Source organism: Aythya ferina (genome assembly GCF_964211825.1).
Source record: "Aythya ferina genome assembly, contig: HAP1_SCAFFOLD_72, whole genome shotgun sequence".
NCBI lineage: Eukaryota > Metazoa > Chordata > Aves > Anseriformes > Anatidae > Aythya > Aythya ferina.
Genome location: NW_028181438.1, coordinates 70,234 through 142,322, shown reverse-complemented (window position 1 = coordinate 142,322; position 72,089 = coordinate 70,234). Strand labels below are relative to the sequence as shown.

The 72,089-nt window shown below is 46.6% G+C and overlaps 1 pseudogene across 1 annotated transcript; it reads right to left on the bottom strand.

Annotated features, from left to right (window-relative positions):
- Positions 1-25,962: 25,962 nt before the first annotated feature.
- On the bottom strand, positions 25,963-55,281 carry LOC311428403 (ATPase family AAA domain-containing protein 2-like; annotated as a pseudogene). The gene is made up of 16 exons: positions 54,531-55,281; positions 54,232-54,292; positions 53,731-53,833; positions 50,726-50,764; positions 50,508-50,629; positions 37,387-37,497; positions 36,843-36,948; positions 35,916-36,038; positions 35,584-35,686; positions 35,248-35,363; positions 34,108-34,281; positions 33,646-33,734; positions 33,147-33,306; positions 32,193-32,283; positions 30,664-30,902; positions 25,963-25,974 (listed from the first exon to the last, which is right to left on the bottom strand). The product of its transcript is annotated as an ATPase family AAA domain-containing protein 2-like (transcript).
- Between the last annotated feature and the right edge of the window lie 16,808 nt (positions 55,282-72,089).

Here is a 72,089-nt window from a genome sequence, read left to right as displayed (position 1 = left end):
TTTAATAGGGTAGAAAAGGAATAAAAACCAACAAAATAATAAATAATGATACTTACAGTTTATAAGATATTAATATATAAAAATATTTAATACTATTAAATACTTATAATTTTATAATAATAAAACAATGCCATACCGTACAACACAGTCAATAAAGTGGATTTAATTAAATAAATAAGAAAACCAATAAATTAAATGAAAATTAAAAAATTTAAATTTAATACAAATAAAACCCATTTTTCCCATTCCAATGAATTGCTATCCCCATCATCACTTCCCATCCCACTGATCATTTGCTATCCCAAAGACCTCCCAGTTCTTATCCCCTTGGCATGCCAGTGCAAGAAGAAGTGCTCTGCAGGCAGAGGCCTTGCTGAGTGACCACCTAAGGAGAGGAATTTGATCCAGAAGGCAGGAAAGAAGAGCAATGCCCCGAAAGAAGAAGCAAGTCTTGTCTCTCAGCCCTTTGGTGTCCCAAGCAGCAGTTGCCATGGCCAAGCTTTCCCAGCCCAGCTGCTGCCAGCATCTCCCCAGCTTGCCATTGCCACCTTCCTGGGTGAGGCGCGCGCGCATTTGCCATTGGCGCTGTTGCCATCCCTGTGAGTGGCAAGCCCATCCCCTAGCTCCAGCACGAGAGAGGGGAGAGGGCAAGCGAGAGGGGCAAGGGCTGAGGAGCGTGGCTGAAGCTGGAGCAGGTGCCTGCAGAGGTCTCTGTGCCTGCCTGGGTGCTGCGGGGGCCGTCGAGGAGAAGCCCGAGGTCGGTCACGGGTAGCTGGAGCCTGGCACTGTCAGCGGGGCGCTGGGCATGCTGCTGGGGCTGCTGGAGGTGGGCTGCGGCTGCACACAGGCCAGCTGGCACGCTGGCCCCAGCGCCTTGGCCCTGGCCCCCAGCGGCTGCAAAGTCTCGCTGGGGGTCTTTGTCCCCGGCTGCTGGCGCTGCAGCGTCCTGGCCCCGCTGGCCTGGGGACAGAGCCTGTCCTGGGGCCGCACGGCACGGGGCTCCCCACTCGGAGTCTCCGGCAGCAGCCGCGCTCTGCGGGGAGGTGGCGCCGCTGCTCCTTGCCCCCCTGCAGCCCCCGGGCTTCGCGCTCTCTTGCTGGGTGCCGTGGTGCTGTTGATCGCCAGCTGCTGCGCGCTGCTGCCTGCTTCCCTGCTGCTGCCAGCCACCGTGCTGCTGCCAGCCGTCTTCCCCTGGCACGGTCTCTTGCGGCCTTGGCCAGCCTGGCCCAGCAGCGTCTTCCTCTCCTTGCCGGGGGGGTTCTCCGTCGTCGGCCTCCTGTGCTGGCAGCTCTGCGCTGTCCCGGGGGTGCTGCTGGGCGCAGGGCGCTTGGCCCCCCGCTTGGTGCCGGTGGACGCAGGGGCAGGCGGGGGACTCTTGAGGGGACCCAGGGGGCGTTTGGGCAGGGGTCTCCTATGGTCACTGCGGCCCTTGGGGTTGGGGCGTTTCTTGGGGGAACTCAGGGGGGATTTGGGCTGGGGTCTACTAAGGGCACTGCGGCCCTTGGGGTTGGGGCGTTTCTTGGGAGAACTCGGGGGGGATTTGGGCTGGGGTCTACTAAGGGCACTGGGGACCTTGGGGTTGGGGCGGGTCTTGAGGGAACGCTGCGGGGGTTGGGGCAGGGGTCTACTAAGGGCACTGAGGAGCTGGGTGTCAGGGAGGCTCCTGGGGGGACTCAGGGGTGGACTGGGTAGGGGGCTCCTAAGCGCACTGGGCAGGGGACTGGCTGCAGGGCTGAGCGGGGGGCTCACTGCTGGCACGACGGGGGACTGCAGCGACAGCCCACCCTCAAGCTTCTCGGGGCGCAGCCCAGGGGTTGAGGGGACCTCACCGAGGGCTCCTGTGGCTTCCAGTCCCTGCGTGCTCGGCTCCTCGATGTCCTCGCAGAGGTCGGGCAGCTGCGAGAGGAAGCGGCTGAGGGCAGGACTGCTGGGCAAATCGGGGAAGGCGTCCTGGGGCTCCACGGCATCGAGCCAGCTGAGCAGCTCCTCCATGCCGGGGATGGGGATGTCCAGGTCGGCCAGGAGCTCGTCCTGCATGTGCTGCAGCTGCTGGCTGTCCCCTGCCAGCTCTGGAAAGGCCTCGGCAAAGGCATCAGGGCCCAGCTCGGGCAGCTGCGGGGGCTCCTCAGGCACCTGCGGGGCTGTCGCCGCTGAGGACGAAGCAAGAAAATCCCCCAAGACGGGCGATGTCAGCTTTCCCATGGCCCCTGGGTGTGGGGCGCCCAGCGGCCGGCTGTGCCAGCCCCAAACTCACCGTCAGGCGTCGCCGTCTGGGTGCTGGCGGTCCTTGGAGCCTGGGCAGGCTTGGGGGCAGTGGGGCCGGGCAGCGGGGGCCCCTGGTCCTCGCTGAGCCCCACGGCGTGCAAGCAGGGCTCCGGCAGCTGCCCCCGGCTGCTGCTCAGGGTGCGGGGCGTGGGGAGCGCCTGCCCCCGCAGCGGAGGCCCCGGGACGAGGGGTGGCGGGGGGTTGCGCTGGGCGGGGGCCTGCAACAGGCAGGTGCCTGCGGGGTGCAGGAGCTCCCCATGGAGCACGGCCCTGGGCCCCAGCCCCAGCGCATGGTGGGGTACCAGTGTCCCCGTCACCATGGGCTGTCCCCACTGATGGACACAGGGGGCACAGGGAGGAGCGGTGTGGGGGAGCTGCCCCCCGGCGGGGAGCTGCACCAGCTGCAGCTGGTGCCCCATGGTTGGGAGCTGCACCAGCTGCAGGTTTTGCTCCACAGCGGGGAGCTGCACCAGCTGCAGGTTTTGCCCCACAGCGGGGAGCTGCACCAGCTGCAGCTGGTGCCCCACGGCGGGGAGCTGCCCCACAGCAGGGAGCTGCCCCCCGGCGGGGAGCTGCCCAAGCTGCAGGTGGTGCCCCTGGGCTGGGAGGTGCCCCCCAGGTGGCAGCTGCACCCCGGCGGGGAGCTGCAGCACCTGCCCCTGGACCCCCGGCACCACGTGCCAGACGGTGGCCTGGGGCAGCGCGGAGGGGAGGGTGGGTACCTGCGGGGGCTGCAAGGGCAGCGCCGTCGCTCCGGGGAGGGAGGGCAGCAGCCAGGCAGCCACCGTTGGCGGCACGGCTGGGACGACGAAGGGGGAGTTTTGCGTCTGCGCAAGCCGCGGAAGCCGTCTGGGGAAACCCTCTGTGGGAAAAAGGCCGCTGGGCTGAGCTCTGGGGCGCTGGGCTCGCCAGCAGGGCCGCAGCCCCGGGAGGAGCGGGAGCCGGCTGCTGGACCTGCCATGGTGGCTGGAGAGTGGGGCGGTTGCTTGGGGAACCCGGGCAACGGGGGTTCCGTCCCAACGGCTCACCAGCCCCTCGCCGACATCTTGGGGAGGACTGCAGGCTTTGGACCCAAGCAGGCTGCCCAGCGCAAGACTTGGCCATGTTCATTAGAACATTACTAGCCTCTAAGCCTCATGGCATCACCTTCCATCTTGACTGCTAAACCTCCTTGCTCCCTACTATCTTCTTTGCCAAGATACAGCTGTCCGTCCACATTTACTTTTCCTACTTGGCTGGACTGAATTTAAGAAGGGAGCTTGCAACTCTTCCTCTTGTTTGCCACTTCATCATCAAACCAAATGAAAACCATTTGCCTTTAACCTCTTTATTTCAGGCCTTCTTTCCTAGTGGTCATTCAAAACTGGGAAAAAAATAGTCTACCAAGTGGGGTTTTTTTTTGATTTGATAATAAGTCTGCAGACTGTTAAGTCATCAAGCACTTCAAGACTGTTTGAAATAATCTCGAGATTAATATAAAAGGAATTCCTCACACACGCTGCGGCCGCTTACCTTTAGTATAGTCGTTGGATGCGATGGAACAGTATTTCTTGCTTTCGCCTGCACTGGAAGTCTTCCCTTCCTTGTAAGGTTGTTTACTGCTCTCACTTCTGCATTATTCACATGAAGAGCCATCTGGAGGATGGGATTCTTCCTTCTTCTCCCGCGTTATCTTCTGGAAACGAGGATCTAAGTGTTCCAAGGAGCCTTTTGCTTTCCTGGTGTTTCTCCTTTTTCTTCTTTTTCTTCTCCTTTTTCTTCTTTTTCTTACGCTTGCGATTGGCATTGTCAAAGCGGAGCGCACAGAAACACAAATCATGAAGTCTGAAAGAAACATGCAAGTTAAAAAGGGAAAAAAAGATGTGGCACTTGTTGCCTATATGAAACCTGATTTATTTTACCACAGGTGATGATTTGCAGCATGTCAGCTATTTTGTGGTGCTTTGTGCACACGCAACTTACTTTAGATGCAGCAAACTTAAGCCGTCAGATTGAAGGACCATAGGTCCTGGTTTGTACACAGATCATTAACAACGGCTAGCTCTGGAATATGTGCAAGCAGAAAAAATCTTTTAACCTAATCTGGAATGGTGTACGGATGTGATTCGAACTATGTGGTCCAAAGCTAGTGCTCTGACACAATTCAGCAAGAGCTTTCCTGTCTTCACTGATCAACCTAACAACATGATCCCCAGCCAGCTGGTGCTATCTAAAGAACTTAGAAACTACCAGGAAAAAAAAAAAAAAAAAAAAAAAAAAAGACATGAGAAGCACCCAGAAAAGAATTAGGATAAAAAATGCGGAGTATGCCGGAATCCTTGCTTACTTGGAATCCTTCTATCCATCTTTATCCTTAGACTTCTTTTTCTTCCAGAACTTGTGATATTTTTGCATTTTTTTCACCACCTACAAGCTCCTTTTCTATCTTTCTGTCTTTCCTTCCTATTTCACTTTCACTACCTTCTGCACGGGTATATTTTCTTTTTCTGTTTCCTTCTGTTTCATTTTTCTGGCGACAGTTCTCCAAATGAGCTGACACAGGTGGAAGCGCATGTCTTTCACGAGAATGTCTTCTGGAATGTTGCTGAGGTACCGAGCAACGATGCAAGTCTGCTCGGGGTGTGCTAAAGCGACGTACATCTTCCTCTCTCAAGAGGGAACCGTGAGGCCATCTGCTTTTGTAATGATAATGCTTATGTGACCTGCTGTAGTAAGTTGCAGTCGATCTGTCAAAGGCTGAATCGCCGTGAGAGAACTTTCTCTCTCTACTGTCTCCTGTCGCATGAGGTGAATAGTAATCCTTGTAATAGCCACATCTTTCCCATCTCCGTGCTTCGTCTCGATAGTATCTTTCTCTGCTCCAACTTCTTTCCCCTTTGGATCGGTAGTACCTATTGCTACCTTGTTCTGATCTTCCTCCGCTGCCAGATCTGTACTTTGAATATTTGACTGCTCTTCTGCCATTCTCAGGGCTGTTTCTTTCACGAGGGAAAGATCTGTACCTGCTTCCCTCCCAGTACTCCTGCTTGTGACTCTTTTGCTCAACAAATTCCACGCTCTGAGAACACCTCCTCTTGCTGGAAGGACCTGCTTTTTGACTCTCCTTCTCTTCACTAGGAGCATGTTCCCTCTTGCTTCGGTAATGCTCTTTCTCAGTGGTTTTAGTCTTGTCCTTTGTATCTTGGCGTCTATCTGCAATAGCTAAGGAAGAAAGATTGTTAGAGCTATATTCAGTGTCAGACTCGAGAGAGGAAGTATGCCGCAATTTCTCACCAGGCTCACAAGACTCTTTGCCGGACAAAACGGTTTCTTTTGAAATGAGGTCACGTTCTTTTGATCTTCTTGCTTTCTCCTTGTCTCCACGGTCATCACATTGGTACTGGGCGAGGTATTCATCATTCCCAGGAGATTTCGGAGGTTCCGCAACACTGCATAAAATAAAAACCCATTTCTCACTTCTGCTGAAGGACGTGAATATTAAGAGTAAAACCTTCCAAAGGCAAACAAACAAACAAAAACCTCCGGACTACAGGAACGCTCGCAAAGATATGCCATTTAGAAACCTCTCCTGTGATTAGGACACCTTCTTCAGCTCCCAGAGAAAGTGCTTTTTCCCCTCTTGCTTCTGAAGCCATTGCACTAAAAAAGCAAACGCATCTGTCTCCTTCCACCTGCTGCTCTGAGAAAAAAGGCATAGGGGCGAGCGGGGAACAGCCAGTGTTTCTCCAGACAGTGGAGAAAAATGGAAAAACATTCTATAAAGGAACACAAGTTCTCCTTGACGCACCAACCTGCATCAGAGTGATATGCTCAGTGCTGATCATTAGTTCTGTTCGTGACACTGGACACACAGTATGGAATTGTACTAATTTAAATCCTTCCATTAAATTCTATTAGTAGACAGATAAAACTGTAACGAACTTCCATAAAGTCTTGTCTTAATCAGACTGTGCTCATTTTACCTCATTTCCTCTGACAAGCTGTTCAGCTGGCTGGCTCTGAAGGACTCCGTGATGACTTCTCGATTGACTGAAGGCATAGCTCCAGGCATCTGCAATTAAAACGCACAAGTCAGCAGACAAAAAAATACTATTTGTAGTAGTACTGAGGACTAGTCTTGTCAGAATGTCTCCATTAATTGGTAAGCAAGACCGCTGTGAGTTGTATGCATTATCTACACTTCAAAGATAACCCCAACTCACCCCCCAAAATCTACTTTATGAAACTTAGGAATTTTTATCTCAGCTGAGCTTAAGTTGACAAGTTCTAATGTAAGCTCAGGTCTGCAAATTCTAAGGGGATAATACCACAAAGCCTTACGATCACATGTGTGCTGTGTTTTCTCAGTATTTCACCTGAATTAGGAACACAATAAACACTCCCGAATACATCGTAGGTGAGAAATTCTCGATGGAGCAAATCTATGTTTCAAGCGATCCATTTGTTTTAGAAAAGAACATCTCAGAAGGTTTAACAGGTTCAACTCGGCAAGTAGAATCATCAAGTTTCAGTCCGTTTTCTTTAGATTCATTAACTAACCTAATAGCACCATTTAGTGAATCTGTTTTTGGCAGCTCATGCTGGGATCTTCCTTTGTCAGCATTCTGACAGGAAGAATTGGAATGCTGCAATGTACGGACTACCTTTCACACCAAAATTCCATTAGAGGACATTGCATTGCGTTTCAAATTCCTTTGAAATAAGCCCTTTGACTCCTCCTCAGATTTTCCTGAAGATTCTGCACCATAAGGGACTGTGTTATCAGAGCTGAGTTTAGGATTTTCATTCACTGTTGGCTCCACAAAAATTTCATCAGAAACTTTTTTGTTTGTTTGCATTTGCTTCATTTGCATTACCAAATTTGTAATTGTGGATGAAGGAACAGCCTGGTAGAGATCTTCATCCTCCACAGCACTGCTAAGAAAGTCAGGCTGTGACACAGTCTGACGAGCAGGCAATTTATTGTGAATACTGATGGTGATCTTCTGTTTTCTTGACGTATCAGTAATTGAAGGCCTGGTAATTGCCTGGTTTTGAACACAGGCCATTGGTGGTGCTGAAGATGGCCTTTTTAGGGTGACACCAGTGGTCTTTGTGTCCTCTTTTATGGATCCATTTCCATTTAAACGGCTTGAATTCTGTATTTAAAAAGAAGAAATTGCAAGATGGATTAACGCAAACACTGCATGTAACATTTTGAAACACAAAACTCTCCTACTGAGTGTTTCTACAAATGGTCTTAACACCTAAAAAGATGCTTAAAACCAAACAAAAAACCCCACACCAAACCCCAAACCCACTAGCAGTTTGGTGCCGTTATCTGCCCTCCCGCTTCCCTGAATTACCTTAATCATATGAGGAAGAAGTCGTGGTCCCAGAAATCCAGCCTGCTTACTATTAGCCCCCTGCTGACCAGGAGGGAATGAACAGGGATAAGATGGTGCTGGCAAGTAAAACGCACGTTCTCCAAGTGTCAAATCATAGCGCCTTCAGAAAAGAGCAGTGATCGTAGTTTAGTTTTTCTTTCAGCCTACTCTTGGATTAAATCCCATCCTATCATTTTAGAGGAACAGCTCATACGATATGGAAGCCTTCTCTACAGAAGGCTTCGCCAAGACTACAGACTGAAAAGTAGAGAACAGTCTTCCTACTAAGACTATCACTTGCACAGCAATAATTCATTCTTACACCACAGATGACCTTCATTTCTCTCCTTCTCTAAATTAGCCAGCTACAGATAACACATAGATAGCAATTTACACAAGTGCTGCAGTTTAAGGCCAAGCAACAAAAGATAATAAACGACACAGAGAATTTCAGGTTAGACAGAACTGAATTAGACAAATAATAATCTTCTCCCGGGATAGCAAGAAAAACACTTGCAAAACAGAAAAATATCAATAACAGGAAAGTAAATCTCTTCTGAACACATTTTAAGATTTGTTATTACCTGATATAAAAAAGTATGTAAGCTTGCTGACCAAGAACTCTTTTAATGTCAGTACGCACTACTTTAGCATCATTCATCTGATACCAAAGTCCATTACCAGCCTGCAAATAAAGACAACGATTTCTTTAGGTGAATTGCACGTTTTCCAATTGAAATCACGGATAGGAACAAAATACACACATGTCAAATAAAAATATAATGAAATCTTTTTCCCTAGAAACAGTAGCTGCTAGTCATGCTTTAATTGGTTTGCCAGCACAACCTTTACCCTGTTAGAAATGCTGTTGACTTCTACCTTTACATAGCATATATAGTGTCCTGAGTGACAGCTGACACCGTGATGTACCAGCACCGCGTATAAGGCATAGAGCAGTGGTTCTCCCATTGACTGCGACATGTAGGCTCTCAGGTCCAAATACTCCGGATATTTCACCTCCTAAAGAGACATCAAGAAGATAGAAAAATTATCCCAGAGTACTTCGTGGACTAGCCAGAGAAAAACACTTCCAAAAAACACAGACTAGAATTGATTTCTAGAATATATTTCTCGAATATATTTCTTGATTCACTACAAATAAGTCTTCCCATAAACAACGGTTAAGACTAGAAGTTGCAGAGAACTGTTTCCTGATGAATCAGCCTTCTCAGAGGAAAGCATATGCTTCTTGTCAAGCGGGAACTTTATTGATATTAAGAGAAAGAATAAGCCATAGTCGTTAGTCTACAATTATTGTCTGAAAATATTAACAACTTTCAGCTTTGGGGGATGTCCCATTACACAATGATATAGTTGCATTACAGTGGTAAATATACCTTGTTGATCTTTCCACCTGTGAAATCTGCAAATCTTTTCAGTGATATTGTAAGAACCTTGGAAGAACGGTGTATGGTAAATCTCTTGGACGCAGGAACCATCTTTTTACACCTTAAAAACAAGCAGAGATAAGTGTTTGAAGGCATCTTCTTTTTTTTGCCCCCAAAACAAACTCCTTTTAATGTCTCACGCATGCCTATGCTATTTGAATGATATTTACTTGCATAATAGGTTGGTCTTTTTTCTTTTCATAAACCCATGCACTGCGTGTCAGGTTTGTTAATACACAGAAGAAGGTCAATTTTCCCAACAACTCAGAGCATAGCGGGAACAGGAATCTCTCACAAAAGGGTATGACCAGGTTGGATGGCAAGGTACCATTTCTTGGTCTACAAAAGTGGCTATTTGAACTCCAATCCTGGATACATTCTTTCAGCTTTCAAGGGAAATACAAATACTGAAAGCGGAACGAGAGAGCCTTGGTCCCCAGGGCTAGAAATTGCAAATAATCTCCAACATAGGTCGACTATCAACATCAAAAATACAACAGAAGCACATGGTCATTCTACAGGAGGGAGACATTTAACAGTAGGAAGTCTTCATGTACTGAGCTTGTCTGGAAAGACACTGAACCCATCTGCCATCCTTTGAAACAAAATAGTTCAGTTTGACACATTGCCCGCTCCAAGGTAGGACCTACGGTGTAAGCAGTGAAAATTAGCCACTAGCCCAGAGAACAACGGAAACTGGGCAGTTTACATCAAGAAAAGTACTGTCGAGAGCTAATAAATAGAAAGAACAAAAGTAGCTCTTTTTGAATTCTGATGGCAAAATACAAGCCAGAGAATTGCAAACCCATAGGGAATGCCTATGAACAAGACTTCCCCCCTCCAAGGAAACAAAAATCCAAGTCTTTTATAAACTTCCACAAAACTTGTAAGTAGATCCAAAGTTTAGAGGTAGTCCAACAGAGTCATGCAACATAGAAAACTGACATCTAGGATTAAGACCTAATTCGTCAAAATCTTACTCGCTACATTTATAGCAATTCTCTCCATCCAGCTCTTCAGGTTTCACAAAGAGTTCCAGAGCTCTGCTAACAGACGAAACCGCCTAGAGCAGCGAGAAAGAAGAGCGTAAAGTCACCGTAATTCAGAATTCCAGAGACATACTAGTAGTTTATAAGAGAATCTTACTAACATACTCAAGCGATCTACTAGGAGCACTGTGAAGAAGGAGGCAGAAAGAGCATGCTCAGCATTGACCTCACCTGGAAGGCATTTGACTTTGGAACAAATACTTTTCCAGTAGCCTAGACAGTATCTACAGTGTGCTTTGTCATCAATACTGGGGACAAATTCATCAGTCTAACAATTAGATGTATATTGAGGTAGAACAACAAAGAAGTATGACATCATTATAATTTTTGCAGAAAGAGAATTCTTTCCCCTTAAACCCAATGCAAATGTGGAGACTATTTACATGGGTTCCACGGAAGGACAAAGTCCAATCCACTTCCTTAGCACCACCAAGCTCTTACGTTTTAACATTATATGTGGTTTGGTTTTTTAAGTTAAACAAGTTTAATTTAGAAAGTTATGCATGTACTTAAACATCATGAATTATATTTAGAAAACATCTTACCTTTATATCCAAAGTGATATCAAGAAATGCCTCATACGTATCCGAAACTGCTTTGCAATTCAAGCACTTCACTGGAAGCAAAATATAAATGCTTAACATTATGTGAAGGAGACTAACTGTCCAAATTCAAGTTGTTGACAGATACTACTTTAGACAAACTACAGACTGCTTTACTACCGACAAAAGACACAGATCAGTTCTAAGGACAGGAATATTTTTTCAAGTACCTCTCGATCTTAGAAATCCTCCAAATATTTGATGAATGATGGTGGTAGCTTGAGAAGATCTGTCCAATCTGGAAATAAATTATAATCAGACCTCAGAAGATTTAAGGCACAGAGTTAACTCTTCAAAGAGTTTGATGAAAACCAAGGATGATGTAGACTTGCGTTGCTGATAGTAAATAAGGCACTAAAAGGTGCTAGAGATCATTTCTGAGAGTAAATAAAGGACTAGAAGGTGCTAGAGAATGTATGAAAGTGAACTTGTTTATGCTTACTCGGTGCTTCCGTTCAAGCACGCTTCCTGCATAGCATCAACAGTATAGCGCAAGAACTCGTGTGCGTCTTCTTGACTGCCAAAACGGAAATGTTGTCCTATTCCTAAATAAGAAGATGATAGTATTGACCTCATTTAAAAATGAAATCATTCTTGTATTTCTAAAATCTCTCTTCATTGGAGTGTTAAAACCACTTAGACACATCAAATAATTATTTGAAGATTACAAGCTATCGAAAAGAAACACATCTGAAGCCACTTACGACTGAGATTACTGATAACATGCGTAGGCTCGATGGCATCAACAGTGCAACGCAGGGCCTGGTTAATGTGAGTCTCCATCGTGCACATCATGCAAAAATCTTGTTCACGACCTGAAGAGTGAAAGAACAAAGCATCCCAGTCCAGCGAAATATCCATACCTACAAACATCTAAGTACAATTTAAACTATAGATACAATATCCACTCTCCTTGCTACATTCTATTCTCCCAAGATGCCAATGTCCCAACAGTCTTGTAACATTTCATTTCACACAACTTGACAGAAGAAAAATATCCACTAAGCCTGTATTCAAATGCATTTTGTGAAGAGAAATCTAAAAGACTACTGCAAAGTCGCAGTTGTAAAGGCTGACAGGAATGTGAACTCCACAGGCTGCAAAATGTATTACTCTCTAAAATTACTACCAAATGCATTACTGTCCAATGCACTTCATTATTCCCATGAAGCAATAAATGATCCTTTAATAAACAAACAAACAAACAAACAAACAAATAACTAAATAAATAAACCATGGTGCATTAATTGCACTCCATAGGCTATTCGGAGCCCACTGCTAATACAGTGCTCAAAGCCAGCTGCTACAGGTAAAATCAGGCAAATAAGCTTATCTCACAGAATCACTGCTGTTCTTTCACCTTCAGAGCTATCCAACAGATTCAAAATACTGTTAGAAAGTACTCACATGACTGGCTGTGCTCAAGAGAAAGCATGTAATTGGCAAGTGGGGGTGTGTAGGTCAAACACTGTAGAGTAGCATTAAGAAAACATGTGTTGCCAAGATTGTACAGGCCAACTCCAACACTTTGTGTTTCTCGCCAATCCATACAAATCTTCTCAGGTGGAAAAAGAATGCTCTGTGGCGGAGCAATTCCATCATTAACGACTGCAAGAAAGTTAAATTTAAAAAGAGATCTTGTTTGTTTGTTTCAAAGAAAGGTATTTAAAAAAATACTATTCTGCAGGAGCACCTAGAGGAGCTAGCTACAATCCAAACCAGAAAAACTTATTGCAGACAGCTTTAATACCATCAAATTCAAATTGGCTGGTCAACACAATGTTTTGGGGGAAAAAAAAAAAAAAAAACAACTTTAGTCAACCATTTTAATTTTTCTAAGGCAAGGCTAACTGCCATTCTGTTTGTAGCACCTAATGCCAAGTTCCTCTCCATCTATAATCTTTAACCTGATTAACTTTTACTTTTGGGTAGACCTGTGCGGTGTCAAGAGTTGGACTTGATGATCCTTAAGGGTCCCTTCCAACTCAGGATATTCTATGATTCTATGATTCTAACTCAACTACTGTTTTTTTCCTTATTATAACTTAAACCACAAACTTAGACTTGAAATTATACGGTAAAAACGTAAAAACTAGGAACTAGGAATGACGGTACCCCTACAGATACCAGATTTTTTCCTGAGCAATGTTATCCTTCAAAAAACCTGTGAAAAATGGAAGCTGTGAATAGCAACAATCAAACACTTTTCTCTGCAAAACAGAAAAGACATGGAGGAATCTGTGCATTACAAAAAGCTCCCCGTATTTCTCTGTTGACTGTAAATATATCAAAATTAATTTCTGTAACATCAATCACTTCAGTTGCCTTAGGGGATTCGCTTTTGAAGTCTTTGTTCACAGTAGTCCCCTTCTCTAGCAGTGCAACAAGTAAGAACTGCATTTTCTACTTTTGCTTTGAAGACAATGGAGGCAGGATAAAACGCACACTTACTTAGATCTCTTGGGGCAAAAGCCTTAGATTTTTCAGATGATCTACAGTAAATAGCACCTCCACGTCCTTGGGCCACAGAGACTTGGCTTGAATCTTCTGCAGGCACTATCTGGCCCCAGTTGGCGGTGCGTGACATCAGTATTTTAGGACTTGGTTTCTTGGATTTGCCAGACCGCCTTGAAGAGGGCTTTTTAGGCTTTGAAGATTTGGGCTTCTTAGCTACGGTCATTGTTCACATCTGCAACAGAGACAGAAGTTCTGGCTGACGTAAGACTATCAAGAAGCATTCCAAGAAGAAAAGAGTAACAGAAGTCCTGTCACTTAATCTCAAAGAAACAGCCTTAAGAACTAAATCGCTGGTATGAATGATTTAAAAAGAATCCCCAAACTAAACACACAAAGTGAAAATTTCCATCTAAACTCTATCAGTATTACTTTTCGCTTCTGCAGAACTAGTGGCTGATGCCATTTCTTTCCCTTCCGTAGGATTTTAATCCATTACAACTCTGGAGTCTTTTTAATATAAAAATGTAGAAGACATTCTCTGAGGGGAATCAGTTATTTATTGATTTCCGGAGTTGCGCAATTATCTGTTAATTAGTACCTATGATCTAATAGATAATTGTTGCAATTATCTATTGCTGGCATTAGTAACGGAACACTATTACTTCACTGCCTGCGTTTTTCTGTTTCGTCTGCACAAAGGTACCCAGAACTCACTGCTACTTTTCTTCTGTCTTTCCAGGGCTCGCCCTCTACCTCACTGTCTACTGCACCAGTCATGAGGGGTTTGTTGTGATTCTATAATGAGCCTAGCTTTTAAATACACCTTTCATGGGCGTCACTTGGTGACGGCAAGTTAATCTGTGAGGGCTCCTCAGTCTACATCATGCGGTCGCTTTTTCCAGGTGAAAAAGCGGAGCTGTAAGTGGCAGTACACCAAAGCCCTGGCATGCTGAGATCCAAGAGGAGAGATGTTTGGCCCTCCTTTTCACTCCTGGGAACCATATACCTCAAAACCCACAGAGGATGGGCTATATCTCAGAGAAATCTTGGGAAAGGAGAGCATGAAGAGCATGTTTGCAAATTCATTTCTCCCTGGGCTTCTTCTGCTTCTCCAAGAAAGACGAGTTTGAATATAACTTTGGCAGCAGTACTTCTGGTGTTTTACTCCTACCACATTTAAAACTCCTACGACAAACTGAAAAGTTAGACTAAAAAGCAGCTCTTTCCGTTCTCCTTTCTAAAGTTGCACGCTTTCCTCATGCAAAACAACAGGGGAATGTAAGCTAGAAACGGAAATGCTGAATGTAAAACAAAACAAAACAAACCTCAGCCCTCCAGGACAAAAGCCAATAACTGCTACAAAGTCCTTTTTAAAATGCTGATTAGGTTTCAAGGTGATACCGCTTTAAATAAGCGTAGTTGTGTGTCCATAGGCAGAAGCTGAATAATGACAGGATGAACTTCTATACTTCATGTTTTGTTACTGTCTTACTGTAGCACACAGGGACTTGTTACCTTTCGGGAAACCACTAACCTCATGGAGGGTTTAAAACATAAGCTAGTTTGTTATACCAAAATGACGGAGAGAATAAAGCATAAAGTGCTTTCAGATTTCTAGCACGCCTTGATTGCTGTCCATTAAACTTCAGACACGTTAAACAAAACACAGTAAATAAGAAGACTCCTAGTCCCACAGCTGGCAAATTGTGTGCAGAGGTTGTAATTAGAACTTTTTTGCCTTGACGTTTTACATTTAAAATTGATTTTAAATCCATTCTATACACACTTTCCATTCCTGAAAAAACAATACGCAAACCTGACAAATGCATTTACATGAGAAATGAAGTCGTCCTTGTCCGATTGGAAGACTAAGGTGACAGCTCCTGGGCTCAGGGATAAGCTCCAATCTTCACCAGTGACAGCTCCTTTTTTAGGATTGAAAGGGAAAATGTTTCAGCAACACATTGGAAACATACTTAAGGGACAAGAAACAAAATCAAGACTGCAGTGAGAAGGAGAACAGAAAAACAATACTGGGGAAAATGAAAGGGAAGGGAAGGGAAGGGAAGGGAAGGGAAGGGAAGGGAAGGGAAGGGAAGGGAAGGGAAGGGAAGGGAAGCAAAGCGAAGCGAAGACCTTGATCTTTATACTGACCAATGAGATAAGCCTTACACATTTTTAAGTTTATTTTTGACAACTGATTGAGGTGTTACCAGGTATTAAGTACGATTCAAGAGCAAATATTAACACTAGAAAGAAGAAATCCGATCCACCACCACTGTTTCAAAATACATCCATTTCTCATTTGGAGATGACGTCTCTCTGGCAAGATAGTAGAAAAACTGTAAATACCGATAGAGCTTCCTCTCCCGATGTTCCATATACATACCGATGCTGTTCCTACACCTACGCTCTGAGCATAAATTTATGTTGACATGAGTGACAAGAGAGGGTGTTACTCCTCTCTTTGTTTGCCTTGAGAGACACACCTCTTGTCCATTGAAAAGTAAATTCAAGATTCCAGATCACTTAAGACAGTTGCTATCCCCCCATTCAGAGTTCTGCAGCAGCACTCTTCAGATGTGTTTAGCAGTCTCTTTAGAAAATGTTATCACTTAGGACCTGCTTCTCAGTAGGTCCACGTTTGGCCTCCGCTTAGCAGAGAGTCAATCCCAGCTTAAGCTTTCGTACAAGAGCCCCTTCACGAAACGGAGTTGAACCCTGACATAACTGAGTTGAACCTTTAACCTTGAAGCTTCCTTAAAGAAGAAAGCAGCACCCAGGCCAGGAAATAGAAATTAATCGTCACTTTACCCTGAAACGCAGTGGGCTATTCTGTGCTGGCAGGATTGCTGCCGGGCTGGCCGACGAGGCGGCGGGCAGCTCCCCGGGGCCACAGGGCCTGGCACAGGGAGCCGCCGGGGGTCTCCAAGGTCCGGGAACAGCGGCAACAGCGGCAACAGCAGGGACAGAGGGGACAGCAGCGACAGCAGCAGCCACCTCAGCCGGGGCCGTCTCCACAACCGCCACAATGGCCTCGGAACGCCGCCGAACTCGGAGCTCCAGCGTGACGCCTTGTGAACCTGGCCGCGCTGCTCATGGCTAAAACCAGAGCGTTTCCTCCGGCGTGTGTTTACTGTCGGTGCCGGATCGGCCCTCACCCCGAGCTCTCCCTGCCGGGAGGGCTTTGGGGTTGGGGTTTCCCTCCCGCCGCCGCCGCGCGCAAGGGGTCCGCGCTGGGGAGCAGCATCTCACCCACGGCGAGAGACCGAGGGCACGACATGAAAAAGCCCCGACACGAAAAAGCCACGACATGCGGCCGAGGCGGCGGGGAGACGGCTCTGAGGGAGCTGCCACTTCGCCCCGCCGTCCTCCCCTCCCGGGCCGCCCCGCTGAGCCCCGTGCGCCTCAGGTGCTGCGCTGAGGGGGTGGCTGGCTACTGAGACAGCTGCCCAGGGCACTGCTCATGGCACCGAGCCTGACGGAGGTCAACAAGTGTTGAACAATGCTCTCAGACATCGGGTCTCACTTTGGGGTGGTCCTGTGTGGAGCCACGAGTTGCACTTGGTGATTATTGGGAGTCCTTTCCACCTTGGGATGTTCTCTGATTCTAGGTCAGCAATCCAGTAGCTGATGAGAAGTGTGGAGTCATTCAAAGGGAAGAGAGAGCACAACACTTCTCGTTTGCAGAAGCGGCTATTTGGTAACCAAACCGATGATTCCTTTGCTTCTAGAGCAACTAACAGCAGGGATCCGCTTTACAATGGAGGGAAAAGAGTCGTTGGCATGTCATGTGAAGTAAGCTTCAAATCCCAGAGGATGATTTTGTTGGAACTTTATTCAGCTGAAAACACAGAAGCCTTGCTTCTGCTTGTGTTAGTTACAGCTCCAGTTTACTTTGGTTGGGAGGGAAGGCATTCCAGGCTAATGTGCTGTACCTGTTCCTTCAGCTCATTGTCCATAAACGGAGGAGCAAACGAAATCAGTTTAATCTCCATTAAATGCAGCAGACAAAGCGGAGTAGAGGGCGATCTAGCACTTAATTTTTCCTGTAAGCAGGAAACCCAGAACTCAACAACACTTTTCAAATCTTGTCCTGCAGTAAATGACCAGCTGAGTGAAGCTTGCATTTAGAGGATGTGCTCCTCCAGTAGACGGAAATAGCTTTTCCTCTTCACAAGTGCAACTGAGTGGTGGACTGGCAGCTACGTGGTTAACTAGTTGTGCCAAAGGGGTTGTGTTGAATGCACAGAAAAATATGCAGGTCCCAACAGTAAAGGGTTGTCTGTAGGCATGACACTGAGTACAGATGTTGTCTGCAGGTTCGTGCAGAGTGCACCGCGCCAATAAGCACCCAGAGTCGGAATGCACACGAAGGTCTTTTAATTATAGAATTACTTATAGAACTCTGCAGAGTCAGGTACTTGGCCATCTTTCGCAAAGCAAGCACACCTCTGACTCGAATCACCGTCATTTATACACAGGAAACTTGTGAAAACTCTCTCTTTGGCTCCTTTGGATTGGTTATTACAGCTCACCTAACTTATCTCCACTGAGCTTGTGCATTACAGAGGAATACCGGGGGGGAGGGGGAACAGGAGAGGGGGGACACACACCGAATCCCACATTAGCATAGATTAGCATTTTGACAGGTGTGATTTTTAATGTGCTAATGACCCTTAATGAGAAAAAGGTTACTATAGGTCAGTCTGGAGCTGGTGTTCTCCTTCCTGTTTTTTCCCTTTTAGCCCTTCTCTTCCTTGCTTCTGCTAGCTCAAGGCTACCTGTCTCTCTCCTTCTTTATTTTCTCAGCTAAAAGACTGCACAAGCTACAGGCCTCCCTATTTGCTTCAACATTTCCTTGGTTTTGTTTTTTTTTTTTTTTTTCCCAGCTCTGGGACGACACAGGTGTGGTTTGATATTTGCCAGTATAGCTAAAACTCACGCCAGTCTGCTCACGCACAATAAGAAGTAAGATTTAAGGACTGGTTTCATCGGCTTCTTCCATACTAACATCCTTCTTATGTTTTAGATATGCTGAAGTTAAATCAACACTAAGTTACTACTTGTGGAGTAATCGCCTTAAGCGACTAGGCATCATAAGCACACCTCCATCCCAAAAGCTACCCGCCTCCAAGGTGCAACCACCCCTCACTGAGCACGCCCTCGGAATTTCTCAGAGCCTGTACCTTTAAACGCAAGTGAGATCATTTCTACCAAGCACAACCAAGATATGCATGACTAGAGTCACTCAAGCTCCACCTTAAAGATAGAAAATAATATCAATTGCTTTAAGAGAAAGGGGATGTTAGGGAAGATACTATCAGGAAGGATTCCTTCTGACATCACTCAACAGGCTGAGCCTCTCACTCCCCCACCCCCACTCCATTGGGACGCCGTGGGGTAAGATCTGAACGCTTGCTTATACCAGGCGTCTCTGTGGAATCTTAGAAATCTCTAGAGTTTTGATGCTTTTTCATGTCTTAATACCTAGGCTGTGTACCTGTGCATTTCATGCATGCTAGCTTGCTTTTGCAGACAGTGAATTTATCACTGACAATCCAAAGAACCTGTGTACCTGTCGCCGTAAGAAATTGCACTTAATTGCATTCTTCCTAGCTGTGAGAGTTCTCCTTGAATGCGACTAGAGCGAGGCCGTACTGCGTTGTTGGTGAATCCGTGACCGTGATAGTTCAGCACCCTGAATCTGACGGGACCCATGACGGTCAATCGGCTACACCCCTTAACACGACACTACTAGAGGAAGAAGATGACAGGGCTTGCATGCACTGCATTAGGCTTTGCATGTGAAAACACCCCCAAATAATTTCACGTACATTTAACGTTTTTAAAGCTACAGCCCTACATAGTTAAGGCATCAGCATTCATTCCTTTGCTTGATAGCAAAGTATGAACATACAGAAGAGTTAAATATTTTCTTTGCATTCTTAAAGGCGATTTTTCAGACTTGGGCTTCAGTTGTTGGAGTTGAAGAGATCAGTAGACATCCTTACTTTTACGTTAAGACCAAAATCTTTATCTAAGATTGTGTTATCTAACGCAACTAAACTCCCACCCCCACATGGTTTTTTTGTAACTTCGCAATGATCTTGCTGCAGTCCCACTCTGATGGTCTTTCAGTAACATGCAAACTGCCGTGGCAGATTCTGTTACAGTGCTTTTCTATTGACAGTGTGCATAACACTCAAGGTAAAGCCCCTCATTTCGCAGTGGGGACATAAAGTGTTTCTTTGGACCCTGCTGCTTCTGTTAGTACTCATTTTTTCACAAACTTCTTGAACCTGAGCCGTGCCTACTGAGCCAACGAATGCTTTGATGACACAGTATTTTGTCAAAGCAGTTTTGCTTCTTGGAGCTACAGAAGCAGCTCTGGCTACGTGATAGGGAATTGTGCTGCATTGGCAAAACCAGACTTAGCTACAGACTTACAACACTTGCTAACTCGATCTATTTCAAATCTCATTTTAACTTTAAAGGACAATCAGTTTTGTGGCTCCTGTCTTACTAATTTGCCTTGTTTTGCATGGAAGGGCAGCCTGTGAATGTTTTGCTTTATTGCATGCTTCAAAAAAAAAGGCTGAGGTAGAGACTGGAGGAACCTTTTCTATTCTATGGACTTTCCCCCGACAGTGTGGAATTGCAGGCTACTTGGATGAATGTTCCAATGTGAGTAAGGGAGCAGACCTCAGCCAAAGGAGGTGGAATCCTTGCTTAATAGTAAGTATCAGTGTGGGGACATCTTTGCTTAACGGGAGCCGTTTAAACTCTTCATAGAAACAAAATAAGCTGGACATCTTATGCTTGGAAAGCAGTATGGTTACACAGCTGCTAACATAATGACTTGAGTCTTCTGCTCTGCAACTTCAGGTTTTGTTTTCAAGCAGTGCATACATCAGTTTAAGCTTTGGACAAGGAGATTTGCAATGCAAATAGTGATAAACCAGAATCAGCGGCGCTGACGAGTGTCAATTCTTATATGCTGAAATAGCACCTTCAAGAAAATCTGTTTATCTAGCCAGGTAACGGTGTCTCCCTGTAAACATGAAGGAAATGCCAGGAGCAGCCAAACCTCTTTGCTGTCAAAATAAAGAGCAAGTCGAGGCCAACATCATGCCATAGTGCAAAGGCTTGCGAAGAAAGATCATTCTAAGAGGTCTGCAAGAAAAGATGACTTACTTTGTCATAAGTTTGTCAAATAGAATGGACGAGTTAGTAGTCGAGTACCGACTGTGTCCGACTCTACAGCTGCGGCGCAGCTCCAAGTCCCTGTTTTCTCCGTGGACTCGTCTCACAGTTTTTGCACCAGCTCTACTCCTCAATGTTCTGGTGACTGAAACGCAGAAACAAAGTCTTTTGAAACAGTGAAGATGGGATTCTCCTTATTTCACCGTTGCTCTTGTAAAATGGAAACAGACAGACAAAAAAGGCACCCTGAAGTGGATTGAGTTTTCTTTACATTTCAGATCAGAAGTTGGTGTCACAACCACTGCATTCCACTTCTTTATCGCTCTGCACGTTTAAACTGTCTACTTAAAACTGGGACCTGTAGGGAGATTTTTAAAGAGACTGAAAGCTAGCCAGACAAAAACAAACGTGCAACTTTTGTTCCATGCAGGAGGGAAATCTACTCCACTTATTTCTTGGAAAAGTGAGAACAATCAACACCTTTCTCTAAGGTGTTTTCACTCCATTCATGTCAAACTGTATCTACCAGTGCTCAAAACAAACACTAGGACATTGCAAGCCTCTTCCTAAGAGGTGTATGTTTGATTACTCTGTTTATGCATGCAGCACTTCCATTTCCTGCATTAGGATCTAACAGCTCAAGGAGGGAAGAATCGTTTCAAGAGAAACACCCAAACACCACATAACTCAAACTCGTGCTTTTTAGAAAAAAGCCTGCCCATTGTTTGCCATACAGCACCCTTTGGCACAGGTTTGTTGCTTGCACTATCATTAAAAGAGCCAAGAGGACAAGGGGAAGGGAAGAGCTATACCACTGTGCTGCTAGGATCAAATGAAAGCCATGGAGTGACCAAGTGCCATCCTCTTCAGTAACCAGCGTAAATAGGTATCCCGGGGACTTACAGCCACTTATCTGTGCTATATTCTTTTTTTCGTTCCAATTTTGGCTTTCTCAACTGCCTACATTAAGAAAGAGGACAGGGCAGAAAAGGGAGAAAAGACTTGTTGTATTAGACCCATCAAGGATGGGAAATTTCACCATGTTTACAAGCCAGTGCTCCATGGTATACAAAGAGAAGCCTGTAGGCCTCACGCAGGATCCACATCCCAAGTCTGTTGTGTGCCATATACACGCGGTTCTGTATGTACCCACATTTCCTAGCTTGCTCATGTTGAATTCTCAAAATTATGAGCAATAGCACCCAAGTGGAAAAGATACATGTCCTGGTTTCTGTTAGGACAGAGTTAGTTCTCCTCCTAGTAGCGGGTAGGTTGCTATGTTTTGGCTGAGGATGTGTGAAAGGATGTTTAGAAGAGTGCTGATACCACCCCGATGTTTCAATTGCTGCAGAGCAGTACTTACAACAAGCCAAGGACCTTTCGGTGTCTCACTGTCCTACTGGCGATCAGAATCGGCGCACAGCAACAGCTGCGAGGGGACAGACTCAGGATGGCCGACCCCAACTGGCCAAAGAATTCTATGCCTTATGGCAACACGCTGCACCATGGATAGGGCGGGGCAGCCGGGCTGCTAGGGGTTACGCTGGGCACTGGTCAGCGGGTAGTGAGCAACTGCATTGTACATCACTTGTTTTGTACACATTACTAGTAGCAGTACTATCATCATCATCATCATCATTATTATTATTTTCCTGTCTTAATAAACTGCCTTTATCTCAACTCGCGGGCTTCACTGTCCCGTTTCTCTCCCCCATCCCAGAGAGGGAGGTGGGAGGGTTGCAGAAGGGCTGTGTGGTGTTTAGCTGCCGGCCGGGTTAAACCACAACAACACCTCAAAGGGGTTGGGGAAAAAAACAGGTTTGTTTTAGAAAAGCGGAAAACTTTCACTGAGAAGAGGGATTCTAGTTTTAAGGTACTGGTACGCCATCAGCATGCTCATAGGCCTCTGCTGATTTTAGCCGGAGGTTTATCAGGCCACAACTCACTGCACATGCTTTCTCTCTTGCTTTTCAATCTACAAATCAAACAGAGATTGAACATATAGAAATACAGTACCTTGAAAAGCGTCTTCTCTTGACATTTCCCCTCAGTATCGCCATACTTTCTTCAAAGCTGGAGACTGAACACCGCAGGATGCTTTTGCTCATTGATCTTAAACGGTGTCCGTTGAAACATTCAATACTGGGAGAAGAATAATCCTAGGGAAAGAAGAAAACAAGAATATATTTATGTGAACCACGTAGATTCAGATAAAGAAATTCTGCCTCACGCAAGTTTAATTGACCCTCCTGACTTGGTAGTGGGGCAACTAATGGCAGGCAGACACTGAAACGCTGCTGTGCTCAAGAAAAACCTGGAGAGAAAAAAAAAAAAAAAAAAAAAAAAGCTTTCAAAACTAAAGCTTCCCTTTCCCCACCGTTTTCTTGTGGATAACTTAAGCTTAATATCCTTGGCAAAAAGATATTGCAGCAAAACCTTTCACATAAACTTAGTGTTTCGTGAAAAACTACAACAACAAAACATTAAATTCAATTGGAATTTTTTTCAATAAATTCAATTGGAATTTAAATTCAAAACTTTTAATTCAGTTGAATTTAAATTAAAAAAAATAAACTAATTAATTTAAATTAAAAAAATTTAAATTCAATTGACTGTTCAGAGGAACAGTCAAGCTTGACATTCTACATCCTAGAATTAAAATCTAGTTTGAGTTTTTCTCCCATCTCCAGACCTTGCTAAAGATGCTTATTAGGAGCTCTGTCAAAAAAAGTGAAAGGCTTGTTATATCAAAGCTTCGAACCCTTCTTACTGCCCTTGACCTTCTTCACATTGCTGCTCCTACAAGGGTGAGTACTATCATTTTTAGTACGGGAGGGAAGCTGTGATATCCTTGAGTGAGGGGTCGTTCTGTTTACAAAATGAAGTTCCAGTAAGAGTACATCAAATGAACCAACTTTCTTTGAACTTTAATTCATCGCTATATTGAATGAATGACCTCTGGATTTCTCTCTCCCATTTGGAAGTCAATTTGAAAACAAAATACCTCTGCCATAAAGAGCCAGGCATCAGAGACACCTGTTGCGCCTCAAGAACAGAGAAGGTATGAACGACAAGAGCAGCTGAATAAAATGCAACTTGCCATTAGAAATGGGTGTACTGGCATCTACAGGTGCCACTGGCATCTCCTCATTTTCATTACTCTCTTCATCTGGTTTCTCGTCTTCAGTAGCAGGGTTCTGCTGTGGTGACTTGGAGTTGTCGCATGGAGCACACGCTGCAGAGGTGCAACCTTGCAAGAAAGAATAGATACCAAAGATCTTCGTCGTGCATTTTCAGTTACAAATGCAGAGACAAGTCTTCAAATCCTTAGCGTTAAAGCACGTACCTCTTTTCTCACGAGATTCTTTAATTGGTTCACAAAGTCGTCTAAACTCTGTATCCGTTTCGTTCCTCACCATTGAATATGCAGTGCCTTCCAAAACATAGGCGCTGTGACGATCTGAAATTTTACACACTTTAACTGAATGTTGTCTACCAACCAATGAAACTGTTTTGATCACAGAAGAAAATTGCTTTCTTCATAGGTTGGTTCCAAAAGGTTCTCTCAGTGAATATTTTCAGCATAACAACATCGAAGTTAATTAAAACAAAAGCACTAGTTCCTTGGGAACACTTATATCACAATTCCATGCCCAAGTAGCAAAATGATAAAATATTTACAGTCTGGACGTCCAAAATCAGCTAATCCATCCGAAGTCTATTGTCTGCACACAGCATTTATCCATCTATATGTTTGACAGATTTTTTAAACTAGGGCTAAAAAGCACATCCTCACCTGTAGATCTTTGATCCGGGTAGTACTCTAAGGCATTGTTACAGATTAGATCGATGTCCTTCAGCTAGTCTCCGGCAGTGAGGTACTGGCGCGAGTCAATTTGAGTCAGAACTGTTGAAAGATCCATCGGCTCTTTAATCCTTGTGGCATAGTCAGGTACCTGCAGATCAAATACAAGCATTCAGAGGTTTTCTTAACCTTGCACACTGTCTACCAAAATTATTCTGAAGACTTTAAATAAACGACTTCCTAAAAACTCTGAACATTTGCGATGCATCAGAAGATGCTGAAATTAACCAGTTTGCTTCTCAAAAATGGAAGGGCTTTTTCATTTTTCATTAGAGCGGCCACGAGAGGACAACAAGAAGTAGGGAGGTCAGAAGCACGTGCATGGTAGAGAAGAAACACTGAGGGTGGGAGATTCATTTCACTTTGCTTCAGAAAATCACAACAGTGAAAGCTGAGCAAGCCATCCGGCATTCTCTTTGTTGTCGACATTGAGGAAAAGGTGCATGAATTGCACCTGTGAAGTACCTATTGCAGGCATCTACTTTAGAATGAGATAACTGGGCCCTGAGGTGCTCATTTCTTCCCTCAGACCAGAAGAGGAGACTAATGACCAGTTCAGATGAGGACATATGTATCTGTCTAGATTTTTCACAGCTCAAGAACCTAGGAGAAAAGGGGAAGAAAAGCCAGTGGAGGCCCACATGAAGACGACTTTGCTGATCCCCAGGTACATTCAAGTTACATCTGTCTTTGAAATATACGCCCCTAGTTTAGGCTTATCTCATAAATTAAGGAGAAAAAGGCATCTAAGCAGCCAATTGGAGGAAAAAGAAAACACACTGCACTTATGGTTGATTCCTATTGAGGAGTTCCAGATGAAACAGAGAACAGGATCTCAAAACTTAGTTTTACAAACTGCTGCTCCTATTCCTGTTCCCACAGGAACTGACAGTCCAAGAAGGGGCTTCAGACTTCACTCAAGTACTCCTGTAAATACTGTTTGTCATTATAAGGAAAGATCTCTGTGCTTTGCAGTGCTGTGACACGCCTATGTATCAAAGCTTTTTCACGAGCAAACTGTGTTGGCATTTGGACTGGCTTTTTAGAATGAAACCAGGGCTTTCAGCGAATAATCCCATAAGACACATTTGAGAGTCAGCAGAAGTAAAAGCACTGCCTCTGCTTCTTGCAAAATCCTAACAGTGCAGCCCTAAAAACAAAGTTGAACCTTCCCCAAAACGCTGAGAAGTATGAACACTGAGAAGTTACAGACACACACGGATCAGCACTACTTTACCTTCTGTGGGTCAACGGGCTTTGCAAATTCCCTGAAACGTCTGTCAGTGGCAAGTCTGTGAGTAACGTCCCTCAAGAAAATTCTAAGGTCACGCAAGGTATCCTTCTCTTCCTCCTCCAGCATCTTTACTTCTTCCTCTTGTGGCTTCTGAGGCTCAGCTGGTGGTGCTACAGGCACAACTTCCAATGTCCGATCAACTTCAATTCATCAGGAAAAATTAGCCAATTTACAGTACTCAAATACAAGCATATGACAAATTACTGACAGAAAATGACCACCAAAGCAAAGACCAACGAGCTAGTAACTTCGATAGGAAAGTTTTAGATGTACTTCTCATATCCTCCTCACCTCTTTTCTTTACAGGAGGCTTAGCCACTTCATTTAGAATTAGGTCCTCAAAAAAAGGCTGCTCTCTCTGCCCTACCAGGCAACTCAATATTGCACACTTCTCCAAATTCCGTATTAAATCATTTTTGCATCTAAAGCAGAAGAAGGAGAGATATTTCAGATTTAAGGCCACAAAAAACTCATCTTCGATTCCAAAAAGACGAGTACCTTTTCAAATTAAGAATAACCTGAAGAACACAAACTGAAAAAAGTTATCTTCCTGGCCTTAAAACGCTACATTTTCACAGGTTGGCACGGCAAATTCAAATATCACCTTTAAGAATCACCTGTAGAATTAAAGCTCGCTGAAGGGATTGTACGCTACACTGGTAAAGTAATGGCTTTCACCACATCCAACAGCGCCTCCTTTGTATTTACTTGCCTTGCTGCATCCTTTACTTAGAACCTTTATGGCTATAGAGGGAAAAGAAAGGCTTCAGCAGACAAGTGAGGGCTTTTTGCTGAGTTTTTATTTCTCTACCAAAAGGTGTCTGAAGTAGTTAGTACCTCTACGTCTTCCTCCATTTTCAAGTTCTAGTAATAAAAGGTAGGTGAGGAATTTCACTACTTATTTTAGAAGGAATTTACAGCCTGTACAAAAACTTCTGTGGGAACTCAAGCACTTTCAAAGCAGTTGATAATAAACACGTCTAGGTAAGACCCGTTCTTTTCCCCCAGTGACTGAGACCAAATCATCAGAATGACAACAGCGTGGTCCTGTTTTGGGCACCTTCCCTTAATGTAAACTCTCAGAAGTCAATGAAGTTCTGCACCTACTTTTACTACAGTTTATTTAGGAATACAACTAGAATTCGATTCCAAAGTTACTTTAGCAGAAATTGGAACTCAGCTTTCCAGCTTGGAAAGCTTTGGCCTATATGAAGAAAGAAACTGATTTACTTATTTTTTTTTAATCAAAGTGTTTCAATTCTCTACTAAATTGCATTATTAGCAGTTTACCCAACATAGCATGGAATGGCAGACTGTCAGAAGAAATCTCTTCAGTAAAAACATCCTCTTGTCATTTCAAGCACTTCATATTCTTGACTGAACCACTTTGTAGCAATCAGAATTATTGTATTAATTTATTATTTGCATGCGTGAGAAAGGGGTGAAAGTCACTTGCTTGACTCAGAAAAAACCTTAAGCAGATGCTTTCACAGTATTCTTTTTCTCTAAGCAAATTTTAAGTGATTTGTTAGGGTGACTGAGTAATAACAGCATGCATTTAAGAAAGCACAGCATTTTGATGTTGAAAGCATTCATAAATTACAAGACACTGAAGAAATAGTAAGAAAAGTATTGACAAATACCTCTTCTGGGAGATCTGAGTGACGTACATCAGACGGAGCAAGCAGCAAAACTGGCAAAAATGCTGGAATGTTACGTAGTAGAGTTAGAAAAGTAAGTTTCAAGGCAGGTCCAGCGTTGTCCCACCATAAATGGATATCTGGGACATAAATTGTGCTTGGTGCTGTCTTCTGAGCATTTCGGATCAGCTAGTGAAAAGGAAAGCTTGCGTAAGAAAACTAAAACACGTACAAGAACCTCTTAATACATAGCTACATAGCCATCTGACTGCCCCATGAAATGAAACTACGTGAACAGAGTGGCAAGCATCCTTTCACATAAGGAATTTCTCTGTGCACCCTTTCAGATTATCAGTATTCGGAGAACTCTAGTCAGAAGATGGGAAGGATATATTCAGGCAGTGGCTAGACACCGTAGCTATATGGCCACAGCCACAATCATCGCATAACAAAGAAAGGAAATGTCCCTCTTAAGGGACACATCAGTATTCAGTCGTGTAACATGTCTGTCCTTACTTGTATGGCTCTCAAACGTTTCCACTAAAGGTAAAAATATTTTAAGGTAGTGATGCCAAACAAGAAAATGGATTTCCTGCCTAAAAGTAAAAACACCAAATCTGGTCATTTTTTCTAGTTAAAACCACATCACCGTGCAAATGAAGTGTTTTCTGAATGTTAATGCTTTTATTGCACATACTGCAACAGCACAAGTTGTGCATGTCCGTGCGAAAACAAAATAAACAGAAGCCCCAAACCTTGGTTGCCTTACTAATATAATTTAGAAGAAGGCTACAAAAAGTAGCCGACATGCAGTCTGATACAGAGCCATCTACTGGGAGCACACAGTCTTAGGAGGCAATGAGAACTACTTTCTGGATCCCAGTGACATGAACAGCATTTCTTTCCACAAAGAGATGTTTATTAGCAACACCGCCCAGCTTCCTGAGCTGCTAGCAACAGCCTCACTGTAAAACTGGGTATGGAAAATGTCGACATGTACAACATCCAGATTGTTTGTGGTGCTGTCTAAAAGAAAAGGGGATTTTCAGACAGAAGCAAACATCCCAGCACATTAAAACAAGGCCACCTCCATTACCAATGAATTTTGCTCACCTTACTTGCAACTCGATTGATCTTTTACATACAGTCAGTGAATCTGATGAGAAGAAAAAGAAAAAAAGGTACCTGTCCGCAGATTTCTTCTGGCGGTGCAACGTTTGTAAGCAGAACAGAAAGGTCCAGGGTGTGAACGGGAAACTTCTCCAAAGCGTGCAACACCACGGGTGCCACGTAAGAAACCTGGCCATACCCTTCTTTTCCTACTATTAGCAGACAGGGCTGGCATGATGTTGGTTCCCAGAAAGCACTCCTAGAACAAGAGTTAAGAAAACAAGTTTATAGATGAGGTGCTGAATAGACACACAGATGTTCCAAGTAATTTTCCTATAGACTTTCTTTTCCCTCCCCAAATAATCCAAATGGCAGCGGTATATTAAATACATGTAAGATTTCCAGTTAAGTTATTCACTCATTCCAATTGTTTCATCTTCTTCCCTTGTGTTTCCTATTCTTTACTAAACCAAGACTGCAAATTAATATCCCTGCAATCTTGCTTTACTACTAGGAAATAAATTGGTGAGGAGCATTTGTTTCCCCACTACAATCAGGCTGTACCTCTGCTGGCTTAAATCAAAGATGCTAGAGACTTAGCCTTGCTCTAAAGCACAGAAAATCTTCTGGACAGCACAGCAATAGAAACGGAGAAAAATAACTGATCCAGCTGTGACAACATGATCTAACTTTCCAACTGTGGGCTTGCATGACTTCCATACTAAAATAGCACAAGATTAACACAACTTGGTGGCTTAACAAATAAAGACACCATTCAATTTTTTCTCAAGGTGTTTTAACAAGCCCTTTCTCAGTTTTCTTTCTGCTACATAATTCACTACTGGTTTAACAATCCTGGAAAACAGAAGGGCAAAAGGTGGCAACACAAACCCATAAAGTTGGGCTATTTTTAGCTAAAAGGACAGACTGCACATTTATGTGGTCTTGAGTCTTTCAAAGAATGCCATGGATTAAGTCAACGTGTTCTGGTAGTCTACGGATCACTTTGGCTTACGAAGAGAAGCCTGGGCTTTTCAATTTGGTCATTCAGAGCAACTTCATTACAACTTTAGTCCCTCCACCCTTTCTTCTTGTGAATACCAAGCACCCCTTCAACACACAAACTTGATGTTGCCCCTTCGTCTACCAACCCTCGCACTTTTAACAGCTGGAACTGTTTACAAAGACTCAGCAGACCTGAGAATTTAAACGTAACAGGGATCTATCTTTCTTTACCTGCTGAAACAGAGGCGTTTTTTCTCTGGTCCGTCAGGCATTCCATCTTTTAATTCATCTCCAGAAACCAAGGATGCGTCGTCATCACTGTCAAACATATCATCTTGTAAAATAGGATTGAAATGCTCTGAAAGGCAAAAGAGGTTTGTTAACTTTCCTGAATAGCCTTTGTCTCTTTCTCTTCCATTAATACAGCTTCTAAATCAGTGCCAAAACCCTTTCTTCATTTGAGAGCACACACTGAAAGCTATTTCCTAGAGTTCAGCCCACCACAGATCTAAGGAGATGGCACAAGGCCCTACAAAGCTCTACTAAGTCCCACTGATGTGTACATATAAGGTATGCTACTCTTGGTGATTTTTTTCTCCCCCTTAGAATAAAGGAGATTACAAACACTTTCTGCAGTTGCTAAATAGCTAAAAAAAAAACAAACAAGACCATTTCTTTCTGGAGGAGGTTCCCACAATGAAAGCATGGGGATAAAGGATGTGATGGCCACAGAATTCCATTCATCTAGTAAGTATCAATGCTAATTGATCTCACGTGTATAGTACGATCCACAAACATTTAAATTAGGAGACTGGTTAAAAAGGATGATAGCTAAAACAATACTTAGCTTAGAGCAGGTATACTTGTATCCTGGTCCTGACATTCTTCAGAAAGGAATTAGAAACATTGACCTAGAAATGCTTCCCCTCCAAAGATCTGAGTTTTGATTTTTTACAGAAAAATAGGTGCCTTATACTTCAAACCTCAAGTCAACCTCTACAAATGCTAATTATCTTAGCTGCCGTCAGAAGCAGCATGCTTCAGTAGAGAACGCATCATCCTTTACTGTGTATTGATCATTCAGAGCTTCCATTTGGCATTTCAGTTTCGAATCCACAATAAAACCTATGCGTTATATTCCAGACTTGCCCAAAAACAAGACACGCACATGCAAATAATAAAATTCTACCACCATTATGTCTGAAAGCTATAAGTTGATTGCACAAACCACAAGTTTTTGCTTTAGCAGAATTATAAAGAAGTGGATGCTGTGGTTATACCTTGCTGTCGGTCCTCCTTCAGTGCAAGCTGTGCATGCGGGAAGATCTTCTGCACAACTTGTAAAATATTCTCTACTGATCTTTGAAAAAGTGGCTTGAAAATGGGTGATAGTGCTTGTACGGGCGAAGTCTCGATCCGGTTTGAAGCTGGAACAACCTTCTTCATAGCCATGAAAAAGTCCTTCGCTTTTATTTTAATAGAATTAACATCTAGCTGCAATTTCTCCCTACTTGCATAAATCTGAGGATAGCATCGGCGTAGAGAGCACAGCACAGCTTCAGTACAGAGGGATTTGATATCTGCACCACAGTATCCTAACAAACAAAAATCAAACGTTACATCAGTCAAGGCCCAGGTTTACAACATGCAACATTTAAAGAATTTGTAATGCCAAAACCAAACAGCTTAACAGGGAATTCAAAGTGCTACCGCTTGTGAGGAATGTTTTAACATTTCGTGTCCATAAAGAACAATTCTGTTTGAATCCTGTCTGCCTCTGGGCCCTGCACTGGCAATTTAATTCTTGAACCACAGATGCAGTGTGTCCCAGTCTCCCCCTCATTCTAGTCAATTTATCAAGTCTTCAGAAAATACTCCTCAAATTTATGAACCTGTTAGCTTTTGTTATTCCGGACTTCTATTTCTAACAGTTACAGCCTTTTTTTTCCTGTCTTCTTCGAGATTAACTTAACACTGCTATAGATGTGACTGTCCCTGTGAATGGCTGGGGAAGAATGTTTTAATTACTCGTGAAGTGTCAATAAGAAAGCTATTTGTGTTTGATGTCTGGGAGTTTCATAACAACTGATAACAACTAGTGACTGTTATGGGATACTATGCAGACCTTTGGTATCTGGCCAGGGGGCCAAGAGATTAAGAGGAAGAAAAAAGAAGCTGAAGGACGGCTGGGAGACAAGACCTGCAGAAAATGTTCTATAAACTTGGTACAGTGCCAAAGGAGTACAAACAGGAAGGACTTGGAGAAGAAGACTACGAGCCTTCAGCATGAAAGACCCCTAGAGACCCCCAGAGAAGACTGATGCGCATGCTCCAGTAGGAGGGACTGGACCCCGGAGGCTAATTATAATAATCTAATTTTTTTGGAAGTAGTAATGAATATGTATTAGTCTAGGAGCAAAAAATCAGCTGCTTGATGTAACTGGTGTGTGCCCTGGTAGAGCGGAGACTCTCAGTGCACCCAGCACTTTTTGCTTACCTCTATTCTTTTATATTCTTCTAATAAATCCTATTTTTTTATTTAATCCTAATTTGAATCCTGAGCCATTTATACCACTCTCTGCAGGGAAGTTTCATGTTGCTCACTGCCTGATATCCTGCGCTTATGCAGCTGAAGCAGACTCCTCATCAAAAACTATACTCTTGAGGAAGATGCCCCAGAACCATTTAATGTTCTCAGACAACAAGAGGAACGACAACAAAGAGTAAATAGATGAAAGCATCTCACACAGATTGCTATGAAGGCGTGCCAGCTGCCTCGTTGACTAGTTGTGCAGCAAGGCACAAGAGCATGGGTACTGCCTGGTACAAGCTAGGTTCTTTACAACTTGGTCACAAGCAAGAATCCATTTTGATTTCAGTCTTACCAATGCATTTCTCAGCTAGTTCATCAAGCAACATGTCCGGTGGCTGAGGGGTCCAGTCACTAGTATGAATCTTGACAATTTCTTTTCTAGCCTGGAAGCAAAATCATTGCATTTTCGCTTGTCCCAAGTTTTCCTTAAAAATACCAACAAGAAACAAACAAACCAAAAAGCAAACAAACAAACAACAAAAAACAAAACAGTCCTCCCTCAAAACCCCTCATCTACTAATACACTTTTCTTACTTGCTCAACTTTCAAGTATTTTACAGTTATTTAATATACACTCTGCATTGTCAACCAGGAAATTGAATATTTCTTATTTGTTATACTGAACTTTTTCTAGGAACCTACAGTGAAAGAAAAGGCATTTATAGCTTCAATAACAAGTTTCCAAACTACGAGACCTAAGGACCCAGAGGAAAATACCGTAATGAAAAATTTATCCAGAAACATTTCTTTGCTGTCCAAAAAACTTCTCTAAAACTTAGCAAGCTTTCATTGGGACAGTCTCATTACTTCATCACATTTGCTTTCCAGTCAGTAAATTCACAGAAAGCACTTCTGGCACAATGCTTCCAATTGCTACAATTGCTATAAAGAAGAAAAGAATTATGACTCAAACTACTACCACTGATCCGGGGCACAATCAAATGCAAACACGTCCCCTATTCACTCATAAGTGAAGGATTGAGACCAAAAACACAACTTCATGATGAAAGCGCCCAAGTGGACTAAATAATTAAGCAAACAGGTACAACTTTGGGAATTAAAGGTTTGATTATAGAACTAACTACTTGGTGGTATCATCCTGACCATATATATCCAGTACCAGATTTGCCCTCCATGGAACAGCGCAGTGTCTCCACATATCACTCTTTCGTTCAAGTTGTCAATTTTTTTTCCTATAAAGTTGGACTTTGCCATGGTAGCACTAACGTTGAATTTAAGTTCTCACCTCTTTATCTGGCAAGTTGAAGAGGAACTCTCTGTCAAAGCGTCCTGGTCTTCGTAAAGTAGGACCTATAGAATCCAGTCTGTTGGCAGCTCCAATTACCACGATCTCTCTTCTGTTATCTATGCCGTCCAGAAGGGTCAGAAGAGTTGAAACAATGGAACAAATAGAAAAATATAAGTTTTACTTACTGGTTCAGTAAATTTTGTTACATTCCACATGACTTTCTTCCATGAGTAGTCATAAAGGACAAGCTTTTTAAGGACAAGACTCATTTTAAGACATAAAAAATAGGTAAGTTAACACAGACCACATGCTGATATCAGGCTTAGTAAATTGGTTTCTACTATCGTTTAGAATCACCTGTTTTGGCATTGAGTTACAAGTTTTCAGGATAAATTAACATGTTCACAGTAAATTAAACAGGTCATCGTCCTTTTTTTTTTTTTTTTTTTTTTCCCAAAGATCAAGCAGATTTTATGTAGGTGCAAAACTGTAATACCTATGAATGTGGTCTTGTTTACTGAAGCGCACAGGAGCGAGACCATCTATCTCATCAAAGAAAATAATTGAAGGTCGCATCTGACAGGCCTAGCAGGAAAACACTGAGTAAAACAGCATTATTTAAAGGAAAAATGCACAAAAACATCATGGTTGGAATGTCATCTAAACTAGATTTTTCACTTTAGCCTCTGGGACCTCTACTGATAGAGCTACTGGAGTATCTGGCATGACTAACAGAAGACAGCAGTCTGTGTCAACCCACTGTATCCGGGTGACAGGAAGCAAATTGTTCCAGTAGTTCTTACAGCTGACATTCACAGCAGAAACACTGGCATTTCCATTTCAGGGGGAAAAAAAAAATAACAAAATACAAAAAAAGAGCAAGTGCTACTTAAAAACGTTGACCACAGAAAATAATGGTTTCAACTCTGACAGAATACACTGTGCATTTCAACCTTACCTGTTCAAATAACACACGAAGTTGGCGTTCTGATTCCCCCACTTATTTTCTCACGCAGTCCGAAGCATTTCTCAGAAAAAATGATATTTTCCTGTCACTTCGACTATATTCACTGGCAAGTGCACGATCAACTAGTGTTTTCCCTGTTCCTGGGGGCCATAAAATAGACAACCTCTGCAATAAAAAAGATCCAGATAGGAAAAAAAACATCATGATGAGTACCTCCTACAACCATCGTCTCTAGAACAAACTCGTCTTTCCTAACCAAAACACGTCATGTACAAGACAGCAGTAATAGCTGAAGTGTGGGTAGAGGCAGAACAGATAGAAGTTCCGCGTTTTTACAACATTTCACAAGAAAATTCATTTTTTTCACCCAAAGAAATGAATAAGGAGGTAACTCAAACGTATAAAAACTTCAAAAGAGAGCATACTGTCCCAGAAGGACACTTCCAAAACTGCTGACAAACAGGGTGATTACAGCAAACCGGAGCCAAACGGGCAAACTTCAGCACAGAATCTGAGAATGGGCTGAATGGTGAATCACCAGTTCATTCTGCAGCAATAAACTGCATATTCTTGCTTTCACAATATGCAGAATCTGATAGTAAAGCATTTAATGCTCCTTTCAAAAGCATTAAGTTACTGGGTTTGGTCTCTCAGACCATCTATTGCTGATGGCAAGTGAGGAAGCCTAAAGCCGGAAGGAAAAGCGATGCCTTAGCACTCAGAGGAAAAAAAAAAAAAAAAAAAGAAAAAAAGAAAGCAAAAGTAGGCAGGAAAAACAACTGGGCTTCCAGGCAACATATTACAATTGACTTCCACACTAGATAATCCCTTCTTGCTTACAGACTAATCAAGCTGACTTGTACATAAAACTGAGAACAAAACCACTCCAACCCAACTAACCCAACTTTTTAAAAACACCAGATGGTAAAACTTACAATTTTCAGACATTGCTTATATTTTTAACCTACAAATATTCTGGATTTTATCCATTTTTAAGAAACCACTTTTTGCTACTACTAAAACAAATGTTCACCGCTGCCAAAAATGTTGAAGCACGGAAGCATATTGATACCTTAATTGAACTTTCTCCTGAAAACAGCTGACTTACGATTTATCACTGTCATGAGTTACCTTGGGGGCTGAATATTGAACTGCTGAAAAACTTCTGGATACAGGACGGGAAAAATCACCATCTCTTTCAAAGCTGCAATGTGTTCCGAAAGACCACCCACGTTCTCAAATCCAATCTAAAGAGAAATTCAACACCACAGAGTTTGTATGTTAAAGAAAGCAGCAACCTAGATCAAGGTTTCATCAGAAATTATCTCAGCACAACGCAAACATTCTGGGCAATTTTTGAAGTTGCTTTAGAGAAAACCATCAACAAAGGTAGTTGTAGATGGCACACTGAGATCTTTCAGAATCACTGGAAACACTCGCTGACACGATGATTAGTTTACCACTTACCGCATTATCTATTTGCATTGCATCTCCCTGACTTCCTCCAGCTTTCTTTTGATCCCTCTGAACTCTCTTTAGGTCCCGTTTCTGACGTTTCACTCGAAAAGTCCTGATTTGAATTAAGGAGAAGTTATAGGGCTTCTTTTTCTTTAAGATGCAGCTCGAAGATTTTTGTTTTTCATAATAATGCCAAGCAAATGTAGAAGACATTAATTAATATATTAGAAGACCTAATTAATTGACATAAACTTACACAGTTACATTTAGATAAACTTAAACATGGCTAAATATTCATTTGAAGGAGATTCATCCCTCCCCTATTCTCTACCGACAGCAACCTTCTTGGAGATGTGCTCTCGCCGTCCTCACTGCTCTCACCACCCTCCTCCGTATCACACGTGCTAAGCAAGGGAGATGAGCAAGAGGGTGTAGAATCACTGATGTCATCTGCACGTCTCCGTCTGCAAGCAAGCATATAAACCAGAAAGTTAAAAAGAAAATAGAGCAGATACTAAGTAACACCAAAAATTAAGGGAATTCTATCTCAAAATTGCCTCTGAGATCTATTTTCCAGTCCACTGTACTCCTTAGGAATCTGATTTCAAAGGCCATGACATGATTTTCCTCGTGACAACTGTCTGCTTTCAAGAATGCTCAACAAAATATTGGCAATCAACAGCATTCTCTACGCACTAACTGCTTACAGAATCCAAAAAGCCTTTATCATTACTAAGGCAATTTATGATTTCATTTAGATCTTTTATTGTTTAAGGTTAACTGCATATAGAAACATTAGTTGATTCCAAACAGAAACTAGAGTCAGTATTTGAGTGATAACTTTTTTTTTTTTTAAATCTAACAAAACTTCCATAAAGCCTCTCCCTCTAAATCGAATAAAATTATTTTCGGTTTTAAGAAAATCCTTTGTATCCTTCAAGATTAAATAGTCTGACTAAGATTTTTAAGGGGGGATTCCGGCTTCAGTTCCAGAACCAAAGAATTTCAGTTACAGAAACTCAGACACTACCTCCATAATCATCTTATCAGCGACCCACAAATATTGGATTTAAAAAAGAAACCAACTTAAAAGTATCCACCTCCTCCCCTCCAAATAGTTCTTTCCTCTCTATCCTCAGACTACCAAAGTACTGATCATAAACTTACTCTGTAATTACCACTAAACTGAAAACCCGTTGAAGCATTATGCAGTAAAGAGACTGACAGCTCTACGGATAAGTAAGAGCTATCACTAGCCATACACCAACCTGGCACGTCTTCTATATTTTTGTGACCCAGCATTTTCAAGTGACTCTTTCTGTCTGACAGAACACGGCTGGCCCGAGTTAGTCCTCTCTCGATCTCTTTGTCTTACTGAAAGGAAAGAATTTAGAATAATGATACAGATACATTTAAGAGAGGAGGATATCAAAAGAAAAAGAAAATGCCACGTGTTTCACTCATCCCTAATTCCAGAAGAATTTTTAACTGTTTTTGCTTTTCATCAGTGCATGGTACAAGTGGAAAACTACGCCCTGTTTAAAGGTGAACTGAAAATCACAAGAGCAAGACCATTAAGTGTGATTAATTACTGTTATAGCAAGGATACATAGCACTAAGTACGCCAAACAGCAAAGAAATACAATGTGCACAGGACACACGTGTCTGATAAAAACAGGGAAGTTCATGTGCAGAATGAAGGTACAGAACTGAAATAGAACTGTGTGCGCAAACACGTCTTTGCATTCAAAAATTCTATCTCACTTATGTGCAAGAAATAAGGTTTTAAGAGAAACTGTGCGTTCAACCTACTTTCCATAGGAGCTTGGTAGCGGTCAACAGGTTTACTCTGTCGAAGGTTGTAACGCCTTGGAACATCTTCACCACCATTTTCTTTGTTCTCACTTCCTCTTGATGTTTGTACTGTACCACAAAATGACACCGAATCATTAAGTACTTTTGCAAATTATATGAAATCCAAAATGCATTACACAGATGCCTGTCAGTTTTAGTATTAGCATTATTTTAATGACACAGTGGATCCTGCAAAACCTTAAGATGAATTTATGCAAGTCACGTTTCAGAAATCACAAATCCTAGCAGATGAGCATGCATCTGGACATTGTTCTGTGCTCTCTGAAACTGCTGATGGACTTGTCGTCAGCCTCAGTGTTTAACAACAGGCAAAATTCTGTCATATTGCTTAGCTAAGATGCAGATCTTCTGAAAACAGCTATTTCAGAAAGTCACTTCTTAGTTTGAGAAAGTATTTAATGGAAAGGGTTTTAATAATCTGCAGTGCTAAGACTAAGCGTAGTAATCTAAGTCCAAGTCTAGCTCTGCCACAAATTCTGTGAGCAATAATGGGCCAGACACAGGCTTGAAGCTCACCAATGAGAAAACAATGCCAAATGCACATAAGCTTAGGCCATTAGCTTCTGTCAAGTAACCTGAAGTTGTTTCATGAAAGATGGTAAAAAACACAAGAACCAGAGTGCAATCATCTACTGGGTTCTGGTGAATATCCTCTCACGTTAACAGCAGGACACCGAGGAAGGAACGTACATACTCCGTTCACCTACCTGTTTGCCACAAGGACTTATCTTTTTTTCTTGGAAAGCACTGCCCTCTCTGGTTTTTATTTTTTAACCCCAAAGGTTGCATTGCTTTCTGAATGCGAGGTAGGTGCCATGGGGTATACAGACAGCACACGGAAAACTGAGCGATCAGGAAATGAGTTTGTGATCACTACCATCTCCAGTCCTTGGTGTTCCAACACTTCTATCACAAAAGCATGAATTTCTCTGCTTTATTGCTCCTCTAACCCTTTCCTTTGTTCCAGTAACTTCCTTTATAACAACACCGACACTTTCCTCACTCTTTTCTGGCGTATTTTTCATTATAAAAGTATAGTCTAGCTCTTTCCTGATTTAAAATTGTAGTTTGCATTTTGATCATCAATTAATTGCCCCGGGCTCATTTCCCATTCAACGTGCTATTTAAAATTCCTCTCTACAAGTCTCTACTGCGCAGCTCCCTGAAACCCACACACTTTAACCAAGCTTCTCCCTCTAGACTGGCGCCCGCCTTGTATTCAAGCTACTCTTATTAAGACTTTGAGCTAATGTTTTCCTAACTAAACCTCCAAAGGAGTCAACTCTGCTTCTCCCTTACTAGTCCATGGCCCAGCCATTCTTCCTCTGAAGAACTTCCCTCGGGTTCCCACCTGCCACTGTGCATCTCTCTGCTCCTCTGGGCCTCTGAAGGGAGGAGCAAAGTATTTTCTGGGGCTCAGCCTCCTCTCACTGTCTCTCTGAGCTCCTTTGCAGGTGTGCAGCTGAGCTCTATCACATAATCTAACTCATCAGCTATCTACTGCAACACCCTTTTCGGTCCTTAAGTACACTCTTGCCCTCTTCTGATCTGTTTAGAAAGCTCCTACGAGGATGATCTAATTTACTGCCTTAAACACAACTAACATTCTTCTTAAAAACTGTAAGTTTTCCCATCACTTCCAAGTTCATACAGTCTTTCGTGGCTTAACCTCATTCCACAAGACCTTGTCCGGGGAGAGGAGAAAAAAAGTAATAGAAAAAAACCCTAGGGGTCAGCCTTGTCGAGGGAAATCGACAATTCCCGTCTGTTACTATTGCAACAAGAAGAGACACGTTCAGAGGAAATATCATAAGCGGGAACAAGATGAGAAAATATTCAAAGAAGAATAGGGGTGTCAGGGGCTATATCTTCTGGGGACTTCAACATCAACAGAGCCGTTGATAAAACTATTAATTGGTCCCCATAAAGAGGAAGTCTTATTTTCAGTAGACACAGGGGCTGAAAAATCCACTATTCAAAAACTTCCAAAAGGAATAGAAGAAGGGAAGAGTTGCATGTCTGTAATAGGGGCAAAAGGAGAGCCCTTTAAGGTACCTGTTTTGAAAGATGTAGAGACAGAAACAGATAAAAAAATCTGTCTTAATGATTTACTTTTGCTCGCTGAAACAGAGTACAATTTACTAGGAAGGGATTTGATTTTAAAATTAAACTTAAGCATTCAAAGCCAAGGGGATAAATTGCAGATTAAATTATACACTTTGACACAAAAAGACGAAGAATTCATTAACCCTTCAGTGTGCTATAAGGAAGGGGAAATTGGAAAAATAGAAATGGACCCCATAAATGTTCACATCGTTCAATGTTCACATGGATCCACATCGTCCAATTAGAATTAAACAATACCCTATACCAATGGAGGGTCGAAAAGGATTAAAACCCATAGACTTCTGGAAAAAGGAACTCTAGAACCGTGTATGTCACCTCATAATACACCCATCCTCCCTGTAAAGAAATCGGATGGGTCATACAGGACCTGAGAGCTGTAAATCAGTGAACAGTCACTAAATTCCTTGTGGTGGCAAAACCTTATACTTTACTAAGTCATATCTCTCCCAAACATACTTGGTATAGCGTAATAGATCTGAAAGATGCCTTTTGGGCCTGCCCTCTGGATGAAAAATCCAGAGATTATTTTGCTTTTGAGTGGGAGGACCCTGAAACGGGACGGAAACAACAATTAAGGTGGACCGTGCTACCACAGGGGTTTACAGTCACCAAATCTATTTGGACCAACTTTAGAAAAAGTTTTACAAGATTTTGCATTACCCAGGGAGGTAAAATTATTGCAGTATGTGGATGATCTATTAGTAGCAGGAGAAACTGAAGAGGGAACCCGAGAAGCTCCTATGAAATTGTTCAGTTTCCTGGGAGAAAAGGGATTCAAGGTGTCTCGATCAAAATTACTAAGTATTTTAAAATACTTACTATATATAAATAAAAATAAAGTAAATACTAAGTATTTACAAAATTACTAAGTATTTTACTTCCTGTTCAATTTGTGGAACAGGAAGTAAAATACTTAGGACATTGGTTAAGTAAGGGAAAAAAGAAGTTAGATCCTGACAGGGTATCTGGGATCCTATCCTTAAGACCCCCACAAACTAAAAAGGAAATCCAGCAAATATTGGGATTATTAGGATACTGTAGACCATGGCTTGAAAGCTACAGTGAAAAAGTTAAATTCTTATATGAGAAATTAATTAAGAACCAACTTAAGTGGTCTGCAGAAGATAATCAACAATTTGAAGAAATAAAAGAGGCATTAATACAAGCACCTGTGTTGAGCCTTCTGGATCTGGAAAAACCTTTTTATCCCTTTGTGAACACATCAAACCAGGCGGCATATGGAGTTCATACTCAAGACTGGGCAGGAATTAAGAAACCCGTGGGGTATTGTTCTAAGTTACTTGGTCCAGTAAGTAGAGGGTGGCCTGCTTGTCTCCAAGCTTTGGTCGCTACGGCATTATTAATAGAGGAAGTTAGAAAGATCACTTGTAATGCTCCCTTAAAAGTGTATACTCCACACAACGTCAGAAGTGTCTTACAACAGAAAGCAGAGAAATGGTTAACAGACAGCCAGATCCTAAAGTATGAAGCTATACTAATTGACTCCCCTGACTTAGAACTAAGGGTAAGCTCTGCTCAGAGTCCAGCACAATTTTTGTTCGGAAAACCATCAGAGGAATTACAACATAACTGTTTAGATATAATTGAGACCCAGACTAAAGGAAGACCCGGTTTAAGAGATACTGAATTAGAGAAGGGAGAAGCACTGTTCATAGATGGCTCCTCCTGAGTAGTGGAGGGAAAAAGAAAATCAGGATATGCAATAATTAATAAGCACCTGGAACCTGTGGAATCAGGACCCTTGAGTCTATCATGGTCAGCTCAGGCTCGTGAGCTGTATGTCCTATATAGGGCCGTGGAACTATTAAAGGGGAAAAGTGGAACTATATATACAGATTCTAAATATGCATGTGGGGTGGTTCATACCTTCGGAAAAATTTGTGAAGAAAGAGGTTTCGTTACTACTCAAGGGAGGAATCTTATACATCAACAATTAATAATAAAAAATTTAAGGGCATTAAGAGAACCAAAAGAAATAGCAGTGGTACATGTAAAAGGACACCAAAGAGGATTAGATTACCACACCAGAGGGAACAATCTAGCAGATAAAGAAGCTCAGGAAGCAGCCTTGAGAACTCAGGCTGCTAAAATTAATACAGTACAGGAGGAAGAAAGACGAGAGGGAGAAGAAAAAAAGTTTACTCCTGAAGAACAGACAAAACTGGAGAAAACAGGTGCTAGATTAGAACAAGGAAAATGGACATTGCCAGACGGGCGAGAGATATTACCACAAGCTTATGCAAGGCAAAGATTGGAACGTTTGCATACACAAACACATTGGGGTACAAAAGCATTAAGTAATCACTTACTTCAACAATTTGGTTGCATAGGGGTATTTGAAATAGCAAAGCAAATCACACAAGGTTGTTTAACTTGTCAGAAGATAAATAAGAAAGTGTTTTGACAAGCAGCCGCGGGAGGAAGAAAAACAGCTTATAGGCCTTTTGAGAAAGTACAAGTTGATTTCACTGAATTGCCCATGGTAGGGAGGATAACGTATTTATTGGTAATAGTATATCATTTAATACAATGGGTAGAAGCTTATCCCGTAGCACCAGCTACGGCACAAATGGTGGCAAAAAATTTATTAGAACACCTGATACCTAGATATGGGATAATCCAGTACATTGATTCTGATCAGGGCACACACTTTACTTCTAAAATAGTAAGATTATTGTGTCAATCATTAGGTAATCCATGGGAATATCATACTCCATGGCACCCACAAAGCTCAGGAAAAGTAGAGAGAATGAATCAAACAATGAAACAACAATTGGCTAAATTAATGATTGAGACACAAATGCCCTGGACAAAATGCTTACCATTGGCACTTCTAAACATAAGAACTAAACCACACAGTGAGACTGGATTATCACCATATGAAATGTTATATGGTATGCCTTATTCACAGGGAATGCCTCTGGGAAACAATGTAGTTGAGGATTGTAGTATCCAGAAATACGCAATTACTATTGGGAAAAGATTGCAAGAGCTAAGAGAAATTGGAAGAATGGCTCAGACACCACCTTTAGGGTTTGCTATTCATCAAATACAACCAGGGGACAAGGTCTTAATAAAAACTTGGAGGGAAGAATCATTACACGCCCGGTGGAAGGGACCATACCTTGTTTTACTTACCACTGAAACAGCTGTGAGAACAGCAGAAAGGGGTTGGACCCATGCATCTAGAGTAAAAGGACCAATAAATACCCGAACTTGGAGGGTTGAGTCTGCTCCTGGGGAACTGAAATTAAAGCTAAAAAAGAACTAATGTTCTGGCAATAAGGCTCTGCATAAATTAAGAATGCCAGAAGGAGGGGACAAGCCTGAAGGGAAGAAAGGGAGAAGGCAAGACCGGGGCAGGACCCTCCACTGTGGTGTGTATAGTCTACCAAGGGAGGCAACCCCTACGGGTATTGACTGCCGAGTGGGAGGGCCTCAACCGGACTTTGCCCACACTAAAGCCAGGTTGTCCCAGGAAAAAGAAACAAACAAGCAAACAAAAATATATTTATATAATAAATATGATTATTATTATTATTTTTTAACCTATTGTAATTAGTTTTCCAGGAGCTGGATCACCCTCAAAGGCTGAACAGTAACCCAAGCTCAAATAGATCCTTGAAGTGGGCCCAACCCCTTGATTGGAGGCATTTCTCACACCCCCACGATAACCCCTGGATGACGCAGAAGGATGTTATACTTCCTGGTACTATTTTTACAGGGGCAATTAAGCCACGGGAATAACTTGTTCATTCTGGGGGAAGAAGTGGCCAAGGCTTTTAACCTTAGCAATTGCTGGGTTTGTGGGGGATCACAGGGAACTGAAAGTTGGCCCTGGGTAGCTGGCCCGGTTGAACCTAAGTGGTGGGTTAGTAATTTGAGTGAAGTTCATAATGGTACACAATTCTGGAAAGAGGAAGAAGGCCCATGGCAATTGCACTTGTCAGAGCAGGGTATATACTGTTTAACCAGAACAGGAACAGTAAAGGTGGGAAAAAGCTTTTGTAAATGGACTCTATCTCCCGGATATGATTGTACTGATCCTGAATGTGGACCTATAAACTGTACATCAAGTAAAGGAAAATGGAACGCTACACATGTCCAGCTGAAAAATGGGACTTGGCTGAAATGCTCATATAAGAAATTTTTTGGACCTGGATGCGAAGCCATGGCAAGAGCACAATCAAAGGGACAATTTGACGTTCAAATCCCGAGTTGTCAGCGTGATAACACCACTAGGGAGCAGCATGTGGTAAGAGTCTACTGCTGGAGGCGGCAAGATGAGAATGGGACACAAGTGTTCTTTAAACATTTCTGGTCAGCTCGTGGTATGACAAGTCGTGAAGGAGAACTTAGTTGTAATTGTGAGTGGGAATCTAGTGCGGGAGCTTGGAGGTGTATATATACAAGTACTAATGGGGCAAACATTGTAACAGGACCACTTGGTAACAAAAACCCTTTGTATTTTCACACCCCAAGGAATAAAAGAGAATGGGACTGTCCTTTTCCAAATGGGACGTGGGCTCTAAAGGGACATTATTGGGTGTGTGGCAAACAGGCCTACAAAAGGCTACCAAAGGACTGGTCAGGAATATGCTACGTGGGCTACATAAGACCCTTGTTCTTTTTATTGTCACAAATACAAGGAAATCATTTAGGAATAAAATTATATGATGATCTGAATAGAGAAAAACGATCTATTGATGCTTCCTTAGCCGGAGGTAGTGCTCAACAACGGAGAGAAAATGAATGGCCCCCTGAAAGAATCATACAGTATTATGGACCAGCTACCTGGAACCCAAATGAGATAATATCTGGAGCCTGAGAACCTATTTATAATTTGAATCGAATAATTAGGTTGCAAGCTGTCCTCGAAATAATAACCAAACAGCGACAGCTTTGGATCTTTTAGCTGATCAGTCCACCCAGATGAGGAATGCTATCTTTCCACATAGAATGGTTTTAGACTATTTACTAGCAGAAGAGGGGGGTGTGCGTGGGAAACTAAATGATTCTAATTGTTGCTTACAAATTGACGATAATGGGAAAGTGGTTAAACAGATAACAAAAGAAATTAGGAATGAGCCCACGTCCCAGCACAAACTTGGAAGGGTATGGATAGGGATTTATTTTCATGGCTGCCTGGTGGACCATGGGTTAAAAGGATGTTATTTTTATTTTTATGTGGTGTAATGATGTTATTATTCATACCTTGTATGATACCTTGCTTTACATTATTGATACGCCCGATAATAAATAGTACATTTGTAATGACTTCATTAAAAAAGGAAGGGGATATGTCAGTTATGATGCTTAAGAACTGGACCCTCCGAGAACAGACTGATGAAATCCAGTTATTAATGGAAAAGGTTGAAAAAGAGACACGAATTGAGGATATTAAAAAGAAGATAAGGGACTGTGAGGAATGTTTGAACAATTCTTGTCAATAGAGAGCTTGAAGGAAAATGTATTCGTAAGTTTTTTCCTTGAAGTCTCTGATATCCGGGGCTTTCAGAACAACTGCTAACTATTATGACTTTTGCATGGGACACTATGCAAGCCCCTGATACCTGGCCAGGAGATGAAGGAGAAGGGAAAAGCTGAAGGACGGCTAAAAGACAAAGCTTGCAGGGAACGCTGTGCAAGCTTTTGACATGCACCCAAGAAGTACAAAGAAGGACAAGAAAAAAAGCGTGAGAGGAAGACTATGAGCCTTCAGCATGGGAGACCCCCAGAAGGACCACCAGAGACTGATACGCATGCTCCAGTAGGGGGGTTCAGATTCTGGAACTAATTATAATAACCCTGTTTTTTTAGAAGTAGTAATGAATATGTATTAGTCTAGGAGCAAAAAAAAATCATCATCTTGATGTAACGGGTGTGCGTCTAGGTGGAGCGGAGACTCTTAGCACACCCAGCACTGTTTGCTTACCTCTATTCCTTTAATAAATTGTAAACGTTGATTATTATCCTATTTTGGGATTTAGCCATTTATAACACCAGTTATAGACAGGTTGCTCCAAAAGGGGATGCTGGAACCATGTATGTCCCCACATAATACCCCCATTTTGCCAGTAAAAAAGGCTGATGGATCATACAGGTTTGTTCAGGATCTTAGGGCTGTGAATCAGCGAACCATAACCAAATTTCCAGTGGCAGCTAACCCATACACTTTATTAAACCACCTAACACCTCTGCATAAATGGTATAGTGTAATAGATTTGAAGGATGCTTTCTGGGCCTGCCCATTAAGTGAAGGGTCTTGGAATTACTTCGCCTTTGAATGGGAAGACCCCGAAACAGGAAGGCGACAACAGCTTAGATGGACTGTACTTCCTCAGGGATTTACTGAATCCCCACATTTATTTGGCCAAACTTTAGAAAAATTATTACAACTTTTTGAGGTAAAGGGGGAAGTGAAATTGTTGCAACATGTGGATGACCTATTAATAGCTGGGGAGACTGAAAAAGAGACACGGAGAACCACTATCCAATTACTTAATTTCTTAGGGAAAAAGGGTTGAAGGTCTCAAAATCTAAATTACAATTCGTGGAAAAAGAAGTAAGGTACTTAGGACATGGGCTTAGCCAAGGAAAGAAAAAATCGGATGCTGACAGGGTATCTGGGATTTTAGCCCTATCATCACCCAAAACAAAGAAGGAAGTGAGGCAACTGCTCGGGCTCTTGGGATATTGTAGACCCTGGATTGAAGGGTTTAGTGAAAAGGCAAAGTTTTTATATGAAAAATTGACTGGAGAAAAAATTAAGTGGAACGAGGAAGATGAGGAAAAGTTGAGGTTGATGAAGAAAACGTTAATAGAAGCTCCAGTGCTGAGCCTCCCAGATTTACAAAGACCCTTTTATTTATTTGTAAGTGTTTCTAACCAAACTGCATACGTTAGTTGCAATTACAGCTAAGTCAAGAATGGGCAGGAATCAAGAAACCTGTGGGATATTGTTCCAAACTCTTAGACCCTGTGAGGAGGGGGTAGCCAGTGTGCTTCCAGGCAATTGTGGCTACTGCCTTACTGATTGAGGAAGCTAGAAAAGTCGCTTGTAGGGCACCTCTGAAGATACATACTCCACATAATGTTAGGGGAGTACTCCAGCAGAAGGCTGAAAAATGGTTAACTGATAGTAGGATGCTGAAGGATGAGGCCATCCTGACCGACTCCCCTGATTTAGAATGAAAAATAACTGCTGCACAGAGCCCTGCACCCCTGACCCCAACCCTAACCCGGATCTAACCCTAACCCCAACCCCAACCCCTAACCCCAGTTCCCTAGAACTACATTTCCCGGTATGCTCTGGGCACCCAACATGGCCTCCAGGAAGTCCGGAGTCCGAGAACTACATCTCCCGGCATGCTATGGGCACCAAACATGGCCTCCCGGATACCCAGTGCCGGAAAACTACGCCTACCAGCATTCCCCAGGCAGCTGGCCTGACCAATCACAGGCCGAGTGTTCGAGAAATACCTTTTACCAGCACTCACTGTAACCCAAGCACTTACCGGCCTTTCAAAAAAGCCACAAGCCCTAACACTAAAAGTCCTTGAAACCCCTACAGGCATAACCCAAACTATTTACCACACTAAACCCCTGAAGTCCTATGCCTAAAAGCCCAAACCCAAACACTTAAGACGCTCAAAACCCAAACCCAAAACATTAGGATTCTCAAAGCCCTAAACAACAAAATTAGAACGCTTGAAGCCCTAACCCCAAAATTAAGACGCTCAAAACCCAAAGCCAACCCAAATCAGTAGGATGCTCAAAACCCTAACCCAAAAAATTAGGACACTCAAAACCCTAACCCTGGAGAACCTAACCTGAAAAAAAAAAAAAAAAAAAATCTTAAAACCCTGAATAACTGACCAAAAATAAAACCCTAGGACCCTAACACTAAAAAGCCTATCAACACTACAACCCAAAAAACTCTAAAACCCTAACACGATAACCCTGAAACCCTTAAAACCCTAACTGTTAAAACTCCAACCCAGTTATACACCAGTTACCTCCCTTAAGGGATATAGAGGAGCTCTCTCAGATATGGCAGTCCTACTTCTCATGCATGCAGCCAGAGGTCGGTCTCATTCTGGTGCTGATGGTGGTGGAAGCAGGGGCAACGGTGGTACTGCTAGAGATACCACAGCCACCGGAGGTGGATTGTTAGGATATGGAGATGGTAGGTTATCCAACGGCTCCCGTTTATTATCTTTTTCTTTTTCCTGTTCTTCTTCTTCAAATTTCTTATCTGCTTTTAGTGTAAATATTGAGGCTGGAAAAGGACATGAAGTCCTCCTGATCCATAATCCTGCATAATCGCTTTCTTCCTGGCAAAAAGGTTCCTTCGAATTAACATGTGTATTTCAGGCGTGACAAATCCAGTCTTCAAAGGATCGAAAAACAGACCGAAAGACGTGATCTTAAAGGCTCCTTTGGCCGTTCTATCACACAATACTGGACTGTTTTTTATTTACTTTTTCCTTTTCTGGGGCCTCTATCGTTCCAATTTCTAACCGTTATTCCTAATGGACTTTCTGGTGGTGTGTCTGGTAATTTGCTCCCTTTCTTCTGGTCCCTGGTCTTCGATTTTGTCTGACCCATCTAGGAATTTTACTGTGGCAATTCCCACAGCCCTTGGTTACATTAGTAAGAGTGTCTTACAGAGGGTTTAAGATCTATCACACACCCACAAATCCTATAGGAATCGCTTCGGTCCTTCACCGGCCAAGTCCCTCGCGGGAGATTGGAACCGCGGTTAGAAGACCTCCACAATCGCTTTGGAACTAAATTCCATCTCAGTCACACTCTTACACAGGCAACCAAATCCCACCCAACAGAACAGTATATGCTTTAAACGCTTACGACTACGTTGTCTTCATTTGGATCTTCACATGCAGAATTACAGGCAAAATAGAGTGCTGCAACCAGCAAGGGAGCTGAAGAAAAATCACAACCTTTGCTTACCTTTATTCAGGTTCAAGATGCCATTAGTCCCGACCCGACTCGAACAGCAGCCACCACATGGTGGGGCGCCTCTCCTAGATCAAGTAAGAATTCAGGAACCAAAGCCCTCCCGGACGATCCCCCAGTTGTCATACACGACTGGGTCCCAAATTCGATTGCAATTACAGTTTACAATTTACTAAACAAAGAGAGGTACGCGGGCAGTTACTCGCAAACAGATATATTGTGCCAGCTGCCCTTCAGTAGCCCAGTGTCAGACCGGATGTCTTTGCCAAAACAGCCCGGACAATGTATTAGTACACCGATGCACTACCACGTTAATCACTAACTGCCAGGCAGGACAGCTCCAGACCAAACACATACACACAGGCACGCCACAAACACTACAAACAAAACACACAACACAATGCACAAGAAAAAGTGACCCCCAGAGGGAAGCCCTATGGCAACAGCAAGTCAGAACAGGTGCTCTGTAGCAGACCCAAGGAGAGACTCAAATATCATGACAGGAGACTGGAAGCAACTGCCAGAACTGGGATGATGGAGGCCTAAAAAGCCTGCCTTCAAGACAAGAGACCAGAAGGATGGGGAGTGAAAACCCCTGAAGAAGACACTTAGGAAATCAATTCCAAAGCAAGAGCTCCTGATGCGGCCCAGATGACTTCTTCAAGAGTGAGGATGGAAATAGATGTGATCTCAAACAGAATACAATGCACAAGACCTGAAACATATCTGCACTTCAAGCAGCGACTGCAAGACAAGTGCTCGCATCAGCCCTACGATGATGAAACAAGCATTTAGGAACTTCGGTGTGGCTACCAAGTTGCCCGTCTAATCTGTCCAGTGGAAGAAGGAAATGCGGATATCAAGACCTGAGGAGCATGTAACATATGTTGATCATATCAAGAAACGTTTGATACAAAAAAGTATTACACACACAGAAGTGATTCCTTTAAACTCCCACTGCAAGATGAGAGGTGCTCAGCTCCCAATTGAACATCAGCATTATTCTGATGATGTTAAGTGTTCAGTACCCTCAGGATGGCTTCCCCAGGGCCTGCCAAACACCAAGAGCAACAGCACAGTACAGCACAGACAACACAGAACACAGATGACAAACTGGGACTGCCCTGCCTGGCATGTGTTCACACTGTACGTGACAGAACTCCCCACACATAATCTCTCTGCCTGACCTGATCGATCCTGAAAGGCCCCATCCAAAGCAATGACTTAGAAGCACAGACCCTCGCCCTATGGGTGCATTCACAACCCCAACTCAAACATAGCACTTGCCCCCCAACTTAGCTTGGGAATGCTGGGAGGCAGGTTCCATCTTCACCAAGGAACACAAACGCTAGCCAGGACATTGCCTCAGGCACCAGGCTCTTCTTCACCTGCAGAAATAAAGTGCCATCAGGCACCAGCACACCAGCCAAATTTCTTCCAGTAGAACAACCTCCTCAGAAACAGTCGTAGTCAACTGACCTGCTCCGCTTCTGAAACCAGATAGATACCCTCTAGAAAACTCCCCGCCTCCCTCTGCCAACCACTCCCCAACATACAATATTTGCCCCCGGACTTAATTCTCAGGGCTCAGAATCCACCATCAACGTGGACCACAAAGGCCAGCTAGGATGTTCCCAGTACCTTCTTCGTCCCTGCAAAAGAGGAGTCACCCAGAGGCGCACCAATAGACTACAACACCAAAAACAATACCTGTTTTCCACCTTTTCTCCACTCACCTTCCCGATCCAGGCTTAGCACTTCCATTCAGTGTGCCGAGCCAAAGTCATAGGGCTTAGACCAAGGAGAAAGAACAGACAAACGTGACGATCCACAAAACAGTCTTTCCCCACTCCTCTTCCTTCCTCCCCTACTGCAACAGCCAAGAAGCCCCAAAGCCACGTACCCCAACCCAGTACGACCGCTTCGCTCACCTAACATCTCAAGGAGATGCATCATGCTCCCTGCTCCTCTTGCGCCCTGAGCAGCTCCAGCATTTCAGGAACTGGAACTGCTGATGTCTGGCAGGTCTCAGAAATGTGGCAGGAGACGTACTCTGCTGTCGCAAGGCGCTTGCAAAGCCGGCCCAACAGGTGAAGCAGACTAACACAGTCCACCGAACAACTCGGGGACCCCACTGCTGTCCACTCACTCTCATGCTTCGTTCAAGTTTCCGTGCCTATGCCCTGGGCTACAAAAAATAGAGAGAGAAGGTCACATCCACGATGGACACACAAACAGTACAGCTCCTTGATAAGAACTCAAACACAGAGACCAGAGCTAGACAAATAAAAAAACCACCCTGAAGTCCACAAATGCCAGATGGCCATGAATGCATAGCAGCTCCAACAGGGCTAATCACAAACTTACACTTTGCAGATGAAGAAGGTGACCCTGCTCAGTCTCTTGGTAATACTGTACCAATGTGGTCAAGCCCCTTGTAGCATGTAATCAAGCTGGTTTTAGTCCTTTGTAGAGTTACACAAGTGGGTTGGTTCATCTAGAGATTCAAAAATAGCTCAAACACAGGAGCGTATGCCACCATCCCAAAAAACAGTGAGCCAGCAGCCTCTACTAAATATCCCTCTATTAAGTGAATTCCAAGCACTTAGAAATCCAGAAATCCATAGACTCCAGCCTGCCTAAAGAACCCTGCAACTGACTGAAGGAATCACCTGGGAAAGGGGAGGGGCAAAGCACAAGAAAGTAGAAAGAGGAGGAGCAGCAGCTGTGGTTTATTTACTTATTTATAAGGCTTAGCTCAACAGCATGCAGACTGCAGACAAGACAACTGGGGTGTTTCTAGAAGCAACAATCCCCATGCTTTTGCTACGGCTTTTAATATTAAAAGGACAATACCACCAAGCAAGTAACTGAAGCTTTTCCAGCTGGAATTAGCTCAAACTTTTATTTACATTTAAAGAAAACTCTAGGAGCAGAACAGATTATACACCAACAAAATCAATTCCATTCCATTCACAGGAAAAATCACTTACTTCAGTAGGCTATCTGAAAACCAAAGGCTATGCTGATGGGTCAAAACACGCTACAGGACACTGGGGCCAGGCCCTCCGCTGCACCAGCTTAAAACCCATCCCTACACTCACCAAGGTGCAACCCCAACCCAAACACAGATGCAGCATTTCAGCCTCAACAGTTTTGCAAACTGCTGGAAAGCAGGCTTCATCCTCAGTGAGGCGTGCTCAGGCTACACAGGACAGGGCTTCGGGCACCTCTTTGCCTACCAAAGACGACCGACATCAGGAACTGCCACACCAGACAACCTTTTTCCTACACAACACCTTTCTCAGGAACCACGCAGCATTCCAGTGACCTGCTTTCCTCCTACTCTAAAGGCTATCTCAGCCCACCTTGTCTGTGGCACCTCATAAACAGGAGAGAAAGCAATCGCAGGAGCAAAAGCCACAGCGCCCTCGGGACAGTTACTCTCATCCCCTCCTGTACCTCTGCCGCTTGCCTGCCCCACATGGCACATGCTTCCATCTGTTCTCTTTACCCACTTATAGCACCTCTAAAAGAGAAAGTGGAATTTTACTCGATTGGATGTAAGAAAATAACTGCAGTGACAACCGCACCCCAAAAATAACAGCTACCTCTGCTCATCACACCACTCACTCCAGAGGCACCTCGGGTCATGACATCCTGGACTACATACTGAGTTTCAGCCTGAACAAAGGAAAACACAGTCACAAGATAATCATTCAGCTGCCAGCATTAGCACCCATCCCTCAACAACACAAAGGAACCCCATTTACAATATTATCATTTCAAAACAGCAGCCCCCTTGCCTCAGCACCTGGAAAGGGGATCAAGCCAGTCACTGAGTTGCCTACCAAGTGCTGGACAGTTCCAGAAGGAGCTCTTTCCTGTGACAGGTTCCTCCAAAGCTTTACACTCTACTGGGGACAGGAAAGAAATAAAAATAAGAATTTCAAAACCCCGTATCTGTAAGCTTTCAAGATTCGACAGACCTCCTCAAGCACACCGTTCAAGCGCTATGCGAGCAGCTGCTCGCAAGCAGCACTACTCTCCTCCCCCCCAAATCTGCCAAACACCATAGAGATGACTGTGCCAGCTGCCCTTCAGTACATGCCCAGAGGCAGACCGGATGTCTTTGCCAAAACAGCCCGGACAATGTATTAGTACACCCATGGACATTAGCTACCATCACTAACTGCCAGGCAGGACAGCTCCAGACCAAACACATACACACAGGCACGCCACAAACACTACAAACAAAACACACAACACAATGCACAAGAAAAAGCGACCCCCAGAGGGAAGCCCTATGGCAACAGCAAGTCAGAACAGGTGCTCTGTAGCAGACCCAAGGAGAGACTCAAATATCATGACAGGAGACTGGAAGCAACTGCCAGAACTGGGATGATGGAGGCCTAAAAAGCCTGCCTTCAAGACAAGAGACCAGAAGGATGGGGAGTGAAAACCCCTGAAGAAGACACTTAGGAAATCAATTCCAAAGCAAGAGCTCCTGATGCAGCCCAGATGACTTCTTCAAGAGTGAGGATGGAAACAGATGTGATCTCAAACAGAATACAATGCACAAGACCTGAAACAGATCTGCACTTCAAGCAGCAACTGCAAGACAAGAAGTGCTTGGATCAGAGTCATGATGACAAAACAAGCATTGAGGCCCTTCAGCACCGCTATCAAGTCGCATGTCTAGTCAGTCCAGTGTAAAAAGCTAGGAGGATATCAAGACCCAAGAAGCACAGAACAGACATTGCAGAAGCAACACTACAGGACAGACGAACAGAAGGAAACTGTCATGCCTGGCACACGCACTCAAGCTACAAAATAATCCCGCTGCTTCTATTAGCCTGGTGACCCAGCCACAAGCAGCCTGAACGTGACCCAGCCTGAACTACCCTCACAGTGGCACCAAGTCTATTCAGCCAGCTGGCTCCACGCTGCTCTGACTCCCAGCTCCCATTAGCCACCCCAGATATGCAAATACCAGGTGCCCCCCAACTTAGCTCTCAGGTTGCTGGATGGTAAAGTTCCTCCACCTCAAGAAATGCACAAGCACCGATTGTCATCTTAGTCAAGTGCCAGGCTCATCATCAGCTGCAAAAACAGACTACCAGCATTCACTAGCACTCCGGCCATGATGCCCACCTTCTCCACAATGCTGACTACTTCTGATGTTACATATGATTGTGCTCATGTGTTCCTCTCCAAATCCAAACTCCAACAGTGCAGCCAGTATCATCCACACCACCTGGGAAAACAAAGGGATTAAATGATCGCTGCGTTCACAAGAAGTCACCCAATGGTGTTTTTTTGTTGTTGTTTGTGTGTGTGTTTTTCTTTGTTTTTTTTTTTTTTTTTTTTTTTCTTGAAATCTGCTTTAGCTCAACAGCATGCAGACTGCAGACAAGAGAACTGGGGTGTTTCTAGAAGGAACAATCCCCATGCTTTTGGTGCAGCTTTGAATATTAAAAGGACAATACCGCCCCCAGCAAGTAAATGGAACTTGCTTAACTGGAAATAGCTCAAACATTTTTTTACGTAGAAAGAAACATCTAGGTGCAGAACAGATTATACGCCAAAGCAATCAAACACCAAACAATCTTTCCTTCACTTCGGATAAGGGATGACCAGGCCGACAACACTCACCTTCCCTCAGAGCTTCGTAACATGAAGATTTCCCTTCCCTGTCCACGACTGCACAAAGCACCTGCAAAGACAAGAGGAAAGCACACTCTGAGGCACCTCATAGCCACAGTGTACCTGCTGCAATACCTCTCTCTTCCCAGCTCTGTTACTTCAGCTGCTCACCAGCTCTGAGATTCTTCGCTCACAGCGCCACTGCAAACTCTGCCCAGGCCACACAACACACCAAAAAGACATGCACACACACATGCCAAAAAGACATGCACACACAGCAGCCCTGGCAGGGGTAATCACAGACTTACCCTTTGCGGATGAAAAAGGTGACTCTGATACAACCATGCTCAGTCTCTTGGTAATGCTGCATCTACACTGTCAAGCCATATGTAGCATGTAATCAAGCGGGGGTAACTCTCCAGAGGACTAAAACAAGTGGTTTTATACCTCTAGAGATTAAAATATAGCTCAAAAACAGGAGCATATGCCACCATCCCCAAAAAAAAGTGAGCCAGCAGCCTCTACTAAATATCCCTCTATTTCAAGCACTTAGAAATCTAGAATTCCAACCACTTAGAAATCCAGAAATTCATAGACTCCAGCCTGCCTAAACAACCCTGCAACTGACTGAAGGAAAAACAAAGCACTGACCCCAAAGAGCAGCCCAGGCAGAGGGAGCTCTCTGATGCCATGCCTGGGGCTCATATACCTTCTGGCCCCGCCCAGCACCCAAACCAAACCAGCTGGGAAAGGGGAGGGGCAAAGCACAAGAAAGTAGGAAGAGAGCAAGAAAAGCAGCTGGGTTTTTTTCTTTCTTTTTTAAAATCAACTTTATCTCAAAAGCATGCAGAGAGCAGACAAGATATCTCTGGTGATTCTAGAAGCACGAATCCCCTTTTGCTTTTTCTGCAGGTTTTAATAAGGGATTTACAATATCACCAAGCTAGTAACTGAAACTTTCTCAACTAGAATTAGTTTAAACAGGCTCATCCCCATCAGTAAACGCAGAGAACCAGCATTCACTAGCATGCCAGCCCTAATACCCACCAACACCACAACGCTGACTACTACTGATGGAACATACAGTTGTGCAATACCTCTCTGTTCCCAGCTCCTTTACCTCACCTGCTCAACAGCTCCACCTGAGAAACGTGCCCGGGCGGCGCCGCGCCGCAACGTGCCCGGGCGGCGCCGCGCCGCAACGTGCCCGGGCGGCGCCGCGCCGCAACGTGCCCGGGCGGCGCCGCGCCGCAACGTGCCCGGGCGGCGCCGCGCCGCAACGTGCCCGGGCGGCGCCGCGCCGCAACGTGCCCGGGCGGCGCCGCGCCGCAACGTGCCCGGGCGGCGCCGCGCCGCAACGTGCCCGGGCGGCGCCGCGCCGCAACGTGCCCGGGCGGCGCCGCGCCGCAACGTGCCCGGGCGGCGCCGCGCCGCAACGTGCCCGGGCGGCGCCGCGCCGCAACGTGCCCGGGCGGCGCCGCGCCGCAACGTGCCCGGGCGGCGCCGCGCCGCAACGTGCCCGGGCGGCGCCGCGCCGCAACGTGCCCGGGCGGCGCCGCGCCGCAACGTGCCCGGGCGGCGCCGCGCCGCAACGTGCCCGGGCGGCGCCGCGCCGCAACGTGCCCGGGCGGCGCCGCGCCGCAACGTGCCCGGGCGGCGCCGCGCCGCAACGTGCCCGGGCGGCGCCGCGCCGCAACGTGCCCGGGCGGCGCCGCGCCGCAACGTGCCCGGGCGGCGCCGCGCCGCAACGTGCCCGGGCGGCGCCGCGCCGCAACGTGCCCGGGCGGCGCCGCGCCGCAACGTGCCCGGGCGGCGCCGCGCCGCAACGTGCCCGGGCGGCGCCGCGCCGCAACGTGCCCGGGCGGCGCCGCGCCGCAACGTGCCCGGGCGGCGCCGCGCCGCAACGTGCCCGGGCGGCGCCGCGCCGCAACGTGCCCGGGCGGCGCCGCGCCGCAACGTGCCCGGGCGGCGCCGCGCCGCAACGTGCCCGGGCGGCGCCGCGCCGCAACGTGCCCGGGCGGCGCCGCGCCGCAACGTGCCCGGGCGGCGCCGCGCCGCAACGTGCCCGGGCGGCGCCGCGCCGCAACGTGCCCGGGCGGCGCCGCGCCGCAACGTGCCCGGGCGGCGCCGCGCCGCAACGTGCCCGGGCGGCGCCGCGCCGCAACGTGCCCGGGCGGCGCCGCGCCGCAACGTGCCCGGGCGGCGCCGCGCCGCAACGTGCCCGGGCGGCGCCGCGCCGCAACGTGCCCGGGCGGCGCCGCGCCGCAACGTGCCCGGGCGGCGCCGCGCCGCAACGTGCCCGGGCGGCGCCGCGCCGCAACGTGCCCGGGCGGCGCCGCGCCGCAACGTGCCCGGGCGGCGCCGCGCCGCAACGTGCCCGGGCGGCGCCGCGCCGCAACGTGCCCGGGCGGCGCCGCGCCGCAACGTGCCCGGGCGGCGCCGCGCCGCAACGTGCCCGGGCGGCGCCGCGCCGCAACGTGCCCGGGCGGCGCCGCGCCGCAACGTGCCCGGGCGGCGCCGCGCCGCAACGTGCCCGGGCGGCGCCGCGCCGCAACGTGCCCGGGCGGCGCCGCGCCGCAACGTGCCCGGGCGGCGCCGCGCCGCAACGTGCCCGGGCGGCGCCGCGCCGCAACGTGCCCGGGCGGCGCCGCGCCGCAACGTGCCCGGGCGGCGCCGCGCCGCAACGTGCCCGGGCGGCGCCGCGCCGCAACGTGCCCGGGCGGCGCCGCGCCGCAACGTGCCCGGGCGGCGCCGCGCCGCAACGTGCCCGGGCGGCGCCGCGCCGCAACGTGCCCGGGCGGCGCCGCGCCGCAACGTGCCCGGGCGGCGCCGCGCCGCAACGTGCCCGGGCGGCGCCGCGCCGCAACGTGCCCGGGCGGCGCCGCGCCGCAACGTGCCCGGGCGGCGCCGCGCCGCAACGTGCCCGGGCGGCGCCGCGCCGCAACGTGCCCGGGCGGCGCCGCGCCGCAACGTGCCCGGGCGGCGCCGCGCCGCAACGTGCCCGGGCGGCGCCGCGCCGCAACGTGCCCGGGCGGCGCCGCGCCGCAACGTGCCCGGGCGGCGCCGCGCCGCAACGTGCCCGGGCGGCGCCGCGCCGCAACGTGCCCGGGCGGCGCCGCGCCGCAACGTGCCCGGGCGGCGCCGCGCCGCAACGTGCCCGGGCGGCGCCGCGCCGCAACGTGCCCGGGCGGCGCCGCGCCGCAACGTGCCCGGGCGGCGCCGCGCCGCAACGTGCCCGGGCGGCGCCGCGCCGCAACGTGCCCGGGCGGCGCCGCGCCGCAACGTGCCCGGGCGGCGCCGCGCCGCAACGTGCCCGGGCGGCGCCGCGCCGCAACGTGCCCGGGCGGCGCCGCGCCGCAACGTGCCCGGGCGGCGCCGCGCCGCAACGTGCCCGGGCGGCGCCGCGCCGCAACGTGCCCGGGCGGCGCCGCGCCGCAACGTGCCCGGGCGGCGCCGCGCCGCAACGTGCCCGGGCGGCGCCGCGCCGCAACGTGCCCGGGCGGCGCCGCGCCGCAACGTGCCCGGGCGGCGCCGCGCCGCAACGTGCCCGGGCGGCGCCGCGCCGCAACGTGCCCGGGCGGCGCCGCGCCGCAACGTGCCCGGGCGGCGCCGCGCCGCAACGTGCCCGGGCGGCGCCGCGCCGCAACGTGCCCGGGCGGCGCCGCGCCGCAACGTGCCCGGGCGGCGCCGCGCCGCAACGTGCCCGGGCGGCGCCGCGCCGCAACGTGCCCGGGCGGCGCCGCGCCGCAACGTGCCCGGGCGGCGCCGCGCCGCAACGTGCCCGGGCGGCGCCGCGCCGCAACGTGCCCGGGCGGCGCCGCGCCGCAACGTGCCCGGGCGGCGCCGCGCCGCAACGTGCCCGGGCGGCGCCGCGCCGCAACGTGCCCGGGCGGCGCCGCGCCGCAACGTGCCCTGCTCACTCCCTAGGCACTACTGCCCTTATGCGGTCAAGAAACTGTACCCCACGGTTTCCCAAAAACAACGTACCTGACAACCCCTCATAAAAGAGCATCGAGTATGTGAATTCCAAGCACTTAAAGCCTAGAAGGCTGCAAGATCTAAAGACTCAACCCACAAGTAAACCCACAAGCAAAAGATCCAAAAATATAACAAACTGTCCCTAAACCTGAAACAGACTACCCTTTACATGCCCACTGCTGCCTTTTTCATATACATGCTCACACAGGGAGCCTCCATGACACATTTCTCCTAAACCATGCTCCATCACTTTTCCACCAACGTTGTGGCTTTGGTAAGATTTGACATATAGGCAAAGACTCACAGAAAGCCCCGTAATTCTGCCAATATCATAAGGGACCCAGAACCACAAAGCAAACACACAAAGTAACATCACCATACTATCTGTAACACTGCTATAACAATTACTCACCTGAGGAAGAGCTGCATGCAATAGAAGCACCTACTACTAGGTTGCTTTACTGTGACAGATCCTGCCAGTTGCCACCCAAAAAAGACATGCGTACCCGTTTCTACTTGAAAATGCATCAGTCCATAGACTCTGAACCACCTAAAGAACCCTGCAACTGACTGAAGGAAAAACAAAGCACTTACCCCAAAGAGCAGCCAAGGCAGAAGGAGCTCTCTGATGGCATACCTGCAACTCAGTTACCATTAGGTCCCACCTGGAACCTGAAGCCAATCACCTGGGAAAATACAAAAAAAAAAAAAAACAGAAAGAGGGGGAGTAGTAGCTGTGGTTTCTTTACTTATTTATATGACTTAGCGCAACAGAATGCAGAGTGCAGACAAGAGAACTGGGGTGTTTCTAGAAGCAGACTAACACAGTCCACCAAAAAACCCAGAGTCCCCACTGACATCCACTCACCATCATGCCTCATTCATGTTTCCGTGCCTATGCCCTGAGCTACAAGAAACAAAGAGAGAAGGTCATATCCACGATGTACATGCAAACAGTATAGCTCCTTACAGAAAACTCAAACACAGAGACCAGAGCTAGAAGAAAAAATAAATAAATAAACACCCTAAAGTCAACAAATGCCAAAAGGCCATGAATGCACAGCAGCTCCAACAGAGGTAGCCACAGAATTACCCTTTGCAGATGAAAAAGGTGATCCTGCTCAGTCTCTTGGTAATACTGCACCTACGTGGTTGAGCCTCTTGTACCACGCAATCAAGCTGGTTTTAATCCTCTGGAGAGTTACACATGTGGGTGTATACATCTAGAGATTAACATATAGATCAAAACCAGAAGAGTATCCCCCCACCCCAAAAAACAGTGAGCCAGCAGCCTCTACTTAATATTCCTCTATTAAGTGAATTCCAAGCACTTAAAATCCAGAAATCCATAGACCCCAGCCTGCCTAAACAACCCTGCAACTGACTGAAGGAAAAACAAAGCACTTACTCCAAGGAGCAGCCCAGGCAGAATAAGCTCTCTAATGCCATGCCTGGGGCTCATATACCTTTTGGCCCCGCCCAGCACCCAAACCCAATCAAGTGGTAAAGGGGAGGGGCAAAGCACAAGAAAGTAGGAAGAGAGCAGGCACAGCAGCAGCTGTGATGTTTTTTTGTTTGTTTTTTGTTTCTTTTTTTTTAAATCTGCCATCAGGGAGTGTGAGCGAGAGATAGACTTCTGGAGTAACTCCCTGCAGGGCCTCAAGGGGAGGTACCGAGGTGAGACTCCTCAAATGGGGGTGGACCCCCTGCCCTGTAGCCGTAGGGCAGAGGGAGGGGATCTGGGAGCTGAGGAGGAATGGAAACAGGTCCCTGCTCAACATCGCAGGTGACGCCCTCCCCTTCCAGCCCTGCATTCCCAGGTGCCCTTACACAACAGGTTTGAGGCCCTGGAGCTCGACAGACCAGTAGCTGAGGAAGAGGTAGCAAGTGTTCCCAGGAGGATGCCTAGGGCGAGGAGGTTGACTCCATGCCTCAGGACTGCCTCCACCAAGAAAGACAGGAGGGTTATTGTTGTTGGAGACTCGATTCTTAGGGGAACAGAGGGCCCTATTTGTCGGCCTGACCCTACTCGTAGGGAAGTCTGCTGCCTCCCTGGGGTCAGGGTCAGGGACGTTGCCAGGAAGCTTCCCAACCTGGTACACCCCTCTGACTATTACCCTCTTTTGATAGTCCAGGCGGGCAGTGACAACATCGAAGAGAGAAGCCTCAAGGCTATCAAAAGAGACTTTAGGGGACTGGGTCGGTTAGTGGATGGAGCGGGAGTGCAGGTGGTGTTTTCATCCATCCCTACGGTGGCAGGGAGGGGTTCAGAGAGGACACGGAAAGCCCACCTGTTAAACACGTGGCTCCAGGGCTGGTGCCAACGCAGAAATCTTGGGTATTTTGATCATGGGGCACTTTACTCAGCACCTGGCCTGATGGCCGCAGACAGGTCCCTATCTTTTAGGGGAAAAAGGATCCTGGGCCAGGAGCTGGCAGGGCTCATTGAGAGGGCTTTAAACTAGGTAGGAAGGGGGATGGGGCTGAAGGTAGGATTGTTGGGGCTGTGCCAGGGGGAACAATGGCAAGGCCGGAGGATAAGGCAATGGCCCAGCTGAAGTGCATCTACACCAATGCACGCAGCATGGGTAACAAACAGGAGGAGCTGGAAGCCATCGTTCAGCAGGCAGGCTACGACTTGGTTGCCATCACGGAGACGTGGTGGGACCAGTCTCATGACTGGAGTACTGCAATGACTGGCTATAAGCTCTTTAGAAGGGACAGGCAGAACAGAAGGGGTGGTGGTGTGGCTCTCTATATTAGAGAGTCTTTCGAGGTTGTGGAACTCGAGGCTGGGAATGACAAGGTCGAGTCCCTTTGGGTTAGGATCGGCAGGGACAACAAGGCTAGTGTCCTGGTCGGGGTCTGCTATAGACTGCCGAACCAGGATGAGGAGACGGATGAGGAATTCTACAGGCAGCTGACAGAAGTTGCGAAATCGTCAGCTCTTGTTCTCATGGGGGACTTCAACTTCCCTGACATATCCTGGAAGCACAACACAGCCCTGAGAAAGCAATCTAGGAGGTTTCTGGAGAGCGTGGAAGATAGCTTCCTGACGCAGCTGGTTAGTGAACCTACCAGGGGTGGTGCCCCGCTAGACCTTCTCTTCACAAACAGAGAAGGACTGGTGGAGGATGTGATTGTCGGGAGCTGTCTTGGGCAGAGTGACCACGAAATGGTGGAGTTCACTATTCTTGGCGAGGCCAGGAAGGGGACCAGTAAAACCACTGTATTGGACTTTCGGAGGGCTGACTTTGAGCTGCTCAGGACACTAGTTGGTGGAGTCCCTTGGGAGGCGGTTCTGAAGGGCAGAGGAGTCCAGGAAGGCTGGGTGCTCTTCAAGAGGGAAATCTTAATGGCGCAGGAACGGTCTGTCCCCACGTGCCCAAAGACGAGCTGGCGGGGAAGAAGACCGGTCTGGCTCAACAGAGAATTGTGGCTTGAGCTTAGGAGAAAAAAGAGGGTTTATAATCTTTGGAAAAGTGGGCAGGCCACTAGGGAGGACTTTAAGGATGTAGCGAGGCTGTGCAGGGACAAAATTAGGAAGGCCAAAGCTCATCTGGAGCTCAATCTGGCTACTGCCGTTAAAGATAACAAAAAACGTTTCTATAAATACATCAACACAAAAAGGAGGACTAAGGAGAATCTCCATCCTTTACTGGATGCGGGGGGAAACCTAGTTACAAGAGATGAGGAAAAGGCGGAGGTGCTCAATGCCTTCTTTGCCTCAGTCTTTAGTGGCAATACCGGTTGTTCTCTGGATACTCAGTACCCTGAGCTGGTGGAAGGGGATGGGGAGCAGGATGTGGCCCTCACTATCCATGAAGAACTGGTTGGTGACCTGCTACGGCACTTGGATGTGCACAAGTCAATGGGGCCGGATGGGATCCACCCAAGGGTACTGAGAGAACTGGCAGAGGAGCTGGCCAAGCCACTGTCCATCATTTATCAGCAGTCCTGGCTATCGGGGGAGGTCCCAATCGACTGGCGGCTAGCAAATGTGACGCCCATCTACAAGAAGGGCCGGAGGGCAGACCCGGGAAACTACAGGCCTTTCAGTTTGACCTCAGTGCCAGGGAAGCTCATGGAACAGATCCTCCTGAGAGTCATCACGCAGCACTTGTAGGGCAAGCAGGCGATCAGGCCTAGTCAGCATGGGTTTATGAAAGGCAGGTCCTGCTTGATGAACCTGATCTCCTTCTATGACAAAGTGACGTGCTGGGTGGATGAGGGCAAGGCTGTGGATATGGTCTACCTTGACTTCAGCAAGGCTTTTGACACCGTTTCCCACAGCATTCTCCTCAAGAAACTGGCTGCTCTTGGCTTGGACTGGCGCACACTTCGTTGGGTTAGAAACTGTCTGGATAGCCGGGCCCAAAGAGTCGTGGTGAATGGAGCCAAGTCCAGTTGGAGGCCAGTCACTAGTGGCGTCCCCCAGGGCTCGGTGCTGGGGCCGGTCCTCTTTAATATCTTCATCGATGATCTGGATGAGGGCAATGAGTGCACCCTCAGTAAGTTTGCAGATGACACCAAGCTAGGTGCGTGTGTTGATCTGCTTGAGGGTAGGAAAGCTCTGCAGGAGGATCTGGATAGGCTGCACCGATGGGCTGAGGTCAACTGCATGAAGTTCAACAAAGCCAAGTGCCGGGTCCTGCACCTGGGGCACAATAACCCCAAGCAGAGCTACAGGCTGGGAGAGGAATGGTTGGAGAGCTGCCAGGCAGAGAAGGACCTGGGAGTGATGGTGGATAGTCGGCTGAATATGAGCCAGAGGTGTGCTCAGGTGGCCAAGAAGGCCAACGGCATCCTGGCTTGTATCAGGAACAGTGTGACCAGCAGGGCTAGGGAGGTGATCGTCCCCCTGTACTCAGCTCTGGTGAGGCCGCACCTCGAGTACTGTGTTCAGTTTTGGGCCCCTCGCTACAAGAAGGACATGGAGGTGCTTGAGCGGGTGCAGAGAAGGGCGACGAAGCTGGTGAGGGGCCTGGAGAACAAGTCCTACGAGGAGCGGCTGAGGGAGCTGAGCTTGTTCAGCCTGGAGAAAAGGAGGCTCAGGGGCGACCTTATCGCTCTCTACAGGTACCTCAAGGGAGGCTGTAGCGAGGTGGGGGTTGGTCTGTTCTCCCACGTGCCTGGTGACAGGATGAGGGGGAATGGGCTTAAGTTGAGCCAGGGGAGTTTTAGGTTAGATGTTAGGAAGAACTTCTTTACCGAAAGGGTTGTGAGGCATTGGAACAGGCTGCCCAGGGAAGTGGTGGAGTCACCATCCCTGGAAGCCTTCAAAAGACGTTTAGATGTAGAGCTTAGGGATATGGTTTAGTGGGGACTGCTAGGGTTAGGTCAGAGGTTGGACTCGATGATCTTGAGGTCTCTTCCAACCTAGAAATTCTGTGATTCTGTGATTCTGTGATATCCTGGTTTGGAGAGAAGCAAGGGCTATGGAAGGCTGAAAGTCTGAACAGAACCAAAGTCTTTGTGTACATGGCTATGGCTGTTGCCTCTGTCACTGAGGCCTATGAGGAGACGGCTTATTGCTAAAGCACCAGGGCCTCATTGTCTCCTTGTCCCCACCCATGAACCTGGAAGGGGTCGTACCATTCTCCTGCACTTGACAATGCACATCCCCATCTCCTAGTGCCCCAGGAAGAGCCCTGAGCAGTGTGTGAAGGGAAGAGATCTCCCTTCACAGAGGCTGGAGGTCAAGGCCTGGCCCTGGTGCTTGGTGAAACACATCCACTTTGTCTACACCTCAGTGTCACCTTCACATTGCCTTTGTCTCCTTGTCCTCACTGCCTCCAGTGTTCTGATCTAACAAGCTCCAAGAGAGGCTGTGTCAGTGCTGGCCCTCAGGGGGACACTGCAGGAAACTTGCCTCTGACTTGGACTTCTGGAGAGATGTCTTCAATTGTCTCTGAGTGCCTGAGGTTTGTGGGCTCATCAGCAAAACCCCCAGAGGGGTGATTCCAATGTCTTGGGCTGGGCCTGTGCTGCTGAGCTGGGCCGGGCTCCTGGGACAGAGAGAGCTCGTGGCAAGAGGGCCCTGGTGCAGAGAGACAGCTCTGCCCAGGAGCAGCTCCTCTGCACAGCGCAGCAGGGCTGGGGGCTCTGACCACAGGCACCCAGGCAGAAAGGGATTCCAGGCAGCCTGGAGGGAGAGCTCAGTGCAGGAGAAACCTTCACAGCTCTGCCCACAGTAAGTATCTGGCTGCAGGACAGTGCAGGGGAGGTTCCTGGAAAAGGCTTCTGGATGCGGGATGTCTATGCTTGGCCAGGAGCTGCCAGGATGTCTCATGTGGCTTGTGCGGTGTGGAGGAGAAGGTGCTTCAGGGCAGCTGCAGGGGTGCCCAGGGCTGTGGTGCAGAGCAGGGTCCCTGCTGTGCCCCAGGGGCTGTGTGCCGGGGCATGGCCTCTGCTGCCTGCCAGACACAGCATTCAGCCTGCCTGACGAGCTGCCCAGGGGCTTGAGCAAAGGAAGGGCAGGGCAGGTGCTGCCTGCAAAGAGAAGGCTCTTTCTGCACTCTCTGCCTGCGCTTTCATAGTCTGATTGTGGGGTAGGCTGTGTTAAGAGAATGGTTGGGTTTGCACAGGTAGTGGAGCTTCCTATTGCATTGGAATGAGACATAAACAGGTTAGTGACAAACCTGAGAGTGTCCCTTCCCTTCTCTCTCCTTACAGACTGCTCCAGGGCGTTTTTAGAACCGTTCTTTAGGACCTACTGAGAGGGGGATGTCCCCAGAGCTGTCCCCATCCCCGGGAGGTGTCTGCAGGACAGAGCTGGGCACGCAGAGGATGGGATGGGGTCTGTGAGCATGGACAGGAGGAGACATGGGGACAGATAAAGAGATGTTGACAGGACAGCTGCAGGCAGCAGGGACATTGGCAGGCAGTGAGAGGGAGCTGCTCCCTCCCTGCCATTCCCTGCAGTGCAGGCACCTTCCTTGCAGCAGCCCCTGGTCTCATCTCTTCCCCAGAAACTCCTTCACAGTTTCTGTCATGGCATATATAACCTATGGGCTGAAAATATGGGGTGTCTGAACCCTAAATCTCTGTGTAAGTAGACACATTTGCTGCAGGCCCCTTCCACCTTCCTCCATGGAAGAAGGCACAGAATCACAGAATCATAGAATATCCCGAGTTGGAAGGGACCCACAAGGATCATCGAGTCTAGCTCCTGGCTCCCCAGAGGTCCTACCCCCAAATTCCTACCATATGACAAGGAGCATATTCCAAATGCTTCTTCCACGCCAGAGCTCTTGTCCCTCTCCTGGCTGTGCCAGCCAGATGGCACAGGTCTGTGAGGACAGCCTCTACCTTACCAACACCGCAGCTTCTGCACTGGGTTGGGTCTGCCCTACCTGCCCATGCCTGCTGCTCCCCCTTCCCCAGCATGGCAGCTGGTGGTGTCTGATTCTGACAAGGAGTGCTGTGAACGGCGGGTGAAGCAGGAGGAGATGCTCCCTGCCAGACATGCACGATCCACCTGCTGATTTTGTCTCCTGAGTATTGAACAGGGAAGACGCACACAGAGTCACACAGCCAAACGCCCCTCACTCAACAGAGGGAGCCACTTCCCAGGAACCTTCCTTCTTGGAACCTCGAATGCAGCAGAGCAGCCTCACTGGGAGCTGATGGGGAGAGGAGGCTGCAGTGTACAGGACACTCAGGAAGCACACAGCAGGGCTCCAGATAGGGAGAGACACAAAGGTCCTCTTGGAAACAGGAAATGTAAGGTTTTAACTGGGAATTAACTGAATTTTTCTCACAGACTTTACTCCTAACACTCCTTATTTATTTATTTATTTATTTATTTATTTATTTATTTATTTATTTATTTATTTATTTATTTTTCTCATTTGGCAGTGTCCATGTCCAGAACCAGCAAATGCCCAACATCAGCTCTGTGAGTGAGTTCCTCCTGCTGGCGTTCGCAGACATGCGGGAGCTGCAGCTCCTGCACTTTGCGCTCTTCCTGGGCATCTACCAGGCTGCCCTCCTGGGCAACGGACTCATCCTCACTGCCGTAGCCTGCGACCACCGCCTGCACACCCCCATGTACTTCTTCCTCCTCAACCTCGCCCTCCTCGACCTGGGCTGCATCTCCACCACTCTGCCCAAAGCCATGGCCAATTCTCTCTGAGACACCAGGACCATCTCCTATCAAGGCTGTGCTGCACAGGTCTTTCTATTAGTCTTCCTGATTACAGCAGAATTTTATGTTCTCACCACCATGGCCTATGACCACTATGTTGCCATCAGCAAGCCCCTGCACTATGGGAGCCTCTTGGGCAGCAGAGCTTGTGCCCAGATGGCAGCAGCTGTCTGGGGCAGTGGCTTTCTCCATGGTGTCCTGCACACAGCCAGTACATTTTCCCTGCCCCTTTGCCAAGGCAATGCTTTGGACCAGTTCTTCTGTGAAGTCCCCCAGATCCTCAAGCTCTCCTGCTCAGATGCCTACCTCAGGGAAGTTGGGTTTATTGCATTTAGCTTTTGTTTAGGTGCTGGCTGTTTTATTTTCATTGTGTTGTCCTATGCGCAGATCTTCAGGGCTGTGCTTAGGATCCCTGCTGAGCAGAGCCTGCACAAAGCCTTTTCCACATGCCTCCCTCACCTTGTGGTAGTCTCCCTGTTTGTCAGCACTATTGTGTTTGCCGGTGTGAAGCCCCCCACCACCTCCTCCCTATACCTGGACTTTGTGGTGGCAGTTCTGTACTCAGTGGTACCTCCAGCAGTGAACCCCCTCATCTACAGCATGAGGAACCAGGAGCTCAAACATGCACTGAAGAAGCTGTTTCAGTTTTCTTCCAGGAGCAATTAGCTGCTGCTCTGCTGCTGCAATGGGAAAAACTCACCAAAAAACCCACAGTGGGAGACACAGCCTTTCAGTGCCATGTTCCAGGTCCACCAATGCAGCCCCCAAACTGTGAGAAACAAAGTAAAAATGTTCTGTACAGAAGGAGAGCAGATGGATCTCAGGATACAGGACTGCAGGCACCTGTGGGCAGTATGGACACTGACCTGCGGTCTCAAGCCTCCCTGAGTGGCAATAGAAGAAAGAGACCAGTGCCTGTCCTGTGCCACCTCCCTGCCAGCCCTGCCCTTCCACAGGTGGAGTATTTTTCTCTTACTTGGGCACCAGCAGAGCTTTGCCTCCTTGTCCTCCACAGGGAGATGAGCCACAGGCCTGGCTGTGTGCGAGGAGGCAGCAGACCTGAGCAGAAAAAAAGACAGTTTCTTGTCACTCCAGCATCTGAAGCGTCCAGCCCCTGTGGTTGATTCTGTTCTCTGCAGCAAAGGGATGTCACCAAGCCCCAGGTCTGTGGTTGCTCCTGCAGCTCTGAGGACCTCTCCAAGGGCATCACAGTATCAACGGTCAGGACCTAGAAGGGTCAGCTCGCCCATGGATCACAGCAGTAGGTTGGTAGGATTCCATAGTACACAAGGACACGGACACCTCGTTGCTCTGTTTTCATGAATGTCTGTATTACAAATTGCTACAAACCCTTGTGGTGGTTTTACCGTGCTGGGCTGCTAAACACCACAACTGCTCTCTCACTCTCCCTCTTTAGATGAGGAGGGGGAGAAGTAAAGCAAAGAACAACTCACGGGTTGAGATAAGGATAATTTAATTAAAGGGAAATAATAATTAAAGAAAGATTATTATGAACTAAACAATTTAACTAAAGGGAAATAAAAAGGGAAAGGAAAAGGGAGGAAGACAAACAAATAAAACAGATGAAGTCTATGTGGAAGTGCAGAGGAAAGAAATTACTCTCTACTTCCCACAAATGAGCGGTGCTTGACCACGTCCTTGAAGCAGGGCCACAACGCATGTAGCCGGTATTCAGGAGGAGGACTGACATTTTCACAATGAGAGCGCACCCCTCCCCTCTTCTTCCTGTTTCCACCTTTTATTGCTGAGTGTGACATCACATGGTATGGAATATCCCTTTGGTTGGTTGAGGTCGGCTGCCCTGGTGATGTTTCTCTTCTCACTTTTTGCCCATCCCCTAGGAGGGTTAGAGAGAGGCCTGATGCTGTGCCAGCACTGCTCAGCAGTAGACACAACACTGGTGTGATAACACTGCTGTTCCAGCTACAAGTGCAGAGCACAGCACTGTATGGGCTGCTGCAGGGAAAGTTAACATTCCAGCCAGACCCAGTACAACCCTTCCCTGTAAAGCAACTACATATTGCAAGAAACTACTAAGTTACCACTAGGAAAGCAAATATGGGTTTGTGATGCTTTCCCTAAATCTGCACCAATGAATATTATTTGAGGTGTTACTGGTATGACGCTCATGAATCCACTTGGTGAAGGGAACAAGGCATGGCACCTTCCCCTTCTTTCTTTCGGGCTGGTCATGATAGCTCTTGAGTGATGTGAACATCATTGGGTAACCCTAATGATATGCCTCCAGACTGCGTTTCTGGCTTTTTCCAAGGGCAAACAACTAAACAAAAGAGTACCATAGTTCTGTTGGCATAACTGCCATGAATATAGAGAACATCAAATAGTTGTCTACCTTGCCTGGTCTCACACGGGACCCTTCTGTTGTGGGGTTGCTGAGAGCTGAAGAGCAGGTGCTGATGGCTGCCACAATGGTGCACCGGCAGCGATAGCACACTGACCCCCAAGTCCTCCAAGCTCAAAAACTATGTATTCCTGTGAGCAAAATGTCAAAGAGGGCAGGAGACCTGCTTGAATGATCAAGGAGATCCTGGAGTGACTTAAATGGAAGAAGGATGTATACATAATGTGGAAAAAAGGGACAAGCCACTTGGGAAGAATATAGGGCCATTGTCTGAGAAAAGGTCTTTTTCAAATATATCAATAGCAGAAGGAAGAGGAAGGAAAATGTGGGCCAACTGCTTAACGAGGTGGGTGACCTGGTGACAAAGGATACAGAGAAGGCAGAATTACTGAATGCCTTCTTTGCTTCAGTCTTCACTGCTAAGAGCAGCCCTCCAGAATCTCTGACCTTCAGGACAAGGGAGGAAATCTGGAGAAATGAGGACTTTCCCTTGGTTGAAGAGGATCAGGTCAGAGATCTCTTAGGCAAACCTGACAGCCACAGATCCATGGACCCCGATGGGATACATCCATGAGTTCTGAGGGAGCTGGCAGATGTTACTGCTGGCCAATCATTTTTGAAAGGCCATGGAAAACAGGAGAGCTGCCTGAAGACTGGAAGAAAGCTCATGTCATACCGGTCTTCAACAAGGGCAAGAAGGAGGACCCAGGCAACTACAGGCTGGTCAGCCTCACCTCCATCCCTGGAAAGGCAATGGAACAGCTCATCCTGGAGGTCATCTCCAGCATGTGGAAGAGAAGAAGGTGATCAGGAGTAGTCAGCATAGGTTCACCAAGGGAAACCATGCTTCACCAACTTGACAGGCTTCTATGATGGAATGACTAGCTGAGTGGGTGAGGGGAGAGCAGCAGATGTTGTCTACTTTGACTTCAGCAAGGCTTTCAGCACTGTCTCCCATAACATCCTCATAGGCTAGCTCAGGAAGTGTGAGATGGAGGAGTGGTCGGTGAGGTGGGATGTGAGCTGGCTGGATGGCAGAGTTCAGAGGGTCGTGCTTAGTGGAACAGAGTCTAGTTGAAGGCCTGTAGCCAGCAGTGTCTCCCAGGGACCTACACTGAGTCCAGTCCTGTTCAAGTTATTTGTCAGTGGCCTGGATGATGGAATAGAGTGCACCCTTGTCCTGGTTTCAGTTAGGACAGAGTTCATTTTCCTCCTAGTAGGTGGAATCACAGAATCACAGAATTTCTAGGTTGGAAGAGACCTCAAGATCATCGAGTCCAACCTCTGACCTAACCCTAGCAGTCCCCACTAAACCATATCCCTAAGCTCTACATCTAAACGTCTTTTGAAGGCTTCCAGGGATGGTGACTCCACCACTTCCCTGGGCAGCCTGTTCCAATGCCTCACAACCCTTTCGGTAAAGAAGTTCTTCCTAACATCTAACCTAAAACTCCCCTGGCTCAACTTAAGCCCATTCCCCCTCGTCCTGTCACCAGGCACGTGGGAGAACAGACCAACCCCCACCTCGCTACAGCCTCCCTTGAGGTACCTATAGAGAGCGATAAGGTCACCCCTGAGCCTCCTCTTCTCCAGGCTGAACAAGCCCAGCTCCCTCAGCCGCTCCTCGTAGGACTTGTTCTCCAGGCCCCTCACCAGCTTCGTCGCCCTTCTCTGCACCCGCTCAAGCACCTCCATGTCCTTCTTGTAGCGAGGGGCCCAAAACTGAACACAGTACTCGAGGTGCGGCCTCACCAGAGCTGAGTACAGGGGGACGATCACCTCCCTAGCCCTGCTGGTCACACTGTTCCTGATACAAGCCAGGATGCCGTTGGCCTTCTTGGCCACCTGAGCACACCTCTGGCTCATATTCAGCCGACTATCCACCATCACTCCCAGGTCCTTCTCTGCCTGGCAGCTCTCCAACCATTCCTCTCCCAGCCTGTAGCTCTGCTTGGGGTTATTGCGCCCCAGGTGCAGGAAGGGTGCTATGTTTTGGATTAGGATGAGAAGAGTGCTGAGAAGAGTGCTCAGCAAGTGTAAAGATATGCTGTTTCATGTCAAAGTGCTCTGTTTTGATTCAAAGCTCTCCTCAGGCTCTCCTCAAAGCTCAGATCCCTACCTCAGGGAAGTTGGGGTACTTGCGTTCAGTGTCTTTTTAGCATTTGGATGTTTTGTTTTCATTGTGCTCTGTCCTATGTGCAGGTTGTCAGGGCTGTGCTGAGGATGCCCTCTGAGCAGGGCCAGCACAAAGCCTTTTCCACATGCCTCCCTCACCTGGCCGTGGTCTCCCTGCATAGCATTACTGCCACGGTTGCCTACCTGAAGCCTCCCTCCACCACCTCCCTATTCCTGGGCCTGGCGGTTTCACTTCTATACTCGGTGTTGCCTCCAGCAGCGAAACCCTCACCTACAGCACGAGGAACAAGGAGCTAAAGGAGGCACTGAGGATGTTATTCTAATCTACAGTATTTCCCCATCAATGAGGTACCTGCACATCTTCCTCACATAAACCTGGACAAGGCAGAAACACCTTTGTTCATGTATTTCAAAATTGCTTTTCATTCTTTGCAATACTAGTCCAATAAAAATATTTTTCTCCATCTCATTTCTTCAACCTTTTGTTGTTGTTGTCTTTCTTGTTTTTTAACCCAAAGACCTCATTTACAGGTGCTGGTAAGCTTTGTAATTAACCAAATAAAATAACCAGCAGGTAGTCATTTTCTGTGAGTCTTGTTTCTCATAATTTCTCTTCAGGTACAGCAGAGGTTGTAGAATGAAGAAACCAGCTGCAATGTGGGGGAAAAGCAGAGATGTGGCTGAGGGACTCGATGTTTTTTTCTGTAGTACTCTGTACCAAAAAGTTCTCCTAGGCCTCTTTATTCAGTAAAAGAGATAAAGGATGAGAAGAGCATGTACCAAAAGGAACACCATGAAAAGCCATGAAGACAAGGGCCATTTTCTGCCCCTGCAGGGGACTAATGCTGGGCAAGGCCCAGCTTGGGAAGCAGCACTGTCAGACGTTCTTGGAGGGCAGTGAGCTGGGCAGGAGGCAGCCATGTGCCCTGGGAGCACAGGAAGGAAGGCTGAGGGGCACCTCACTGCAGCCTGTCAGGAGCTGCAAGGCGCTCATAGAGCGTCCAGGGCCAGGATCTGCCCCATGGCCATGAGCCCTGCCTGCCCTCCTCCTGCCATACTTCGTGCGGTGGCTGCAGCAGAGGGGAACCCCAGCCAGCCCCTGCATGGGGCTCTGCCACCCACCTCGCCCCGGCCCTCTCCAGCGCCTTCCTTGCTGCTCTCTGATGCACGCCAGCACCTCCCCGTGTGTGCCAGCCAGCACATCTGCTGAGGGCCAGTGCG